The sequence below is a fragment of the Elephantulus edwardii genome, unplaced genomic scaffold (assembly GCF_000299155.1).
Source record: "Elephantulus edwardii isolate Elephantulus edwardi_28Jun2011 unplaced genomic scaffold, EleEdw1.0 scaffold00051, whole genome shotgun sequence".
Classification (NCBI taxonomy): Eukaryota; Metazoa; Chordata; class Mammalia; order Macroscelidea; family Macroscelididae; genus Elephantulus; species Elephantulus edwardii.
In genome coordinates, this window is record NW_006399801.1 from 8,224,776 (window position 1) to 8,296,864 (window position 72,089).

At 40.8% G+C, this 72,089-nt stretch overlaps 2 protein-coding genes and 1 pseudogene across 2 annotated transcripts in view; all 3 read right to left on the bottom strand.

Moving 5' to 3' along the window:
• Positions 1-22,451: 22,451 nt before the first annotated feature.
• Positions 22,452-47,100, bottom strand: CHAF1B (chromatin assembly factor 1, subunit B (p60)). Its single transcript, XM_006886784.1, has 13 exons — positions 46,897-47,100; positions 46,148-46,280; positions 44,429-44,546; positions 44,021-44,124; positions 39,400-39,496; positions 37,750-37,834; positions 37,030-37,123; positions 34,033-34,102; positions 33,852-33,948; positions 31,499-31,635; positions 30,129-30,563; positions 23,031-23,134; positions 22,452-22,543 (listed from the first exon to the last, which is right to left on the bottom strand). The coding sequence occupies exons 1-13, from the start codon at positions 47,020-47,022 to the stop codon at positions 22,452-22,454; spliced, it is 1,692 nt and encodes a 563-aa protein (XP_006886846.1). The 5' UTR covers positions 47,023-47,100.
• Positions 47,101-55,618: 8,518 nt separating this feature from the next.
• On the bottom strand, positions 55,619-56,903 carry LOC102843240 (annotated as a pseudogene).
• Positions 56,904-60,495: 3,592 nt separating this feature from the next.
• Positions 60,496-72,089, bottom strand: part of MORC3 (MORC family CW-type zinc finger 3) — a 63,652-nt gene continuing 52,058 nt past the window's right edge. Inside the window, exons 13-17 of the mRNA XM_006886726.1 lie at positions 71,621-71,666; positions 70,635-70,804; positions 64,345-65,236; positions 63,006-63,160; positions 60,496-60,649 (exon numbers count right to left, since the gene is read on the bottom strand). Coding sequence (XP_006886788.1) covers positions 60,496-60,649; positions 63,006-63,160; positions 64,345-65,236; positions 70,635-70,804; positions 71,621-71,666 — 1,417 coding nt within the window. The remainder of the gene's footprint in view (positions 60,650-63,005; positions 63,161-64,344; positions 65,237-70,634; positions 70,805-71,620; positions 71,667-72,089) is intronic.

The following is a 72,089-nucleotide window of genomic DNA, read 5'->3' on the forward strand; positions in this document are numbered from 1 at the left end:
GGATAAATGTTTTCTGGTTTAAAGTAGGGGAGACTCACTTTGCCCAAATTTTCTCACTTTCCAGCTGTCATTTGTATAGTCTCACAAGAATGGAATCCTTTCTTACCTTGATAAACAGCGCATTCATTCAATAGCTTTTTGTTCATCATCTAGCCTTTGTCAAGCACTATGCAAAAAGCATATTGGGCTTTGTTTTCCAAATAAAAGAAAAATCTTTTCAGTCCAGAGTCTGCAGTCATTAGTAAGCATATAAGGAAATGAATGTATAACTCTTAATAACCATCAATGCAAGGATGTGAACTCTGACATGGTATAGGGAGAGATGGTTGAGGTAGAATAGTCAGCAAGGTCAAGAGTCCTGCAGAAACCTTTTAGTGGAAGATATTAAAAGCATGTACTGAAGGCCAGGGAGAGCAACATGAAAGATATCCATGTACAGAAACAGCTTGCTTAAAGGCCCCAAGTAAATAAAGAGCTGGGGGTTCTGAGCACAAAGGAGACCAGTGTCCTGAAGTATAGGGACCAGGTTGACCAGCATCCATATGACAGCTCAAGTTCACACCTGTTATCACAATGTCTCAGGTTAGACAAGTCATTGCGTGGTCATCATGGTCATAAGAAAGAGGGAAATGGTAAGATGTTGTTGTTGTTCACTGCTGTCGAGTCAAGTATGACCCACAGCCACCCTATGAACAAAAAGTCTGAACCCTGTTGTATCCTGTGCCATCCTTACACTTCCTGACACGCTACAACCCATGCAGTCACCACATCAATCCACCTGGTTGAGGGTCTTCATCTCCTTCACTGACCCTCCACCCTTCATGTCCCTCTCCAAGAAATAGCCCCTCCTCACAACATGCCCAAAGTATGTGAAACGAAGCCTCGTCACTCTTGCCTCCAAAGCTGCACCGTCTCTAAGATCATATTTATTCTTTTGTCAGTCCATGGGATATTCAGTGCTCTTTTCTAACATCACAGCTCAAAGGCATCAATTCTTCTTCTGTTATCCTTACTCATTGTCCAGCTCTCAAATGATCAGAAAGATCATGGCATGAATCAGATGCACCTTAGTCCTCAAAGTGACATCATACCCTTCAATAATTTTTTGAGGTCCCAAACTACAGATTTTCCCAGTGCAATGCATTTCTTTATTTCCTGACTACTACTACTAGTAGGGGCATTGATTGAGGACCTAAGTAGGAAGCAGTTGTTAAAACCATTTCAGTCTCTTCTCCATCCATCACGATGTTGCTTATCGGCCCACTGGGAAGAATCTTTGTTTCCTTGACATGGATATGAAGTTCATACCAACAGCCACACTCTTTGATTTTCTGCAGCAAGTACTTCAAGCCCTCCTCACTTTCAGCCAGCAAGGTTGTGTCATCTGCATAACGCAGGTTATTGATGAGTCTCTCTTCAGTCCTGATGCCACACTCCTCTTCATAGAGTCCAGCTTCTCGGATAATTTACTTAGCATACAGATTGAAAAGGTATGGAGAGAGAATAGATCCCTGACACACTCCCTTTTCAATTTTAAACCATGTGGTGTTCCCCTGCTCCAGTCCCACAATGGTCTCCTGGTCTGAAATGGTAAGAAACAAGTTCAAATGGTAAGGAATTGTGTAGCTTATTAGATGTGCCAGGAGCTCTCATGGCCAAGTCACATATTTGCATGTTGCACTGCAAAGGAAAAGATTGTGCTTTTCCAGCTTCAAATCCATCAATAGCTCTTGAGGAGAAAGATATTTTGCATAAGTACGGTCATACAATATTTTATTCCATTAAGACTGATCCCAGCCTCCTCTTATTAAGACTCACAGCCCCAGAAACCTAGTGGAGGAGGCTTGCTGTGAATTGGAATTGAATTGAGAAGATTGCATGATGAGGTGTGAGCAGAGAAGCAGCTGACCCGGCTTTCTGTAATGTCCCTGAGGTTCCATGTGCTCATAGTGCAGGCTAAGAAGTGCCACAGCAGACACCCCATGTGGTCATGAGTCAAAACATTGCACATCCCAGCCATTGTGCTTGGCGCTGGGTCTCTTGGAGTCCCTGGGTGGGACAGTGACTAATGAAATGATGGCCATTCAGATTCACCTGAAGGTGCCTTGGAAGGAAGGCTTGGTGATTCACTTGTGAAAATTGAAAACTGAAAAGCTTACAAAAACAGATCTACTCTTGCACACCCATTGTTATCGCAACTTTGTTCACAATAGCAAAGAGATGGAAACAACTCAAGTGCCCATCAACAAACGAATGGATAGAGAAGCTCTGGTATATTCACAATGGAATACTATGCAGCATTGAAAAATAAGGAACTCATGAAATATTATACAAAAAGGGTGAACCTTGAGGACATTATGCTGAGTGAAATATCTCAGTCACAAAAGGACAAATATTACATAGGGCCACTGTTGCAAAACGGGACTGACATTGAGGTTGAGGGAAGACAGAAGGAGGAGATGAATGATGTATACTGCATTGAAACAGATGAGGGAGAGAACTGTTTAAAAGGGATATATGATTGGGTATTATTGTCATGACAGAAGCCCAGAATGAAGGCTGCACAGTGGAGTGGACTTGAGGGGATGGACTGCATAGCAATGAAAGAGTTTTTCTTTTACTTTTCAAGGAGAAGAGTGAATTGGGGGGAGGGGGTGGACAGGGAGAAAAGTGCAACAAGGAATGAATGGAAACCCTAAGTCTTTGTAAACTTTTATTAAAATTAATTTTTAAAAATCAGATCTCCTCTCACACAAATGTGAGGTTATCATAAGTCAGTGTCAGTTTGATGGCTTCTCTTTTGTTGTTTTATTCTCAAGTGATGTGGGGGCTTTCAAAATTAAAGAGACCAAGTATTTACTTTCTCAGGGTTCATAGGTTAGGGGAGCTGAGAGTGAGAGAGTCAGAGCTGGAAAGGGGAAGCTTCTTCCCCTCAGAAAATGTCACAAAGCAAACCAGACAAGGGTGGGATTCAGACCACAGTCTTCTCATCATTTGCTATGCATCTGACAGCTGGACTGTGAATAAAGATGACAGAAGACGAATGAATACCTTTGCGTGAACTGTGGTATTGGAGAAAAGTGCTGAACATCCCATGGACAGCTAAGAAAACAAACAGATACATCTTGAAGGAAATGCAGCCAGGATGCTCCTTAGAGGTAAGGATGGTGAAGCCTCATACCACATACTTGGGCATGTTGTTCAGGGGACCATTCCTTGGAGAGGGACATGAATCATGCTTAGAAAGGTGGAGGGTTGGTGCAACCACTGTGGAAGGCGGTATGGCGCTTTCTCAAAAAGTTGCAAATTGAGATACTATTTGACCCAGCAATTCCACTACTGGGAACATATCCCAAAGAGACCATAACTGACATCCAAGCAGATATATGCACACCCATGTTTATCGTGGCCTTGTTCACAATAGCAAGGAACTGGAAACAACCTATGTGCCCATCAACAAACGAATGGATAGAGAAGCTGTGGTATATTCACACAATGGAATACTACGCTCTATTGAAAAACAAGGAACTCATGCAATATTATTCAAAATGGGTGACCCTGGAAGACATTATGCTGAGTGAAGTATCTCAGTCACAAAAGGACAAATACTGCATGGTACCACTGTTGTAAAGCAGGACTGTCCTCGGGGTTGGGGGGAGACTGAGAAATATGGGTTCAATAATGTATATTGCATTGAAATAAATGAGGGAGAAAACTGTTTAAAAGGGATATGTGACTAGGTATTATTGTCATGACAGGAGTCCAGAGCGAAGGCTGCATAGTGGAGTGGACCTGGGGGGAGGGACTGTAAAACAATGAAAGAATTTTACTTTTACTTTTACTTTTCAAAGAGAAGAGTGTACTGGGGGGAGGGTTGGGAGGGGAGAAAAGAGCAACAATGAATGAATGGAAATCCAAAGTCTCTGTAAATTTTCATTGAAATTAATAAATTTTAAAAAGAAAAACTTGGGGGGAAAAACGTTTTAAAAACAAACAAGAAGACTGCACAGTGACTGGACTGTGACTGGAGCAGTGGACTCAAGTATGATAGAGATGATGAGGATGGCACAGGGTAGGACAGGAGTCAGTCACATCATTGTTCACAGGGTCACTGTGAGTCATGCTCAACTCGACGGCACCTAACAATAACATGTACACAAAATGTCTGGAATAGGCCAGTGGAAAGACAGCATTTACTAGAGGCTAGGACTACAAGTTATCAGTGAAGGGCACAGAGTTTCTAGGAATTCCAGAGTGGTGTTCACTGTTAAATCCGGGGATGCCACCCAAAAAGTTGGTGATCTGAATCCATCCAGAGACCTCACAGAAGAAAGGCCTGGCAATCTACTGCCGCCAAAACCACAACGAATACGTTCTACACATTCACAGTCTCCACAAGTTGGAAGGAACTTGAGGACAGCTTTTCTTTTTCTTTTTGTGACTTCTTGTTTGGGGTAATACACACTTTTTAGAAATGGAAGGTGGTGATGTTTGCACAACATAGTGAATGTAATTTATGCAGCTAAGCTGTACACTTAGTATAGCTAAGTGTGGGCAGCCTTGTGAGCAGATTTTTGCAGTCAGTCCAAAGGCAGGGTGTTTGAATAGCTGTTCCTTGGGACAAAGATAAGCAATCTTCTCCCACATGAGTTATAGCCTCCAAAAACCCAATGGAAGGTCAGCAAGGAGTCAGTTCCTACACAATGGCAATGAGACGAAGGAACTGTATGCTTGACATGATTCATGTTTTATTGTTCTGTATATTTTACCATGGTTCTGGAGGGGGGGTTTTAGTGTGGAATATTGGGGGGGTGGTTAGTGTTTCATTTTCTTCATTCACATTGTGTCTCATACAATCATTCTTATGTATTATGTTTTATAAAATTAATCACCATTGGACTTTGTCCATCATTAGCTAGTTTTTTCAGGTCTCCACTGAATCCTTCTCAATTTCTTCAACCCCTCCCTCCCACCCCCAAATGGTGTAACCCTGTGATTTTGCCACTAACCATCCTCACTCTTCTGCACCACCCTTCCCTCCTTGGGTCCCTATACATGTTTTACTGGTTATCCTTCTGTTTTTACAATAATGGTATTGTGCAATATTTGTCCTTATGAGACTGAGTTAGTTCATTCAGCATAATGCTGTACAGTCTATCCCAAGTTACGTATTTTTCTAAATCATTCCTGAGTGTTGTATAGTATTTCATTGTGTGAATGTATCACAGTTTCCCAATCCACTCGATTGTGGTGGGATATCTGGGCTGTTTTCATGTTCTTGCAATGGTGAATAATGCTCCTGTGAACATTGGTGTACAAGTTTCCATTTGAGCCTCAGTTCTCATTTTCTCGGGGTATATTCCTAGCAGTGGAATAGCTGGGTCATATGGAATTTCTATGTTCAGCTTTTTGAGGAAGCACCAAATTGCCTTCCAGAGTGATTGTACCATTTTACTATTCCACCAACAGTGTATAAGAGAGCCTATTTTTCCACATCTTCAACATTTATTGCTTGTCTTCCTGCTAAACTTTACTTATACTGGGGTTGAGATGGTATTTCATTGAACCACAGTTTTTAAAAAAAAAACAAACAGGCTGCTCATCGCACAATTCCCTCATCTGAGATGATAACCAGAACCTGAAGAGCTGAGGAATGCTGTGTGGTACCTGTGACTCCTTGTCACAGAGCATTGTCACCATCGGGTGATAGTGGCCCTACTTTCCCTTCAACTCAAGTGAGCTCTGCCTTGAGAAAGAGCTCATGTTTACACAGCCTCCGCAATGGACTAATTTTATTTCTTCCATCGGTTCATCAGCCAGGAAACAGGAGCCCTAATTGGTCTGAGACTCGGGCCTAAGAAGCAAAAAATAACAGAGGACTCATGGACACCTCATGTTGCTGAGGGAGACAGGCCCTTTTGTCACTGGGCCCAAGCTGATCTCTGAAACTTTCTTCCCACTGCGGGCAACAACAACAGAAGCGAGGTATTTGCAGATGTAAAGAAGTTAAGATGAGGCCATTAGGATGGGCCGAACACTTATTTCAGGGAGCTCTGGTGGCCTAGTAGGTAAGGAGCTGTGCTGCTAACACAAAGACTTGCATCCACCAGCTGCTCCAAGGGAGAAAGCTTAGCGAGCTTCTGTGTGATTTACAGCCTCCGAAAAACCAATGGAGAGTCAACCGTGAGTCAGTTCTGGCTAGACAGCAGTGAGAGAGAATTGGCATAATGACTTAAATGCTGATAAAACGAGAAAAAGAGACACAAGACAGAGGGAAAAATGCTATGTAATTACAAAGGCAAAAACGAGAGAGGGACAAGCCAAAGAACACCAAGAATTTCCAGGAAGCGCCCGAAGCTGAAGGAGCCGAGGGAAGCTCCTCCCCGGGGGCCTGCAGAGAACATAGCTCTGCTGACTGCAAGATCTGGAGCTTCTGGTCCCTGAACTGTGTGTGGATACCTCTTCATTGCTGCCAACCTCCCAGCTTGCTATGCTTCATCCCAGCAGCCCCAGGAGAGAACACGTCTCTCCCCAGCACCTCCTGACGGGGCCTTGCTTTCCTGCATGTTACCCCCACACTCCGTCCTAGAACACAGAGGAGAGTCGTTTCCTCCAGAGGAGCCCCCTGGGTGCATTGAACACAGTCACCCTCCTTTCCATGGCCTCTGACCTCATCACAAAGTAACTGATGACTTCAAGGTCATTATAGAAAGCAACCAATTCCCATCAGGGATATTTATTAGGGAGATGGGAACTGGCCTTTTTCAAAAGGAGAGAAGTCTGACTGCCTAGTGGAGTGGAGTCATTAACAGAAAAGCATTAACAGTTGGTGCTCATCAGTGGGTCTGAGGGGAAAAGATGGGCACCCTCCCTTGTGTTCATGTCCTCCAGCCACACAAGCCAGGAATTCCTGCCTCAGGCCTTCCTGAGCTGTTTTCTACCTCAACGTCTTCTTGTATTTCAAGTCTCAGCTTAGATGTCACCCCTCAAGTCAGCCTAAAAACACACTTTTAGAAACAGACCTGAGCTGAATATGTTTTCACCAAAAAATAAAAAAAGTATAAATAAATAAAGGAGACCCTGCCCTCCCCCTCACCCCGAGTTCTGCATTGCTCCCTGCTGCTTCCTTGAGACAGGGCTCCACAGGCTTCTCCTCTGCCTGAATCTAAGTGGCGTGCACTTAATTAAGTAATTTTGTGAGAAGATCCATTAAGATGATCTATGTGAGAGCTGCAACTCACATCCCTGTTTACTGTAGTGCCGCTTACAATAGCAAAGAGCTAGAAACAACTCAAACGTCCATTAATGAACAAATGACTAAAGAACTTATGGTATGTTCACACAGTGGAGAATTATGCATCACTGAAAAAAGATGAAGAATTTGTGAAACACTGCACAACATAGATGAATCTAGAACAAAGTATGCTGTGTGACATAAGTCAGTTACAAAAGGACAAATGTTGTATAAGATCAGATAAAACACAAAAACCTAATGCAAGATTTAAATTGATCTTAGAGGATTAATAGGATTGGGAAGAGAAGGTTGTTAAGTTGTTGTTAGATGCCATCAAGTCGAGTATGACTCTTACCAACCTGATGAACAACCTATCTGAACGATGGCCTATCCTGTGCCTTCTTTGTAATTTAAGCTAATTGTCACAGTCACCATGTCAACCTATTTGGTAGAAGGTCTTCTTCTCTTCTACTGCCCCTCCACCTTCCCAAGCATCATATCCCTCTTCAAGGATATGAACATACCTAGCAGCATGCCTATATGAGATGAAGCCTCATCATCTTTGCCTCCAAGGAGAACTCTGGCTGCACCTTCTCCAAGATATGTCTGTTTATTCTTTTGGGAGGCCATGGGATATTCAACATTCTTCTCCAGCACCACAGGTCAAAGGCTTTAATTCTTCTTTGGTCATCCTTAGTCATTGTCCACCTCTCAGATGCATACCATCTGAAAGTCCATGGCATTAATCAGGTGCACCTCAGTCCTCAAATTGACATTGCTATTTATCATTTGGAGTTGTCCCTGTCTAAAGATTTTCCCAGCGCAATACTCCTGATCATCTGACTGTTGCCACCAAGTGTACTGATTCAGGATCCAAGTAAGATAAAGTCACTGACAATTTCAATCTTTTCTCCATCGATCCTGTGTTGTATTACAAGCAAGCAAAATCTTGCTAAAGAGTGTACAAAACTAGAACATGTCAGACGGCTCTTGGCTTTTGAAAGCAGTGTACCAGAAGAATGTCTATTTGTTTTACCGATTATGCAAAGGCATTTGACCATGTGGATTACAACAAATTGCTGCTAACATTGAGAAGAACGGGAATCTCAGAACACTTGATTGTGCTCATGTAACTAAAGTGCTCCCTAGAGGTTAGGACGGTAAAACTTCATCTTACACCCTTTGGGTACGTTGTCAGGAGAGGCTGGTGTTTGGAGACTAGCTGGGAAAGGTGAAGCATCAATGAAAAAGAGGAAGACCCCAACAAGATGGAGCAACAGCAACAATGGTCCTGAGCATGATGGAGAAAAAGGAATGGCTCCAATACAGCAAGGTTCAGAGCTGTTGTTCATAGGTTCATGAGTCATATTCAAGTTAAAGGTATATAACAACAGCAACAAAGATTTCTCCTCAGGCAGACAAGCACAGTGTAGAGAGATCCAGAGTTAGTCCAAAGAATTGTTAACAGCTCAAATCCACAGGACAAAAGTAGCCATCGAGTAGTTCTGGGCAGTAAGAAAAGCCAGTTCATCAACTAGTCAATCACTGGTGACTTAGTACATAAAGTATCGGGCTACCAACTTAAAAGTCTATAGTTCATTCATTCATAGATACCCAGGAACAGAATAGGACTCTTCCCCACAGAGTTAACATTCTGGCTGAGGGAGACCAACAAGGAACGAATAAACCCAGTAAATGATGTCATAGTGCACAGTATCCTCCACTGCTAATAGAAGGCTAGTTCTCCTCCCATGATGATTCAAAGCCTTAGGAACCTGGTGAAGGGGCTTGAGTCAGAATCTGCCTAACAGTGGCGGTTTATGACGGGAAAAGAGAACAGCAAAGGAGTGAGGCTGCAATGGACAATAGGCCAGGGACCTCCTAAGAAGATTGAAACAAAGCATAGGGGGGGCAGAAAAAGGAGACGGGGCTCCAGTTCAGGGATCTGGTGCATGCTACATGCAGGGTGCCATGTTCAGCTCCCTGGATTCCTCCTGAGGTCCGTGACTGGGGAAAGCTCTTTTTATACTGCTAGCCCAAAGATTAACCAGGACCACAAATGAAAGGTTTGACAGTATTGTTTCATAAAGATTATATTCAGGAAAAAGCTCTGCATCCTCATTCTACTCTGACACACATCAGGTTGCCTTAAGTAGGATCAATGTTTGTTTGAGGTGGTGGTGGTGGTGGTGTGGCATCCCTTACCTTAGTCATCAATTAGGTCTCCGTGGAGAGAAAAACACATCCACTGACCTAGATCCCCTACAGACAAACTATTTTTCAATTTTGGCTCAGAGGATGGTGTGAAGCAACAAGCAGTAGCCTTTTAAAGGTGTCAAGACTGGTAGACTCAAAAAAATAAACAAAAAAGACACCTCAAGCTGGCTGCCACTGAGCTGGTTCTGACTCACAGCAAGCCTCGGGCGGGTTCCCAAGGCTGTAAATCTGTACAGGAGGCGATCTTTCCGTCAGCAGCCTGGCTCATTTCACACATGGCGTCACTTGCTGTGTTGTTTCTTGCTTGTCTCCCACAGCCAGAACAGGAGAGTCTTACTCTGTTTCTGACTGTGTATTACTGTCATAGTCTTCCCCCTGCTGCTTTCAACCCTAAACTATTAATAAATGCTTCACTCTGGTGGTCTAGTGGATAAGGAGGTGTGCTGTCATCTTAAAGGCACTCAGTTCTAATCCAACAGCCGCTCAGTGGAGAAATATGGTCAATGTCCTCTCATGGGATTTACAGCCTTTGAACACCTGCTGGAGGGTCAGCTATGAATCATTTCTGACTCAATGGCACACAACAACAACAACAACAACAACAACAAAAGGGCTGGTCAGTGTCAAAGGCCAGTCTGGTCAAGCTGCTCCCTAAACCTGGGAGGGATTTGCCAGATGGGAACAATCACTCCTCTGGCTCCACTTTGGTTTTCTTTTTTCTTTTTTAACTGTACAAGAATTATTTATTTTTCCTTAATATCAAAGCTATTTTTAGTAATACAAAAAAGCCATTATTAACATTTTTTTCATTAGAAAACAATGTGATGTACAAAACTTTGGATGAACCACTTTGGTTTTCAAGTCCAGGAACTACCGTGGGGACAGTGCCCTCTGGTGGCCATGGAAGCTCATGCATGAACACAGTGGTCCCTTAGCTAGCGTGCAAAGAAAAGGACCATCTGGTTCATCTCTCCAGTTTCCAGTGAGTTCTCATCCCTGTGCTCTCATCCTTCCTCCTGTGAGAGCAGGCAAAGCTAATAGTTTTAGAGCCAAAAAGGGACAGTTGTCAACATCCTAATTTTAACCAACACGCTGAGTTTACAGATGAATAATCTGTCCAAGATTTGTTTGCATTGAGCAGTACTGGTAGACTTCAGGCTGCAAAAGAGAGGTGTACAAGGGAGGATGGGTCAGTTTACCCCCAACTCCCTCACTTTCCTCACAGAAGTTCAGAGGAAGCTCTGGAGGGTTAGTCACTGCTGACCCAAAGTTCACTCCTTTCCGCAGTTAGTCTTCCTCGGGAGGGCAGGGGGAGTCTTCTGTGTGATTTACAGCCTAGGAAAGTGCTGGGGGGTCGGCTACAAGTTAGTTTCAGCTCAGTGACAAAGATTTCCCTTCTGTTTCAAAAGCCCTCACTCTCTTCTCAGAAGTTCAGAGAGTCAAGGGCTTCAGACCTATGTTATTCAAATCAACACTAATGACTTTTTAAGAAGGCTCAGGGCATCATTTAAAGATCAGACATAGGGGCTTTCAACAAACAGTTTTCGTGGGAGGACTGAAGGGGACCGTCCTAACTCCTGGACTGGAGGCACTGTCCAGCCAGCACTTGTCTGCTGAGGGGGTGCACACCCCTTGCATGGAATGGGGGATCCCCCATGGCTCCCCCTTCAGAAGTTTCCAGGCAAGGGGAAGATACTTATCCCAGTCATCACATCGCCTGATTCCAGGGATCACATGTCAAATTCTCCCTCCACAAGCGCTTTATTCCACTTGTACTTGGGTTTTGAGTCATCATTAGGTGCTATCAAGTCAAGTACAACTCAGAACGACCCTATGAACAATAGAGCAGAACTGGCCATCTACTTCTGAAAGAGCAAGCCTTGGAATACCCTGTGAACAACAGAGGAACTTAACTAAAAGCAGAGATTAATGTGACAGCAGAGGTTATGTGAGACAGCATGTCTGGAAATGCTGGCCAAAATACACACACTTCTCCCAGCCACAGATCCAAGGTGGCAAAGACGTGTTTCCACACAGCCACCAGGTGTAAGGGTGGAATGCTGCCCACCTTCCTCCTAGGCATCTTTTGAAAACCCTTTCCCATTGCCACTCGGTCAGTTTCCACTTAAGGCAACCTCCTCCAACTGACAAAGTAGCTGACAAAACTAATTCTTTAAGCACTCTGTAAAAGGTGGAAGTCAGGGGGACCTCTGGTGGCCTAGTGGAAAGGAGCTGCAACTACAATCCCAGAGGTGCACGGTTCGAATCCACCAGATGCTCTGCTGGGGGAAGGAGGAACAATCTCCTCCTGTACCAGTCAGATCTGATTTGACGGTACACTCACACAAAAATAATAAAATAAAATTAAAAAAAAAAGGCAGATTATTCACCTTAAAAAAAAAAAGGTGGAAGTCAACAGACACATCTTAGAGAAAGTACAGGCAGAGTGTTTGTTGAGGCAAGAATGATGACGCTCCATCTCACATACTTTGGGCATGTTGTTAAGATGGGCTGCAGAGGGACATCATGCTTGGGAAAGTGGAGGGCCGACAAAAGAGATCCTCAACCAGATGGAGTGGCATTAATGAGCTCAAGTATATCAGAGACGACGAGGATGGCACAGGATAGGGACAATTCAGATCTATTGCTCATAGGCTTGTGGAGTCAGCTCCACAGCACTTAACAACAACCAAAGGTTCAAAGTAACATTTTAAAAATAATGTGATAAAAGGGAGAAGTGTCCCCTTAAGACAATTGAAAGATACCTCCTTATAAGGCTAAAACCCTTAGTCCTTTTAGTCTAGAAAGACTATTGAGGGAGACTTACTTGTCAAGCTGAACCCTTTTTGTTGATGTTTGCCTCCACATCTTGCAATCTCTACCTGAGATTTATTCCCTTTTGGTCATGGCATCTGGATAGCACCAAGCTATCTCTGAAACATTGATAAGACCATCTATCAAAGATGACCTTTTCAATGGATCGTTTTTACAACTATCCATGAGTGGACTCATGGGTAAGGAGTTAACACTGCCAATCCAAAGGTGGTGGTGTTATGTGCCGTGAGTCACTTGTGACTCATAGTGACCCTGTATAAAAGAGCCCTAAACCCCACTCTATGCTGTGTCAACCTTACTGTCCCTAACACAACCTACCCCCATTGCCCCAGTGGTTGAATCAATCCAACACATCAAGGGTCTTCCTCTACTGCACCACCCCTCCACCCTCCCAAACATGATGTCCTTCTCCAAGGACCAGGCCCTCCTTGCAACATGCCCAAAGTATGTCAGACGAAGCTTCAGAGTCCTTGCCTCCAAGGAGCAGCCTGGTTTCACCTTCTCCAAAATGAACTTGTTTGTTCTCCTAGCAGTCCAGCACTCTTCTCCAGCGCCACAGCTCAATGGCATCAATTCTCTGTCATCCCTAGCCATTCATTGCCCAGCTCTCTGAGGCATAGCAAGCAATTTCGAAGACTATAGCCTGTATAGATTCACCTGAGTCTCCAGATTGACGTTGTTGCTCTTCAGTACTCTGGAGAGGTCCCTGACAGTGGACTTTCCCAATGTAATGTGTCCCTTGATTTCCTGGCTGCTGGTACCAAAAGCACTGCTTATGGAGCCAATCAAACTAAAACTGTTAACAATCTCAATCTCTTCACCATCCATAATGATGCTGCCAATTGGCCCAGTGGTGAGAATCTTTGTTTTTTGGTTGTTGAGCTTGCAGTTCAAATCCACTAGTTGTTCCACAGGAGAAAGATGGGCAACCTCCTCCCAAGCAATTTACACCTTCTGAAAACCTACTGGAGAGTCAGCAATGAGTTGGTTCTGACTCAAAAGTAATGAGTCAGTCAGGGCCATGGCTGGATACTGAAGAGTTTTCACTGCTCACAAACTTTCTTGTTTCCCCGTTTTCTTTTCCTCTTTATATGACATATCAAATTAAACTGTATTGCTTTTCTGACAATGTATTCCCCACCCCCACCCCCATGACAGTTTTGGTTGTGGGTTTGTTTTTGGTGTGGTTTCTTTTTTTAATTTTTATTTAATATTGCTTACAAATTTTGTATACATTTTGTTTCACTCTATCCTTCATTCACATTGCTTTTCATACAATCATTACCACTCAATGTTTATAAAATTAATCATGCAACAATGAATGAATGAAAATCTAACTTCTCTGTAATTTTTCCTTAAAGTAACAATAAACATTAAAAAATTTCTTTAAAAAAACCAAAAAATTAATCATCATGGAAATATGCCACCATTACCCTGTCTTTCCAGGCCCCCACCAGATCTTTTCCATTTCATTTACCATGCCCACACCCTCAAAATTGTGCAACACTGACCATCCTTATCCCTCTGTTCTCACCCTCCTCCCTTGGATCCTCATACACCTTTTACTAGTTATCTATTTCTCCAATAATGATCTTATGTAATATTTGTCCTTATGAGACTGAGTTAGTTCACTCAGCATAATGCTCTCCAGTCCCTCCCAAGTTAAGTAGTAATTTTAGAAATCATTGCTCCTGAGGGCTGTGTAGTATTCCATTGTGTAAATGTACCATAATTTCTCATTCCATCTGATTGTGGTTGGACATTTTTATGCTGTTTCCATGTTCTTGCGATGGTGAACACTGCTATGAGAACTGATGTTCAAATCTCCATTTGTTAAAAAAAAAAAAAAAATCTCCATTTGTGTCCCAGTTCTAATTTTCTTGGGCTATATTCCTAGCAGTGGAATAGCTGGGTCATAGGGAATTTCTATGTTCAGCATTTTGAGGAAATGTCAAACTGCCTTCCACAGTGGTTGTACCATGTTACAACCCCACAAACAGTGTATGAGAATTCCTACCTTGTCACATCCTCCCCAATATGTATTGCTCGCTGCACATGACAGTTTCGATCAAGAAGTCCAGCAAGTCTTCCTGTACCAGTCAGATCTGATTTGACGGTACACGTAAAAATAATACAACAAAAAAAAAAAAGAACTCCAGCAAGAAACAAATATTACATAATGCCAGTGTTATAAAACAAGACTGACATGGGGGTTGGGGGAAAACTAAGAAAATTAAAGAGGAGCTAAATAATGTATAATAGATGAGAGAAAGGACTGATTAAAAGGAATATATGATTAGGTATTATTTACATCAATGGTAAAGTGGATGGGGCAGTGGAAGGAATTGTACAACAATGAAAGGATTTTTTTTCAAAGAGAAAAGTGTACTGGGTGGCAGTGGGCTGGGAGGAAAATGTGCAACAATGAATGAATGAAAACTTTAAAAAAAATATTTAAAAAAAAATTTCAAAAAAAGAAGTACAGCAACAAGTTATAACAAGGCCCAGGAACACACCCTACATATGTTATGTGCCCTCAAATCAGAACAAACTCATAGCTGACATTTTAGCAAGTTTTCAGAGCCAGAATAAAGCAAGGAAGGAGACTGTCCATCTTTGTCCTGTCAAGCAACAGGTGCATTCAAAACATGTGCCTTTGAGTTGACAACACAACTCCTTACTGGATGGTGGTAGCTCCAGGTGTCCCTTCTAATGACCTTTAACACTTCCTGTTTTGAGTTGTCTGAAAGTGAAAAAGACTTGAAGCTCTTACTGAAGATCTAAGACTGCAGCCTTCAATATGGATTGCATTTCAATATCAAGAAAACAAAAATCCTCACCACTGCCCCAAATAGGCAACATCATCATAGACAGAAAAGACTGATGTCTCATTTTACTTGCATCCACAATCAATACCCGTGGTAGCAGCAGGCAAGGAAGAAAGATGTGTTGAATAGGGAAAATCTGTTGTCAAGGATCTCTCCAAAGTGCTAAAGATCAACAACAGCTGTTTAAAAACTGGTAGTGTTGATGGTGGTGGTGTCAGGTGCCATCAAGTCGAGTATGATCCATAGCGACCTTATGAACAACAGGTCTGAACCCTGTTCTATCCTGTGCCATACTCACAGAAGAACCCATTGCACCAGCCACCGTGTCAATCTACCTGGTTAAGGATCTTTCTCTCTTTTGCCATCCCTCCACCTTTCCAAGCATCAGGTCCCTCTCCCAGGAATAGCCTCTCCTAGCAACATGTTCAAAGTCTTATCATCTTCGCCTCCAAGAAGCATTCTGGCTGCACATTCTCCAAGACTTATCTGTTCTTTTGGTAGTCCCTGGGATATCCAATATCTTCCCTGACACCACAGTTTAAAGAATTGTAGAAGAATGGTGTTGTATTCATAAAAGAAAAAAAAAAGACGATTTCAAATTCTATCCTAAAGTGAAATGTTGTGAAAGGATAGTATCCATTCGCATATAAGGAAGACCTGTTAATATGACTATTATTTAAATAGATGGACCAACAGCTAAAGCCAAATAGGAAGAAATTGAAGATTTTTAACAAATTCTGCATTCTGAAATTGATCAAATATGCAATCAAGATGTATTAATAATATTTGGTGACTATAATGGAAAAGTTGAAAACAGTGGGGAAAAAAAGGTAGATGAAAAATATGGTCTTGGTGATGGAAATGAGGCCAGAAACAGAGTGACTGAATTTTGTACATTCAATGACTTATTCAGTGCAAATAATTTTTTTTTTGCAAATAAATAAAAAAAAAAACAACACAGACTGTGACTTTATACATGGATCTCACCAGATGGATGGCACAGGAATCAGAATGACTACAACTGTGTAAGCACAGTTGAAGAAGTTCAATATCAGTAATCAAAAGGCCAAGTGCTGACTATGGATCAGACCATCAATTACTCACATGCAAGCTTAACTGGAAGCTGAAGAAAAGGAAAACAAGTCCTCAAGAACCAAAATATGATCTTGAATCTATCCCACTTGAAGTTAAAAATCATTTTAAGAACTGGTTTGAAGCAATGAATACCGATGATCAAAGACCAGATGAGTTGTGGTATGACATCAAGGACATCATCCATGGAGAGAGTAAAAGGTCAGTCCAAAGACTAAGGTGCACCTAATCAGTTGCTTCCAATGCATTTAAAAGTTTGACCTTGAATAAAGATAACAGAAGAAGAATTGATGCTTTTGAACTGTAGTACTGGAGTCTTGTATGGGCTGCCAAAAGAACCAACAATTTCTTGGAGGAAGTGCACAGTGCTCCTTAGAGGTGAGGATCGTGAAACTTCATCCCACATCCTTTGGAAGGTTCTCAAGAAGGATCAGTCCTCACAAAAAGACTGGGAAAAGTGGATGGTCAGAGAAAAAGAGGAAAACGCTCAATAAGATGTATTGACATAGTCATCGTCATAATGGTGTAAAAAAGAGCAAGGACCACGTGGGGAGTGCCATATCTGCCATTTAGCAACTTCATAGTGGGAACTGTCCCTGTCGACAGTACACAAAACCAAGTACCACAAGGTCAGACATGTCCCCTACACTCCCATGCCTCTGGCTCCTCATCTCAACACCAATCCCACTGCTTTGCTGGATTCCAAATCCAATGTGACAGCTCACAGACCACACAGAACAATATTGGGTGAGTCAAAAGGTTATAATCCATATTAATAACAGAATACAGTCCAGACAGCTACAGAAATGTGCATGCAGGCACCTCAGCCTCGAACCTCATGGCTCTAAGTGTTACCAAATTCTCAGTCCTGCCAATATTAGCTCTCCACCCAATTGTCCAACAAAGTTCTTAGTCCTGACAATATTGGCTTCCCCCTCCCCTGAAGTCCCATCTCACCTCAGTTCTCCAGTTCAGCCATGTATGCTGCCATCCCAAAGTGTGCCCTACATTTTTCCTGCCTCCTCTTCACTGGGGTGGGGAAAGTCTCTTTGCTTTTCTCTGGCTGGGGAGGATTTTATCTCTGCAGCTAGAGCTATTCAATTCATTGGTAAGACTAGCCAATCCTCTGGTATATTGTTGAGACTGGCCAATTCCCCTTGTGAAATGGTAGATGGCCAATCCTTTTGTGGATAAGCCAGCATGCCCCATTTGCACAGTCCTGTCATCTATGCTAGAAAAGCCATATTGAAAGACAAATTCCATAAATGGGCTGGAGTACATCTGTGATTCTGAGGGTGCTGTAGGATAGGACAAGGTTCAGATCATTTCACAAGATTGTTAGGAGTTGTAATCAACTTGATGTCATATAACAACACAATGCAATTCCTGTTTTGAATTGTCTGAACAGGCTTTCAGGTATCATGTGTACGCAGAGATAAACATGACTGCTTTTAAACCTTTCGAAGAGCAGTTTTTAGATCTTCTTGAGAGGTGATGACACAGCTTGTTGTAGCATTTACAGTAGAAAAGAAAAGACTACAGCCTTCAATATGGACTGAATCACAACATCAGAAAAACAAAAGTTCACACCACTGGACCAATAGACATCATGATAAATGGAGAAAATATTGAAATTGTCAACAACTTTATCTCATTTGGATCTACAATCAGTACACTTGGTACCAGCAGTCAGGAGATTTGGAGACATATTGCACTGGGAGAGTTTTCAGTCAGGACCTCTCCAAATTATTGAGGAAAAATTATGTCATTTTGAGGACTGAGGCACACCTGATTCAGGCCATGTTGTTTCTCTTACTTGCTATGCTGCTGGGAGATGGACCACAAATAAGCATGAAAGCAGTATTGATGTCTCTGAGTTGTGGTGTTGGAGAAGAGTACTGAATATCCCATGGAATGCCAAAGAACAAACAGATTATGTCTTGCAGAAAGTGCAGCTTCCTCCTTAGAGGTTCAGATGATAAAGCTTCATCTTGCATACTCTAGGCATGTTACTAGAAAAAGCTATTCTTTGGAGAGTGACATCATGATTAGAAAGATGGAGGGATGGCAAAAGTGAAGATAACCCTCAACCAGATGGATTGACAGTGACTGCAGCAATGAGCCTGAATGTATCCGGGATTGTGAGGATGGCACAGAACAGGAGAGGGTTCAGATCTGTTGTTCACGGAGTTGCTGTGAGTTGTACTCCACAACACCACACGACAGAAAGCAGTCATGAGGAGGAAGGCTATAAGGTATATCTGCAATGACTAATCACCCAACCAGATAAGACTTCATCTTAAGGTCAAGTGCAAGGACCTCCTGATTTGCATAATCTCTCCTTTTCTATGGTTGCTGTTGTGTGCCCAAGGAGTTAACTGAGACTCATAGCTACCCAAAGAACAACGGAGCTCTGGTGGCTTAGTGGTAAGGGGTTGCATGGCCAACTCAAAAGCATACAGTTACAATCTACAGTTGACCCAAGACAGAAAGATGGGCAATCTTTTCACTACAATTTACAACCTCTGAAAAACCCACTGGAGGATCAGCTATGAGTTGGTTCTGACACTATGGTACATAACAATTTCTAAGCTAATCCTTCGAAAAGTGATAAATTTGAGCCCTGTCCTACATCCCTAACCTAACCTACTATTACCTACCTAATTACAAATCTATCACTTCCTAAATCTCACTTCCTTGAGAGACAGATATGGGAAGTCCATACCAGTTTCTGTGTTTGTTCTTGTGTTTCACCAAGTTGTCTACAACTCATAGCAACCCTTTGTACAACTGCTCTGAAGCCTGCCCTGTCCTGAGCCAGTCTGACCCTGACATCCTTAACCCCATTACCCCAGTTACTGTTTCAATCCATCTCATCCAGGGTCTTCCTCTCCTGCACTGTCCCTCCACCCTCCGAGCATGATGTCCTTACCCAAGGACTGGTCCCTCCTGGCCACATGTCCGAAGTGTATGAGATGGAGCTTCAAAACCTTTTCCTCCAAGAAGAAACTTGGTCTCACCCTCTCCAAGACAGACAGACCTGTTTGTTCTCTTGGAGGTTCAAGACTCTTCTTCAGCACAACTCAAAGGCATTGATTCTTCCTTTGTCATCTTTAGTCACTGTCCAGCTCTCTGATGCATAGCAAGTAATTGCAAAGACCATGACCTGCATCTGGTATTTTAAAAACCCTCGCTTTTCCTGCTGCAATCCTGACCCCAAGGTTGGTTTTCCCCGGGAGTAGGCAGCACTGCAGCTTTGTAGTGACACCTCCACAGGTGTTCTAAGGCTGTAAATCTTTATGAGTTGAGGTTGTCCATCTTTCTCTCTCAGAGGCACTGGTGGATTGAAACCTTCAACCTTTCAGTTTACAGCTGCAAACCACTACATCACCAGGCCTTCTTTCCTTATGAAGACTTTCTCCATAACCATACCCTATATAAAGAGGTGGCTTGTGATAATTACCCTGAAGTAACATTGTTTCAAAAATGTCATTGATAATTCTGTTGCAAAGTGACAACTAACTGTCAGGGAGCAGTGGTGGCCTAGCCTGTAAGGAATTGTGCTGCTAACACAAAGGTTGTGGCTCTCTGGTGGTTCAAATCCTCTGGTCACTCCAAGGAAGAGGGCAATCTCCTCTTGTGCGATATACAGCCTCCAAAAAACTGCTGGAGAGTCAGCTGTGAGTTGGTTCTGACTGGATGTGAGTCAGACATTCCACATGTGCACATTTTAGGCTGAAGTACACCCTACATCACTGTGTCTGAGGCAGCTTTGTGAGACCAAACATTGTTCCTTCACCGGGGTTTTTAGAGGCACCTGATTTTAGAGTTCTTGACAAGTTTAATCAAGAATGACACAAGGCACTGTCTTTTAGTCGACAGTTTATTACAGAAAGGAAGGCTTCAAAAGGGAGAATCAGTGGGTGGCAGCAAATGCTTTGGCTACACAAATCCCAGTTTAGGCAGAGCTCTGATAATGGGGTTGGATTTCATCAAAAAGGCTTCTGGACCAGTGGACATCATTGATTATGGAAGGCGCACATGTGTAACCTCTGTGGGTACAAGTTTGAGTCCTGTCCTGGCAGGAGGTTCTTTTGGGGGCTCTAGAGAAAACTCCTAAGTGAGAACTACTGCTTCTTTCAAATGGCATTCCCTGTTGCCACTGACCTGAGTTCAACAGAGCCTCCTTCCACTCCTCACCTCTATCAGGTCAGGGACGTAACTGGGAGAGCTGGAGTTAACCTCCACCCTTTTGCTTCAAATCTGCAGGTGGTAGAGACTCAGGAGAGAGCCCTGGGGGTAGGTCTCACTGCAGGACACAGGATGCTCACTGCATCAGTGACTCACCATGTGCTGAGATCTAGAGGAAGTGGCCCTTCCAAGAGGTGGGAAGCTAATGCAAAGCGAATGCTTAAGAAATCCGTTTAAGCAAGTTCTGCCTGGAAAGCAACTTGACAGAAACCAAGTGTTCACTGCAACAGTGTGCGATATGTATTAGGGGAAATGTCTGCCTTGTGGATTTCTACACTTGATCTTAGCCAAAAGGCCGAGAAGCGATTGCCTTGTGGATTTCTGACCTGACACCACACACCCTCCTTGATGTCTGGCTCTGGGTGAGGGCAGGATGCTGGCCCAGACTCGGCCACTGTCTGTTTGCACAGGGTCCTGGCTGCCAAGACATCAGCTCTGACTCCGAAACCCTACACCATTACAGCAGACCTGTGCTTCAGACCTAATGTCTTCAGCAGCTGGTTTTCCTGAAACACACCGCTAGGTTCCTTCCTAACCACCTCTAGGTGAACTTGAACCTCCAACCTACTGGTAAACAGCCATGCTTGTTAACCAATGTTCAAAACAGATACTGACTGGTATTTATTATTCTTTTCCTTGTGACTGTGACCAGCACCTACTTGTAGGTCAAATCCAGCTTCAACAAAGCACAGCGTTTCACCAGAGATACCTGATCAGGCTCAGAGAAACTCCCACGTGGGTTTGGCTGCCTCACTGGGCCATCGACAACACTGTGTGCTCCTTACTCAACTCCTCTTCTCACTCTTAACAGAAAAGGGGAACATAATACATCCCAGCATTCTGAGAAAGTAAAGGCAGCAGTACACTGCTGTGTAAAGTTACTTTTTTTTCTGCTTTGAAAAACCAAAAAAGTTAACCTCTGGAATACCAAATTCTATCTCAAGTAAAATCCCAATTTTCTCTCAGAAATGAAAGATGGTAAGAAGGAAAGGATTAACCAGGGTTAGTGTTGAGTGATTTTTTTCATCTTCCAGCTCATTTTTAAATTCATTATAGTTCACTGATTTTCTAGAATGAGATTCAGAAAATAAACATAACTTCCAAAAATGAATCAACTAGTTAAAAGCTAGATCTGATAATCACTTCTAACATTCTAGACTTCAACAGAATATACCTTAGTTTCTCCTCTTTCTGATTCCACCCCTAGAAGGAATTCACTCATCAAGTGTCCACAGAAGCACCTCAGTAGAGAACTCGCTGGTGTCACACCAGATAACAGGGAGACGCTGGCTTAAGAAGTTCATTGAAAAGGCAGCTTAAACTATTAACATGATCACATCTCCTGGTTAAACATGTATAGCACCAATGTTCACTGCTACATTATTAGCCATAGCAAGAAAATAATCTCAACATCCATTAACAGGTCAATTGATAAAACAAGACACATAGAGGCCATAGAGTGGCATTCTCAGCCAGAAAAAGACCTAAGTCCCGGCAAAGGCTACAGCACGAATGGGCCTGGAAAACATGATGCCAAACGAAGCAAGCTAATCATAAAAAGGTAAGTGCATGATCTCCCTTACACGACACAGACACATGTACAGAGACCGAAGCTCATTGGTGGCCTCCTGGGTGACAAGGAAAAGGAGACTCCCTGCTTAGGGGCAATGGCATCTTCTGAAGTGATGGAAAAGCTGAAAACAGATAGTGGGGTGGCTGCATGACATAATGAACATTTTCAGTGTCACCAAACTGTATGTGTAAAGATTACTGAATTGATACATTCCGTTATATATCTTTTTACCACACTATAAAAATATATACTGAATACAACAGCAAACATCTTTCTGGATGGAAAAAATGAGCACATGTGTATTTCCTGTGACAGAAATTACTGACAAGTGTTCACCATGTGTGCTTCTGTGCCAGGTCTGCAGCCCAGCCCTTCTGTGTGCAGGGAGGGAGGGGTTCCCGACGGGGCAGCAGAAGCCTCCTCATGGGTCCACACTCTGGGTGCTCGTGCAGCTGTCACCAAGTCTGAGATGTTTCGGTGCTGGCTGACAGCATTGAGGGTCCCCAGGAACCTCTGAAACATGCAGAAGCAGAAAGTTTACTAGTAAAAAAAGGCTTCCTTAAATTAGAAACAGAAATTTACCAAACAAATTTAGTGGAAAGCTAAGGAACCAAACTGCGTGGCAAGGACCTATGCTGACTCAAGGGGAACGTATGGAGACATTTTTGCTGTTAAGACTTGGAAAGGGTGGTACTGGCACTTAGCAGGAAGAGACCAGGGATGCTGCTAAACATCTATAATGCACAGGGCAGCCACCACAACCAAGTATAAACATTACCACTGAAAAGGCTGAAAAACTCTGATCTTACATCTCTGGTACCTACTATCAGACAGATTAGTTTGCTGATAGGAGAACCTCTCTGCTGAGATATAAATAAACAGCAGCTGAATCGTAATCATGGTCCTTACAGGATGCATCAGGACACACTTGAAATCAAGGGATATCAATTTCCAAAAGAATAAAAGTGAAGATACTCTAACAAGTAAAGTTATCACTTACCTGACTGGATTTCTTCCGTGGAAGGGGTGTTAATTGTACTGGTAGTTTCCAGTGGTACAGAATTTGGTGGTGTATCTGTCTTTAAGGGCGTTAGGTTTATTCTCCTTGATTAAAAAGAAAAAGTGGTATACTATTTGTTAGTATCACAATTGTTTAAGAGACCAAATTTCAAAATTAGCAAAGAAAGTACTTCAAAAGTTCAAATGATCATCATGTAAGGCAATAAATATAATGCTGATGTGCCTACTTAGTAACTAAGAATTATGTTTATACATGGAGTTATCATGGTCAAGTTAAACCTTACCTAGCCAACTGAAGGTTTCAAAACCTGGTTTTTATTACCAGCAATGTGCTAAGGCACCTGCTAGGTGATACATATATAATGAGTAGATATGGTTTCTACATTTGTAAAACTCCAAAACAGTGACAATTCTTTTATGAAATCCAGACTTCTTGGTGTAACCACTATGGAAGGTAGTCTGGTGCTTCCTGAAAAAATTGGAAATTGGCATAGCGAAGTGGACTGGGGTGGGGGAAGAGGGAAATTGTGCAACAATGAAACAATATTTTTTTTTAAAGTGAACCGGGGGAGGGTAAGGAGGAAAATATGCAACAATGAATGAATGGAATTCCAAATTCTCTATAAACTTTTACTAAAATCTCAATAAAAAATTAAAAAAAAAAAAAGGTTGGAAATAGAAATACCATTTGACCCAGCAATTCCACTACTGGGAAAATACCCTAAACAAATCAGAACTGCCACCCAAATAGATGTATGCCTATCCACGTCTATTGCTGTGCTATTCACAATAGCAAAGAGATGGAAGCAACCCACGTGCCCATCAACACATGAGTGGATAGAGGAGATGTGATATATTGACACAATGGAATACTACACAGCACTGAAAAACAATGAACTTGTAAAACATTACACACATGGATGATCCTGGAGGACATTAGGCTGAATTAAATATCTCAGTCACAAAAGGATAATACTGCACAACACCACTATTATAAAGCAGGACTGACATGAAGGGCTGGGAGAACAGGAAACAAGTGGATAAATAATGAACACTGCAGTGCACCAGATGGAGAAAAGAACTCTTTAAAAGGAATATATTATTAGGCATTATATGTATATTTCAACAAACAGATGTGGTTATGGACATGCTTATTAGTCTGTGCTAAGAAATTTGGAAGATAGCCTATCTGGCCAAGTGACTGGAGGAATCACTTAAGCACTTTAAGATACTATTTGCGCTCATTTCAAAGGTGATCCACTGGAATGTGAAAATTAATGGAACAAAGCAAACACACCCATCTTAGAGCATTTAGCTGCTTCCTTAATCTCCAATAGAATTTAAAAAGCAAGGCACTCCATAAGGACCTTCATTCCACAGTCTTTCATAATCAAACATTCCCACTGGCCCTCACCAAAGCATAAGCGTTATAGTGTAATATTTTGGAAGAACACTACTCTTTTTTTTTCTTTCTCATTAAACTTGTTTTAATGGGTCTCAAAATTCTGTGACAAATTTTTGGTCAAGTTGTTTCCATTTAAAAAGTACTGATTTTAAAAACTAATAACTTAAAACTGCCACACGAAAAAGAAAACAAATGGTCCACAAAACATTCCTTTCCTTCTGAAGGTTTTACGATGCACTGTTATCATTAACCAGTCTTTTACTATTAAACTTAAATGGCCAATTAAGACAAACAGTTCTGAGACCGAAGAACACTACTCTTATGTCAATTTGCTGTGCTGAGGTAACCCAGGTTTGCTGTGATGCTGAGCCTTGTGTCATTTGGGTGTCAAATGCCGTAACGGTTGCCCATGGTAGACAGTGTTTGGCAGAGCTCCCAGTTTAAGACAGATTTGGAAGAAGGAGTGGCATCCACTTCCTAAACCACACACCTATGGAAACTCTATGCATCTGGAGAAACAACGATAGTTTTTATAGAAAGACTTCAGGTCTTTTCTTCATAGGGTCACTAACAGTTGTCATTGACTTGCCGGCAATCAACAACAACATACAAGGAAGACCAGTTAATACCACTATCATTCAAATTTATGCACCAACAACCGGAGCCAAAGAGAAGGAAAGAAATTCTTTCTATCAACTGTTGCAGTCAGAAATCGATTGAACATGTAACCAAGATGTGTTAATAATAATAGGTAACTGGAATGCAAAGTCTGAGAACCAGGAAGAAGGATCAGTAGTTGGAAAATATGGGCTTGGCGACAGAAATGAGGGTGAGGATAGAATGATAGAATTCTGTACAATCAATAATTTATTCATAGCAAATACCTCTTATAAGAAACATAAGCACAGGCTACACACAAATTTCACCTGGTGCGATGTACAGTAATCAGACAGATTAAATCTATGGAAGGAATCACTGGAGAAGTTCAATATCAGTAGTGAAAACTAGGCCAGGAACTGATTGTGGAACAGACCATCAACTGCTCATATTTAAGTTTCAAATTAAAACTAAAGAAGGTTAAATAATATCCACAGAAATAAAAATTTGATCTTGAGTTTATCCCCCATGAATTTAAAAACTACCTCAGGAATAGGTTTGAGGCTTTGAACACTAATTAACGAAGACAGATGAGTGGTGGGAAGATATCAAGAATATCATTCATGAAGAATGCAAAAAAATCATTAAGAAGAAGGAAAAAGAAAAAAAAGACCAAAATGGATGTCAGGAGAGAATCTGAATACTGCACTAGAGTGCTGAAAAGCCAAAGCAAAGGGAAGAAATCAAGTAGTTAAGAAGCTGAATGGAAGAGTTCAAAGGGCAGTTCGGGAAAATAAGACAAAATATTATAATGAAATGTGCAAGGAGCTGGAGTCAGAAAATCAAAAGGGCTGAACTTGTTCAGCATTTCTTAAGCTGAAGGAACTAAAGAACAAATTCAAGTCACAAGGTGCAATGCTTAAGGATGCTATGGGCAGACAACTAAGTTATTCAGGAAGCATTAAAAGTTGATGGAAGGAGGGAGCTCTGGTGGCCTAGTGGCAAGAAGCTACACTGCAATCCAAGAGGTATGCAGTTCAAATCCACCAGATGCTCTGCTAGAGAAGGCGGGACAATCCCCTCCTGTACCAGTCAGATTAGATTTGATGGTACACACACAAAAAATAATAAAATAAAATCTAAAAAAAAATGTTGATGGAAGGAAGGTAGCTCTGGTGACCTAGTGGCAAGAAGCTGCACTGCAATCCCAGAGGCATACAGTTAGAATCCACCAGATGCTCTGCTGGAGAAGGCAGGGCAATGTCCTCCTGTACCAGTCGGATCTGATTTGACAATACACACACACACACACACACAAATAAAATAAAAGTTGATGGGAGGAGTATACAGAGTCTCGTACCAAAAAGAACTGCTGACACATAGGAATTGAAAAAAAAAAACACATATGATCAAGAGGCAGTAGTGATACAGGAAAAAGTTCAAGCTGCTCTGAAGGACTTGGCAAAAAATAAAGCCCCAGGAATTGATGATATACCAATTGATGTATTTCAACAAACAGATGCTGGCCTGGGTAGGCTCACCAAGTTGTGCCAAGAAACCTGGAGGGCAACTACCTGGCCAATTGACTGGAAGAGATCCATATTTATTCCCATTCCAAAAAAAGGTGACCCAACAGAGTGTAGAAATTATCGAACAACGACTCGACGGCACATCACTAGATTCAAAGAGTAGCAAAATCCTTCTGAAGATTATCCAGAAATGACTGGAACAGTACATTGACTGAGAACTATCAGAAATATAAGCTGGGTTTAGAAGAGGCCGTGGAACTAAAGAGAGATATTATTGCCAATGTCAGATAGATCTTGGCAGAAAGCAAAGAATACCAGAATGTCCATATGTGTTTCACTGACTATGCAAATGCATAGTGTGGATCACAACAAATTGTGGCTAACCTTGAGGAAAATGGGAATCCCAGAACACTTGATTGTGCTTATGTAAAACCTATACTTGGACCAGGAAGCAGTTCACTAAACAGAGCTAGAAAACACAGCATGGTTCAAAGATAGGAAAGGAGTGCGTGAGGAATGCATCCTGTCCCCATACCTTTTCAATCTGTATGCAGAACAGATCATTTAGGAAGCAGGACTTTATGAGGAGGAATGTGGCATCGAGATTGGAGGAAGGCTCATCAACTACCTACAATATGCAGATGACACAACCTTGTTTGCTGAAACTGAGGAAGATTTAAAGTGCTTGCTGCAGAAGGTCAAAGACTATAGTATTCAATATAGATTGAAGCTCAACATCAAGAAGACAAAGATTCTCACTACTGGGCTGACTGGCAACACCATGAGAGATGGAAGATGAGACTGATGAAGGGAGGTTGTTAGCAGTTACAGTTTACTCGGCTCCACAATCAACACTCTTTAACTCCAGCAGTCAAGAAATCAAAAGATGAACTGCATTGGGAAAATCTCCTGTCCAGAGTGCTGAAAAGCAACGATGTCAGTCTAGATACTAAGGTGCGTCTAACATAGGGCATGGTCTTTGCAATTACTTGTTATGCTTCAGAGAGCTGGACAATGACTAAGGATGACAGAAGAATCATCGATGTCTTCAAGTTGTGGTGCTGGAGAAGAGTCCTGAACATACCATGGACTGCCAAGAAAACAAATAGGTCTGTCTTGGAGAGAGTGAAACCAAGGGTCTCCTTGGAGGCTAGGATTTTGAAGCTCCATTTCACATACTTTGGGCACATGGCCAGGAGAGAGCAGTCCTTGGAGGACATCATGCTCGGAAGGGTGGACAGACAATGCACGAGAGGAAGACCCCAGACAAGATGGCTTGCCACCATAACTGGGGCAGTGGGGATTGGTGTGTCAGAATTAGTGAGACTGGCTCAGGCCTGGGAAGGGTTCAGAACTGCTGTACATAGGGTTGCTATGGGACACAGGTGACTCGATGGCACATAACAACAACATATTATATTGGTTGTTTTTTATTTAAGCCTCTTGTTTAGACAACAAGACCTCAAGAAGGACCTTTGTAGGGAGCTCTGGTGGCCTAGTGGCAAGACACTGCACTGCAATCCCAGAAGTACGCGGTTCAATTCCACCAGATCCTCTGCTGGAGAAGGAGGGGGCAATCTCCTCCTGTACCAGTCAGATCTGATTTGACAGTACACATAAAAATAATACAATAAAAATTAAAAAAAAAAGAAGGACCTTTGTATTTAAAAGTCGGTTGTTATTATATTTTGGAGGAACATTCTTCTAAGTGGTACAGCACTCTTCTGCCAATTTGCTGTACTGAGGTAACCTGGGGTTGCTTTGATGCTGAACTTTGTGCCACTGGTGTGTCAAATGCCATAACAGTTACCCATGGTGAACAGTGGTTAGTGGAGGTCCCAGTTTAAGACAGGTTTGGGAGCAAGAGCGGCATCCACCTCCTAAACAATATACCTCTGGAACTTGATGAACTTGGAAAAACGACAATAGTTACAGAAAATCTTCAGGTTCTTTGTTCACAGGGCCGCTATGAGTCGTGGCCGACTTGATGGCCATCAACAACAATAACAACGTGCCTGGTGTTGGTAAAGACTTTCCCAGTGAAATGATGTGAACACAGTTGAGAACTGGAGAGATGCAGCATGTTTTCTCACCACCCTCACTCCTGCTTTCTTCCCTCATCAAGGTTGCTATCCGCATCTACTTTGTCAAGTACTGAACTGTGTACGCCCTAAAATATATATGCAATATGGTTGTTATAATAAAATGACAAACTCCCAGGATCTGATAAACCAAACAGTTGCAAAGGATTACAAGAAGGTGGATGACAACACCTTCCCATTACAGTTCTGATGTGACCCAAGGGGAACTTCCCTTAGGTGTGGCCTGTAATACCACTGACCTCATGAGAGATAAAGGGGAGAGACACACGCAGAGAAGGGGAACCTCAGTAGCCCCAAGAAAGAACTGGAGTTGAATATGAATTCTGGATCTAGGTGTCTACACTGGGAAACTCACAGAACAAGAAGAGAGAGAGAGAGCCTTCTCCCAGAGCCAGCAACAGAATCAAGCCTCCGAGAGAGAAAGAGAGAGACAGCGAGCCTTCTCCCAGAGCCAGCAACAGAATCCAGCCTCCCAAACTCTAAGAATAAACTGTTAACGCTATCCCCTGTGGTATCTCTATCAGAGCAGCACGAGGTAACTAGGTCCTCACAAAGCTCCCAAATCGGTACATTTACAAGGTTAGGAAGTACAGGGATCACTGGAGAAGGAGGTAGAGTCAGGGAGACAACTGGACAGACATCGGAGAGGCTGCAAGGAAAAGGAAGTCTCAGGGCTATGAGATGGGGCAGCAGCACTGCGTTCCTGGTTCCCCTGGTGCAGCGAACAACAAACTCAGGCACCAGCATCAGCCAGACTGACAACAGCAGGGAAAGAACCAACTACAGCATCAATAGGGAGACAAAGCTATAAGCAAACCATAAAGGACCATCTACTATGAACTGGTCTGGTAGAAATGGTAACTACAATCTTACGAAATGTAATTCCCTACATGTGGTAAAGTGTCTGCTATTGTCCTGGGGAAGAGAGCAGAGACTGGAGGACACACTTCCTGTCCTTGAGGGGCTGGCTATCTTCTAGTAGGGAAGCACTTGCAAAGGAAGACAGTGTGCTATGGCAGAGACACAGGCCGGAAGTAGAAGCGGGGACCACCTAAAGGAGGATGCTGGTGTCCCTGAGGAGAGAAGTACACAGTGTGCTCCAGAGGAGGGGAAAGGCACAGAGGCTCAAAGGGCAGGGTGTGCTCTGGGCTGGAAACAGGCTCATGGGAGCAGGCGGATGAGAGGCAACAGTCTAGCCACAAGCTGCAACCACTCAGTCTCTGTGGCACCATGTACAGGTGTCTGCACATTACCCTAGATGTAGGAAGCAGCCAGTAGAGGTCTCTAAGCTAGAAAGGTACATGCAGATGCAATGACAAAGACTGCTGAGCAGCAGTGTGAAGGACAAGCTGCATGGACTCTCACCTATACAGGCTGGGATTTTCAGTTTCTACTTAGTGTCTTACAATACAATAACAATTTCTTGTTGTGTCAACAGCTCTTACCGGGGTGTTGTCTTGCTCCAGGCCTGCAGCGTGTTCAGGGTGACCCTGCGGGGTGGGTGGGCTTTTGTGCCAGGACCGCTGGGCTGTGGGGTCTTCTTCTCCTCTGAAGAGCCCGGCAGGGTGCCCTTGAGGCCAGGAGTTATAGAGGGTGTGTCCTTGAGCACTGGCAGGGCTGGGGAAGGCTTGGCCTGAGGAGGGGTGGTGCTGGGACTGCTGGAGTCCTGGGTCCTGCTGGTGGGGGTTCCCTCCACCGATCTGGACCCTGGTGAAGATCCTTGGTGTGTATGACTCTTTGTTTTCTTTGCTGTATCAAGAGTTCTCAAGCTCAGAACTGGCTTTTCTTTCAAAGGTATTCCAAGTTCATCCTTCTCAAACGTCACAAATGAACAATAACCGTCTGTGGAAGAGATGGCCAGGAAAGCCCCATCGCTGGACCTTGTTCCCCAAATGAGGAGAGAAGAGTTAGAAACAAGGTGTGACAACACACCAGAGCTCACACAAAATCACAAACCCTGTGTGAAATTAAAGATCAGTGGAGGGGGGTGGACTAACTAAAAAGTGAGTCCTAACTCTTTAGCCATGCCTATTCCTTTGCTAACTCCAACTGGATTTTTTAAGTCAGCAAAGCATACCTTCAAGGCTATCAGATTTCACCTTCTCAATAAGGTGAGATGACATTCTTCAAAGCCAGAAAACAATTAAGTTAAAAGAGACTTAAGATGAGCAAAGCACAGACTGTGAGGGGCAGACCTTGGCTAGAGCTCACACTGGACACACGTGGAACAAAGGAACGACTCAGGGAACTGGCAAACGCAGAAAGGTGGTGTGGCCTGAGGCCACTCGGCGCTCCATCACCCCTCCTGCCCGAGCAGCAGCCCCAGGTAGGCTTTCTCCCATAGGCAGCTGCGCAGGGCCTGCCAAGTCCCCAGACAGCCAAGGTGCCATTGGACTGTCCTCTGGTTACTGGAATTAGATGTCATTCATGGAGGAATGTGAATAATAACAAACCCCACTTCTACTGAAACAGGAAACAAATATTCTGGCAAGTTACAGTTTTTCTTTCGATGCTGATACCCCGGGGAAAAAAACCTGGTAACTAAGGGCCAGAAAAAGACCAATTTTAATGCTGAAACCCAAGGGTTTATTCCATGGCAACCTACAGCCCAGCTCCCTCACTCACCTTTCCTCGTCACAACTTGTTACCCCGTATGTGGTGAGAATGGACAGAAGTAGCTCACCAGGCCTTTCTTCCTAACCTTAATCTGGACACTTTGCTGAAATCTTCAAGCATCACAGCATCACACAAACCCCTCCACTGATGGAATGGCAACACCAGCATGAAATGCTAAGCATCATGAAATGCTGCTCACCATGAAATGTCACTCAGGGTGTGATAATGTATGTTAGACACGTAGCCAAAAGGGAAAGACTGCTGGGTGTCGTAGAAAAGCACAGAGTCCTCCGACGCCACAGCGAACACCAAGCGGTAGGGCAGTGGCATCAGCTCCTGGCTTGGCGCTTGTGATGAACTGTCTGCAAGAGAAGAAACATAGAACAAAGGAAGGCAAATAAATAATAAGGGAATTATTTTTTTCAATTATTGCTGTATTATATGTCTCCAAGAAACAAGAGGAAAGAGTTAGGATGTCAGGTAGACATATAACATGTAACATATAACACAGGTAGAATAAATATAACATAACTTAAATCAAACTCCCATATGAAAACTTCAACGCTGAGATAAAAAATACCCTAGAAGAAACTAAGAGCAGTGTAAATAGAAGTGAAGATTATTAAACTCAGAGCATAGCTATAGAAGTATTCAAAAAGGTATAGAAAGAAAACAATGACAGAAAAGAAGACTTAAAAACACAGAAAATCAGTGTGCTAGAATAATTCAACCAGTTTAATACTTGTGAATTATCCTACAGCTCACTGCAGCAAGGATTTGGGTTACTACCTCACAGGTATATATACATGTTTGACTCTACCATACATCTATATACGTTTGAGTTGGCAGCCCTACTCCTTGCTACAATGGACAGTCTCCTCCCCTGCAAATTATTGTCTCTGAAAATCTGCAGCAGGGACAGCTATGGGTCGGTTCTGACTCTACAATACTCAACAACAATGCAGGACTCGCTGAAGAAGAGAGTGTTGCTATTTCCAGGTTCCGCTGAGTGGACTATGACTCATAGTAACCCTCTAAAAAGCAAATATGAACTCTGTCCTGTTCTGCATCACCCTCACGATCTTAGTTATGCTCCAGTCCACCGTGCCGTAACCATGGCAATACAGCTCAGTGAGCATCTTCCTCTCTTTTGCTGACCCTACCTTTTCCGGCATGATATTTCTAAGAACTGATTCCTCCTGAAAACGTGCCCAAATTAAGTGAGACAAAGTTTCACCATCCTTGCCTGTCAGGAGCATTCCAGTTGCACTTCATTTAAGACAGATTTTTTTGTCCTTGTGGCAGTCCACAGGATATTCAATACACCAACAGCATCACAATTCAAAGGCATATATTCTTCTTTGATTTTCTTTATTTGTTGTCCCACTTTCAGATATGCAGGAAGCAGCTGTAAAGCTATGGCTTGGATGAAGCACACCTTAGTCTTTAAACTGACATCCTTGCTCTTTAGCACTTTGGAGAGGTTCTCAACAACAGGTTTTCCCAATGCAACATGCCTTTTGATTTCATTCGTGACTGCTACTACCATGGGTGCTGATAGTGCATCCAAGTAAAATAAAATCATCGACAACCTCAATCTATTCTACATCATGACTGGTCCAGGGGGAAGGATTTTTATTTAATGTTGAGATATAATCCATATTGAAGACTTTAGCCTAATCTTCTGCAGTAAGTGCTTACGGATAAAGTACAGTGGTAGAATACAGAGTAGAGTGGCAAAATAGGACAATTTCCAAATATAGGAGAAGCTAGAAACCTACAGATCTAAGATGCTCAACAAACTCCAAGCACATTAACGATGAAGAAACTCACACCAAGGAACATCATAATCACTGCTTTCGTCATTGATAAAGAGAAAATCTTCAAAGCAGAGGAACAGCAAATTTAAAAACGAACAAAAATCCAATTTATACATAATTTTATTACACAGGAATATCAATATTAATGATAGTCCACATTAGAGCAAAAATAATACTAGCATTTAAATTCCCTTTAAGTTGCTTTAAATAAGGAAAATGCTGAACTTCAGAAAATACTAATACATATGTTTATGTCATCATTCTTATCCCAGCATTTGAGAATGACTAAACGAAATCAATGGGAGCTCTGAAAGTCTAGTGATAAGTAGCTCCAATCTTAAAGGCAAGCAGTTCGAATCCACCAGATGCTACTCGAGTGATGGATGGGCAATCTCCTCCCATGTGATTTATTGCCTCTGAAAACCTGCTGGAGGGTCAACTATGAGTTGGTTCCAACTTGGCAGCACATAGTAACAACAACAAATGGAATCAAAGATAGAAAATCACCTTTCACCAGATGCTCTGCTGGAGAAGGAGGGCCCATCTCCTCTGTACCAGTCATATCCAATTTGACGGTACACACACAAAAAAATAATAAAATTAAATTTAAAAAAATTTAATAAAAAATAAAGAGAAATCCACCTTTCCCCATGATACAGAATCCAAATCCCCTACTCCCTCCTCTGTTGACCTAACTCAGAAAGAAAAATTTACCAACACACTTGTTCTAACTGTACCTGTTTCCACAAGTGGCCTCAATTCAAAGTAGACAGGACAGCACCGAACAGCAAGAGTTGCTTTTCCAGGACACGGAAGGTGAGCAATTGGCCTAAGAGAAAAACCAGCTTACAAAGTCACTGTTGGCAGAAACAAAAGTGGGTAAACATCTCAAAACGTTAGCTCAGTTGCATACCTTTTAAGATTTCTCCTGGAGAAAACATAAGTTGTATTTGTTACATTTTCTCCAGATTCTACACACCCAGCTGAGAAAACAAGAAAAGGGAGAGGGGAAAAAAGAAAGTCAATGCATTATTAACTGTTAATCAACAAAAACACAGGAGCATTCAGTTTTTGTTTGTAAAATATTTTTGTCCTAGAGATATATTCCTTGGACAATGCTTCCGTGACTGGGAACAAAGAGAAAACCTGTCAGTCTGGTCTCACTGCTGTTCTACCTGTGGTCTCCATCTTAACACAGCAAGAGCTCTCCCTCCCTGCAGTTCCAGTTCCAGCCCTGAGCAGGGAGCCCCTTAACACACAAGACCTTATAGTCTTTAGGACACAGCCAATTCCCTGTGTCCAGTACACAATCAACACTTTTCCAAGATCCAGCTACCTAGAGTCCACCTGGCCATCTGGTTCTCTAATCCCTACATTCCAAACTTAGCTGTTATCAAAATCAGAGCCAAAGTCTTTTGCAATCTGCCTGGAGGAGCCAGGAGTCCAGAAGACTTAACCTTCAGCTAAAATCTCCAGCCCTTGGAGAACTTGACCTCTCTCCAGGAACAGCCTACTTGTTGCTGTTGTTGGATCCTCGAGTCAGAATCAACTCATTGCTGACCCTCCGGCAAGTTTTCAGAGGCAGCCCATCTTTCTCGTGTGGTGTAACTGGTGGATCTGAACTATGTACCTTTGGGTTGGCAGAGCAACTCATTAAAACTAAGCCATCAGAGCTCTTCTTTCCCATTCATTCTAAGTTGTACCTAAAGCCAAGACAGACCTTGTGGCTCTAAGAAACACATTCCTGTTTTATGTTAATACTTCTTTACACATATACACATATATATAATTTTACATGTGACCATTTCTTATTTGTATCAAGATAGTATCTTTTTCTTCAACTATTACCTTTTCTGCATAGCTAGCTAAGAGCTGGCACACAAACACACAACAGGGGGCTTTTTGTTTCTCAACCTAGCTTCCTTTCAAAATGAATTATTATTTATACTTTATATTATTTTGTTTCTCCCCAAGTACTCTTCATGAATGTCAGCTTGTGTTAACACTATTTCAGTAGCTGTGGAATATTCATTGGTATAAAAATATCCTAATTTGTTTACTCAACCTCTTTGATGATTTACAGTTGTTTTTTCAATGGCTCTATGAGGAGAATTGTGGCATCAGGATTGGTGGAAGATCTATTAACAATCTGCGTTATGCAGATGACACAACCCTGCTTGCTGAAACTGAGGAGGACCTCATGCACTTGCTGCGAAGGGTCAAGGACTGCAGCCTTCAGTATGGACTGAGGCTCAATGTCAAGAAGACAAAGATTCTCCCCACTGGACCAATTGGCAGCGTCAGGATGGATGACGAAGAGATTGAGAGTGTTCACAGCTTCAGTTTGCTCGGCTCCACAGCCAACACTCTTGGCACCAGCAGTCAGGAAATCAAAAAGCGTATCGCGATGGGAAAGTCTGCTGTTAGGGACCTCTCAAAGGTACTCAGGAGCAACAGTGTCTCTCTGGAGACTAAGGTGTGCCTGATACAGGCCATGGTCTTTGCAATCGCTTGTTATGCATCAGAGAGTTGGACAATGACTAGGGAGGACAGAAGGAGAGTGGATGCTTTTGAGCTGTGGTGCTGGAGAAGAGTACTGAATGTACTATGGACTGCCAGAAAAACAAACAGATTCATCTTGGAGAGGATTAAACCAAGCTACTCCTTGGAGGCAAGGATTCTGGGGCTTCGTCTGACATACTTTGGACATGTTGCCAGGAGGGACGGGTCCTTGGAGAGGGACATCATGCTTGGGAGGGTGGAGGGACGGTGCAGGAGGGGAAGACCCTCTATGAGATGGATCGATTCAGTGACTGGGGTAATCAGGATGGGTGTGTCAGAGGCAGTGCGGTTGGCGCAGGATAGAGCAGGGTTTAGGGCTGTTGTGCATAGGGTCGCTATGAGTCGGAAACGACTCGACGGCACATAACAACAACAACAACAGAAACAATGTTGACGATAATAATTTTTAACATTTCTTCTTATGACCAGTAAGGCAGGCGGTTCAAATCCACCACCGGCTGGCTCTGCAGGAGAAGGATGGATAATCTTTTATGCAACTTACTGCCTCTGAAAACTTGGGTCGGTTCAGATTTGACAGCACAGAACTTAAAAACTATGCTTTCACTTCTTAAGGAAGTCTCAGACGTAAGGCAAATGAATTTAAGGATACTTGAATTTCACCTTATTAAACTTTTTCCAAAGGTAGTTAACAATTCACATTTCCATGGTCATTACCTTTATATTCATCATCAACAGACCCTCCCCACCACACCCTGCAATATGAAAAGAGATCTAGTTGTTGCATAACCTTAATTTTTATCTTCCTGATGATTAGTAAGTTTCAGAAACGTTTCCTATGTATGGTGCTGACCATAAATATACATTTGCTAAACAAAAATATATTTGCTCTTCTTTGAATTTCTTTCTTATACACATTTTTTTTTCGAATTCTTCATTTTTCTTTTAAAAATCTCATTGTGTGTGTACATATATGTGTATAACCACACATACATAATTAGATCTGTTTCTTACACCACAAATATTACTTTGCAGTTCTATGAGCCATTAACTGAGTTGGCTTACTTCATCTTCTGTCATCTAGATATTTTTATGAATGCAGTTCTATTATAGGCAGAAAGCTTTATCTTTTTTAACCTTTGTAATTTTATTTTCTCATTTTCCTAGATTTATGAACATCCCAAAGATCATGCTGGACAAGAACGGTGATAGACATCCATGTGGTGCCTGATTTTAAGTGAAACTAGATAGTTGGCCAGACGGTGAACATATGAAATGCAATTGAATTGTACACTTTCATATGGTTAACATATGCTATACAAACTTCATTTCAGTAAAACAAACAAACAAACAAACAAAAAAAACAAACCCAAAACTTTATAAAAGATACCTGGTGTGAGGAGCAAAGATCCATCAGGTGTAAAACTAAGTCTACGGAAAAAGGACTTCATGCTGTCGTCATGAAACATCCGGTAACTTCTCACCTGGGGCACACAAAATTTCAAAACTGCCCAAATCTTTGCACTCACAAGAAAGGTTTACCAATTCCTACATATATTCCTTTACATATTTTCATTTATTATCTAAAAACTAAAACCCATTATAAATTAAATACTCATATAAGACTGCAATAGTAATCATTAAAGCTGATCATCCATTTTGGTAAATGTGCATGTATGTCTATATCGATGTGTATGTGTCTGTGCGCTTCTACTCATCTGCTTTTCTGTTGCCTAATACTGGATCTTCCTAGACCAGAAGTTCTCAAACCTCACTCTACATTAGTGTCACGTGATGATCTAAAAGACCCATGGCCTTAGTGACCACATGCCAATCAACTCAAGTCCATATTTGTTTAATGCATCCCAGGTAATCCACAGGGGAGTTAAAAGTAGAAAACAGTTCTATATCATTAGTTCAACTCTGCCCCCCCAGACTTCCCCATTTGCTATGGACCAGCCCACAGCCCAGCTGGGCCTTCACTGTCTGAGATGAACCCTCAGGAGTCCTGTGCTTGAGGCTAGTTGTCTAACTAGAAAAATGAAGGAGGAGCTCCTCGTTAAGTCCCAATTAAAGTACAGCTGAAATGCAAAGCTAAAGCATTTTATACCTCTCCTTCAGGCCCTATTCCAGAGAGCATCTTTGAAACATTAAAGGCCACACGTTTCTTCTGTGTGCTGTACACCCGCAATACCCTAAATAAAGAACAAAATCCGATTTACCACTTTGGCGAAATGAATTATGTTTCACATCACTCACTTGCTGCCATCAAGTCAGTTCCAACTCACAGGGACCCTAAAATGGATTTCTTAGGCTGAAAACTTAACAAGAGGAGACTGCCCATCTTTTCAGAGCTCTGGTGGTGAAGGTCATAACATGCTACAGTGCTAACCAAAAGGCCGTATGTCTCTGACAGAATCCACCAAGGGAGCAAGATGGGCGGGAGGTCCTCAAACCCGATGGAGGGTCATTATTAATTGGAATCAACTCCATGGCAGGCAGTTTTGATGGTTCACATGGAAATCATCTACTACCCAAACTAAAGACATAGAAAGCAAAACTGAAGACCACATAAACGATCTTCAGCCTATAAATAATTTACCAATGGTTTTCACATTTCACTAATTATGAAAAAACAAATTTAACAACCTTAAAGAAAAAGATCAAAATTTTATTTTTCTTTAAAGCAAATGTTTCAACTTCTCAAGTGTTCTTATTTTTAAGAACATTAGGCCTAGTTTTATTTTTAAGATCCTGATATCCAGCCTAGTGATCACCTGTATGACTGCAGAGCTTTCTTTTCAACCATCTCATTTGCAGGGATTTGCAAGAATAAAGAAAATATCAAGAAGAAAATCTGCTTGTTGATAATCTATATTATTCAAATAAGGCAATCAGATTATATTACTCCTGACTGAAGAGAACATATATATCAAAAAAACAAATAGCATCTGGAATACATAATAGGAATTTCTACAAAAAATAAACAATGACTCTTATATTGACATCTTAAGGTCAACCTATTAATAAAAATAATATGATAAACGTTAAAAAATCATTTTATTAAGGAGCATTTCAACTGTTAAGTAATACACCTGTGACTCTTGAGTTTTTTAACTCTTTGCCACAGGCACATAATTAAATGTAATTATACCAGTAAACACACAACAAAAGCTTCTTTTGAAATAACATAAATTCTTTATGGTTTTATATTTACTTAATGTTGTTATCGTTGTTTTGTGCCATCAAGTAAGAACTGTCTTTTTTTTTTTTAGGCACCCAAACAGGGACTAAGAACTGACTCTTAACTAACGCTCTAGCAGGCTTTCAGAGGCAGTAAATCACACAGGAGACTGTCCATCTTTCTTTCAGACTGCATGCCTTGGGGTTGTCAGCATAGCTCCTGCCAGTAGACTACTTTTTTGTCCACACTTAAAAAGACATTTGTTTAAAAGTCTCTCATGAATTTCGAATGTAATTGACGTTTATTTAGAGGTTATAAAGTTCTTTCTACATTCATGCATTCACTCTATAAAAACTTAGTAAAACACTAACTTGGCTGTCAAGGCATTTTTTTCCTAATTCATTTCTAATTTCTTGTTTTGTTCTAAGACCAACAGTGAAACAAAATGCTTTATATCAAAACAAGAACGAAAGAACCACAGACCAGGATTTAGATTGGTTTAATTGAAATGGAAACTCTTCTCCAGACAATTTCAAGTAAAAAGCATTTGTATTATTACAAGTGAAGATGACTTGCCTGTCACAGCTAAGGGTGGCAATATACTGGCCAAGCGGATCCCACGTTACACCTTGGACATAACTTTTATGTTCATTAAATATTGACATTTTTTGTCCTATAATAAAAACACACAAGAGCATTATCAAAACCAACTCAAGTATAAATGGTATGAGCTATAATTTAAATAGTATTACCTTTTTTTAAAATATCTAAACAACAGTGCTTTATTGATAAAAGGTTAGGATGGGGTTTTTTTCCTAGTTGGTTTTTTTATTTATTATCTTTGTGTGTGTGTGTGTTTGTGTGTGTGTGTGTGTGTACCGTCAAATCGGTTCTGACTGGTACAGCAGGAGATTGCCCCTCCTTCTCCAGCAGAGCATCTGGTGGATTCAAACCGCATACCACTGGGATTGCAGTGCAGCTTCTTGCCACTAGACCACAAGAGCTCCCTAAAGGGTTAGTTTTAAGGAATACAAAATTGCTGTGTAAAATAAGTATTTTCAAAATAGGTTTCTATAGGTACAGAACCTTTTAGCAATAGTGGTTATGTGCTACTAGAAGTCTACCTTTGGCCAGCCAGGGCAGAAGGCAAAGCAGGCCATCTCAGCCACTTGCCCCATGTATTTTGACCTAAACACACAAGATTTATACTGACCATTTGTAAAAGCTTTTTTCTTCCTCTCACCCTTCTAGTTTTAGTTTCTCTGTTGTTGCTCTTGTTAGGTGCCACTGAATATGACCCATAAACAACCCTATAAACAACAGTTTCTTTAGCATAGCTATTAAATGTCAAAATGGTCCAATTTTCTGGCTTTTTCCCCGTATCATTTTAAAGTAAAGGGGCAGAGTCTCCCAGAAGGAGCCCTGGCAGCAGTTAATTAACGTAGTTAACAGTAGTTACTCGGCTGTTAACTTGAAGGAAGGTCAGTGGCTTGAACCCACCAGCCACTCCACAGGAAGAAGATGCAGCAGTTTGCTTCCGTAAGATTTATAGCTTTGGAAATCTTACAGGCAAATCTATTATTTCTCTCTCTCTCTCTCTCTCTCTGTGTGTGTGTGTGTGTGTGTGTGTGTGTGTGAAGAGAGAGAGAGAGAGAGAGAGTTTGTGTGTACTGTCAAATCGGATCTGATTGGTACAGGGGGAGATTGCCCCTCCGTCTCCAGCAGAGCATCTGGTGGATTTGAACCATGCACCTCTGGGATTGCAGTGCAGCTTCTTGACAGTAGGCCACCAGAGCTCCCTTACTTTTTTATTTCTATAAGAGATGGAAGAATTCAGCAAGTAATAAGTGAGAGATTCTGCACTAAATCCTATGCCAGATTCTGTAGACACAAAGACAACTTCACATAAATCCTGACCCCAAGGAGCTCACAGCTTAATGGGAGAAAACCATAACACAGAAAATACTAGAAGGTCAAAGAGGAGCAAGGGTACTGAAACAAGTAGGGGGTTTGGTTAAAGAGGAATAAGAAGTTAGTTCAGTTCACCAGGTTCGGCAGGATGAAAGAACACATGAAGGGGAAAAAAAGGATATTCTAAGTAAATACATGGGTAAAAGACAACTTCACTGACCCTCTATCTTTCCAAGGATGATATTGCTTTCCAAGGGACAGCCTTGCCTAGCTACAACTCCAAAAGATGAAGCTTCGCCATCCTTGCCTCTAAGAAATACTGTGACCACGCCCTTTCCATAATCTATCTGCTGGGTTTTTGGGGGCTGTCCACCACTTGCTCTCACTAAAACTACTAAACTGTAAAAGAGTCAGTAATCGACTCATTTAAAACCTCAGTCTCACTTCCATGCTTTTTCTGTTCCATTTAATGTCATTACTCGCTCCTTCTTCAAGTTCTTCAGGGAGTCAACCTCAGCTTGATCTCAATTAAGGTGGCTGGGAACACTAACAGGCCTGAGATCTGTAGAGGTTTGAAACAGCTAATGAAAAGAATAGCAAGGGGATCTGAAAAGTGAAAAGGGTGTAGGATACTGAGACTCCTTAAGGATGGTGAGGAAGGTTTATTAACACCAATCAAGGACTGGGGTTTGCCTTGGTGGATATGACAGAAGCAAATGGGACTGCTGTATTGGCTATGCTGGTGTACAGTCAACCTCAATGAGGAAGCTGAATAGGGGTAATGTTGTTAAATGCTCTCAAGTACAATCTATAATGACCCTATGAATAGAACTGATCCCTGTCGTATCCTGTGCCATTGTCATCGTCTCTCACACCTGAGCCCACTGCTGTAGTCACTGTGTCAATCTTTCTCACTGAGGGTCTTCCTCCCCTTCCTGACCCTCCACCTTTCCAAATGTGAAGCCCCTTTCCAATGAATAGCCCCTCTTCGCTACATGCCCAAAGAATGTGAGACGAAGCTTTGTCATCTTTGCTTCCAAGGAACACTCGGCTGTACTTTCTCCAAGACATCTGTTTGTTCTCTTCTCCCACACCACAGTTTAAAGACATCAATTCTTCTGTCATCCTTACTCACTGTCTAGCTCTCAGATGCACAGAAAAAGACCATGGCCTGAATCAGAGCCATCTTGGAATAAGAATAATAAAGAACTTGGGATTCTGAAGGAAGTAGAGTGAGCAAAGGTGCTGAGAGAACCGGAAGAAGAGATCTGGGTGTGGACAGGACAATCACCATGACATCACCACCTGGTGGTTAACATGACAGAGGTGTAGGTTGGGGTCTTGCCCTCCATATGCCCCACCATAACGTCCCCTCTTCCTGGTGTCTCTAATCTCAGAAAACTGTGCCAATATTCACCTGGTTGCTTAGACCCAGAAGCATCAAACTGTGTAACCTCTTTATTCCAATCTATCCCAAACTGAACATCCAAAATGCCATCACTACCATCATAGCCCAAGCCTTTATCACCTGTCCCCCGAGTTACTCTAATAAATTTCATTGTTTTGTCTCATGTCCCCTATGGTCTATTCTCCCCAAAGGACTCAGTGAGATTTTTAAAAAAAAACTTTTTAATTGTGATTTTAGTTTACATAAAGTTTACAGAAAAGAAGGGTTTTCATTCATTCACCGATACACATGATTATTGCCTCCCCAGTTCACTTTGAAATTTATGTCTTGTTCTAGATTGTTAAGTGTCATACATAATTATATGTATCTTACATGATAATCATCCATCCCTTTCAGATAATCCTTCCCTTCAAAGATAAGAGCTGTATTCATTATCAAGCCATTCTGTTCCTCTTTTCCTCTGACCTCCCCTGTCCATTCAATTTTTTAATGGTGGTCAGTGAGATATTTTTAAAACGTAAACAAGTTCAATCTCCTGTTCAGAACAATTCAGTGACATCTTATTACACCTGGAATAACATCTATGCCTTCCCATGGTTTATTAGACCTTCTGTGCTCTGGCCTCTCACAACCTCTGTGACAGTATTGGTCCCTAAATTATTCACTTAAGGAAGCTCTGGTGGCCTAATGGGTAAAGAGTTTATGCTGCCAACCCAAAGGTAGTACCGTGGGAGCAAGACAGGCCATTTCCTGGATGCATTGTCCACATGGACTCTGAAATTATTCAAGATGACAGCCCAATTTGGGGTCAAGGGTAGCAGTGGTACTGGATTTCTTCTACCTTGCAGAATGTTGAAAACTGATGACAGAGAAGCAGAACAGAGGATGGCCTAGTTAGATGACATAGAACTAAAAAAAACAGAGATATTAGAAGAAAAAATGCAAGATGGACAGATGCAGTGCAGAGGCAGAGGAGACCTTCAACTCTGCTTCCTGATTCCTTGCAGGGCGCGCGGGGTGTGGGAAAATCACGAGTGGGCACATTAAGAAGGCAGTGGAGGAAAGAGTTTGGGTAAAGGGGGGGAAACAAGTTTTAATAAAAGTTGCAAGGGGGGAAAAAGATAGTCACCACACACTAACTTTAAACATTTCACTCCTATTTCTTCCAGTATTGTGTTACTTCTCATACATCCCTCTCTCTCCAGTAGGAGAATGTTGTTAAGATACTGTCAAGTCAGCACTCTACTCAGGCACAAGGGAAGGAAAAAGGGTCCTGAGCCTACCCTAGATCAGCTGGTGAACACATCACTGGCTGATTTTCATGAGTGTATTGTCAGGCCCTTCGTCCTAGTCCATCTTAGTCTGGATGTTCTGCTGAAACCTGCTCAGCATCATTGCAACAGGAAAGCCTCTACTGATGGACAGGTGACGGCTGTACAAGATGCACAATGGCTACAAAAAGGGAACAGGTTCTCTACAAACAGAACATCCTTTCCTCTGAGAGGCTGTCCCTTCATCTCTTAAAACAGAAGCCTAATCTGACCTGTCTCGTCAACTATCACTCAATGCTCATTAATTACAATGACTTGTTAATCCTCCTGAGATAATAAGCTCGTGAAGGCAGGAACCACATCTGTCCTTATTGTGCGGCTGGCCTTGCTTCAGCACCAGCAGCTCACAACACAACATTCTGATTTACGATCTGAGAGATGAGCTGGAACCATGGCAGGTGGAATTTCCCCCTTGAACCTAAAGCATTTATTTTATATTTTAGTTCAAGAAGTGTTTCTTCTTGTCTTCATAGTTAAAGCAGGTTAACATTTTTAGATGTTTAGACTATTCCTTCTCCCAGCAGTAAATTTTTAAAAAAATCATTACCTTTACTGACATCCCAGATGATAGCTGTGTTATCCACAGAGGCAGAAGCCATTAAGTTCCCATCAGTCGCCCAGCAAATATCATATACATCTTCCAAATGACCCCTAAAATCCAAATTAAAGGGGAGAAAAAGCTCTCAAAAACTGTAAAGGCAAATTTTGGAAATTTCTACTAGAAATCACTTTCAAGGATATGCCTATCTTTAAAACCTTACCAGTTTTACTAAGAAAAATCTTATACCAGAAACTAAGAAAATCCATTTTAATCATGTTTTTATTCTTTGAAGGTATTTGCTAGTGACTGTTCTGATTAAGTTCTCAATGAGATATAAACATCAAGATGCATATTCCTGTCAATGTATCCAGATCTTAGCATCAAATCACAAAGTCTCACGGCCAAGCACATCACCTCAGAGTTTTCACAACAGTCCAATTCTCTTTATTCAGTTGAGCCTCATCCTCATCCTGAAAAGCAATCTGTTCCGGCTCCTTGTTATCATTCACCTTCCACAGCAGAATGACAGCATCTGGAGAATGGTTCATTAGAGATAAGTCACACTTTAGAGAAATGCTTCCATTCCTGTACATTATTTATGCTGTTCAAGAGACACAACGGCTATCAAGATTTACTTCAAAGAGTTTGGGCCAGGAATATCGAATTCTTGTTGCACTCATGGCAATCTCATGCATGGATAGTAGGACTGTTCCAATGGGGTTTCTAGGCTGTGACCTTTTAGAAAGAAGTCTCCAAACCTGACTTCCAAAGTCTCTGGGAAGGTTCAAGCTGCCAGTCTTTCAGTAGTCAAGTGCTTAACCATTTGTACAAACCAGGGACTCTCCTTTTCAAAAATAAAATAAAATTTACACCAGATCAGAGTTACACAAAGTCACTTTAAACTGAAGATCTCCTGACTAATAAAAGATCACTGCAAGATACCCAACTATATTACAGAATGTAAAGATACAACATATACATATAAATGGCTAAAAAGAAGGGAGGAAACCAAAGAATCACTGATGCAACTACTGACAAATCAATCCTATGGAATATTAAGTAAGTCATTTAAGGTCCTAATGCCTCAGTTTCCTCACCTATAAAACAGAGATGATAATAATATACATGCCTCAGAGGACTGCTGAGAGGGCTAAATAAGTTAACAGGCATAGAGAACTTACAGCATGATTCCTGGTACATGGTATGTGTTACCTCTTAATTATGGATGCACCGAATAGCTTAGCCTACTGCCCTCAACTGTCTAGACCTCTAGACCCCCTAACATCCTCCATTCTGATTCCACACTCACTATATAATCTTATTATCATTTGGCTTCCCATTTAGGAATACCCACAGGACAAAAGTGATACAGCAAGTTAAATATATAAATACAAGCTTAAATTGGAATTGTGGTTGCATTGGTTAGTCTTGAGCTTGGTTTAAAGACTGGCTCTCATAGGTAGAAAGGTTCTGCATGTGTTGACTAAAAGTAGGGGACTTTGCAAACAAGTGGAGTCCTGAGTAACTTCCCAGGAGAAAACCTGCTGGCCTTGCCCAGGGGATGTTCCCCATTCCCCACCTTTTCTTTATACATACAACGTGGACATGCTAGTACTAAACTCAACCAGGTCTCTTTTTCTCCTAACAAAAAATAAGATTTGTTTTCTTTTGTTTTCATATTGTTGTTGTGTACCATCGAGTCAGAATTGAACCATAGCTGGACCCTCCAGTTGGTTTACATCGACAGTAAAACAAACATACACACTAACACAGAGCATTTAGAAGATAGTTCCCAGGCCAGCTAATTAATTAGTCAATCACATGGGGACAAAGCTCTGATCACCACAAATACTAAATTAACCATTAAACAAGGTCAGAATGGTTGCCTTTGGACAGCAAGTACCTCTCCTTTCTGTTTCCAAACCATCTCAGTGGGAGCAAGAAGAAGGAGTCAACCTTGTAACAGGTGTTCTCTGCTTATGCTGCTGTCCTTCACCCCCCACTCTGACACACGCCCCAGAACTTGAGTCTACTCAATTATCTAAATGAAAAATAATAAGTTCAAATCTCCCTATTTCACAGGAAGAATGAAAGAGAAAAATTTCCAGAGAAACTTTGAAGATCAACACTCACCATCTCCTCCTGATGCTAAGATCTCACCATTTGGAGAAAAACGCACAACGTTGACAGCTTTGGTATGACGTGCAAGATTGGACAAAAATTCCACAATGGCTTTTCCATCTGGTCCTTTTTCGACTTTCCAGATCTGTTCATACCAAAGCATCCATTAGAAGAGAAACACATACTGAGCAGCTATTGTACTGAGCAAGCTATCAACACTATTGCTCAATGAGCCTATTTCAAAAAGAAAATTCTAGTATTACCCATATATATATAAATGAAGGTGCCTCTTTATTAGAAATAAACCAATAGTCCCTCTAGCCTACTCTTTCTAAAACAAATAGTTCAGGAATTGGCACCTGGTCTAGGACTCTAAAATAGGAAGCATCCTACTTCATCAGTTTACCACCAGTTACAAACATCAGTAGACTCTGACTCATGGTGATCACATGCCTATCAGAGTAAAACTGTGCTCCCCAGTTTCCAATAGCTGATTTTTCAGAAGTAGCTATCCAGGCCTTTCTTCCAAGGCATCTGTATGTGTGAACTGAACTTCCAACCTTTCATTTAGCAGCTAGCTGAGTGTGGTAACTGGGATGAACCATTCAGGGACTCTTACATCAAACTGGGGAAATTGTATTCTAATCATCTTAAGGACTAGATAATCATAACAGTTTGTAAACATTAGTTTTAAATAAAGGACTGAAGCAGGCTGCATCAAGTGGGGCTTTCTGGGGGTCTTCTGTGTCTGCCCCATTTACCCTCACAGTGGTGTCCACCCCTGCGGAGGCGAGTCTATGGATCTGCCCAGCTGTCGCATGCTGGAAGTCCAGGCTGTATACAGGCTCCTTGTTGTGCCAAGCTATTTCACAAGTGATGACTTTCATCCTCCAGAATCGCAAAAGGGTAAAAAATTCCGCGAGTAAGCACAGTTCTTTGTCCAACGACAGGAGAAATCTGGAAAAGGTGGGCGATGAACTGAATCACCACATTACAGCAAGCAAACATCTGAAAACTTATAATGAGTCAAGAACTGGGCTAATCATTTAAAATGTATCTTATTTAGAGCAAAGATGTTAACGTTGGCATCTTATGGAACATTTCCCAGGTCCCACATGCAAAGAGTCACTGAGCCCAGTTTCGAAAAGTTGTTAATTCTGCTTCAGCCGGAAAAGCACAATGAAACCCCCGGGTAGAGGCAGTCGTGACCTTTTATGGGAGTTGGAGGGCGCGCCCCGAAAATCAAAGGCAAGGTCTAAGGATGAAGGTGGCAAGATCGCGGGGAGGGAGAGACCCCATTCCCCAAAACAAGGCTCTCGGCCCTGAAGACCAAAATAGGCTGTGGCTGAAGAGGCTGCGCAGGTCAGGGCCGGGTGCCCAAACGCTCGCTACCTAGCTCCACCCCCGGGTCCCACACCCCATAGCGAGGGCCCCTCACCCTCGCTCGAGCCCTCTCCAGCCGGGAGCACCGCGGGGAAGCCGGGGTAGGCACCCTGGAAGCGCACCTAAGAAGCCCGATCAATCAGTCAGAGGGGCCGCCACCTCGCGCTGCCGCGCGCGCAGATTCCCGCGCGGCGCAGACCCCGCCCCCCGACGGGCGTGCCCCCCTTCTCCCCGCCCACACCGTGCCCTACGTGAGACCACGCCTCGTCTACGTAAGTCCCCTTCGCCTCTCCGGGTCATTGATTGGCCGCCAAGCCTATGCATTCGGTCATCCACCAATGGCTGAGTTCAAGGATTTTTTCTTTCGCGAACTTTTCCCTGTTTATACTTCCAGCTAAACTCCAGCTCCTTACTCTGGAAAAGCGGAGGTAAGCAGAGGCGCCCTCAGGAATTTAATCTCATAAAAGAGTCCACTTTCAGGATCTAGATACAACTGACATTCTAACCAGTATATCTAGGAATTGCTGTTGTGTGCCAACTCATGGCTTATTTTCCAGCGGGTTTACAGAGGCAGTAAACGGCCTAATAGATTGCATATCTTTATCTCACAGAGCAGCTGACGGATTTGAACCACCGTGCCTTTCGGTTGGCAGCGTAACTTCTTTACCACTAGGCCATGGTCTTCACAATTACTTGCAATGAATGCATCTGAGAGGTGGTGCCGGATAAGTCTTGAATATACCATGGACCTCCAAAAAAGCAAGTTAAGTCTGTCTTGGAGAGAGTGAAACCAAGTTTCTCCTTGGAGGCTAGGATTTTGAAGCTCCAGCTCACATACTCTATTAGGCACGTGGACAGGAGGGACCGGTCCTTGGAGGAGAACAAGCTTGGAAGGGTGGAGGGACAGTGCAGGAGAGGAAGACCCCGGATGAGATGGATGGATGGATACAGAAAATGGGGAACAGGGTGGGTGTGTCAGAGTCTGTGAAACTGGCTCAGGACAAGGCAGGCTTTGGAGCTATGAGTTGCAAGCGACTCAGGGGCACATATCAATAACAGGGAGCCACAGCTTCCTTGTGGTTGTAGTTAGGTGCCCTCGAGTAGCATAAGACTCCTAACGACCTTATGAACAGCTCATCTGAACCCTGCCCTATCCTAAACCATCCAGTTGCACTGTCAACCCAAAGAAACACAGCTTGAATCCACCTACTGCTCTGTGGGAGAAAGATCTCCTGCGCGATTAGAGCCTCTGGAAACCCACCTGTCGGGTTAGCTATTAGAGCTCCCTTCTTGTTATGGACCAGAGTTGGAACTAACCCATACCTGACCCTCCAGAAGGTGTGCTGATTACCCTCCAGGTTTTCAAAGGCAGTAATCTTAACAGGAGACTGTCCTTCTCCCACTGAGCAGCTGGCAGATTTGAACTACGTGCCTTCAGGATTGCAGCACATATTCTTATCATTAGGCCACCAAGCTTGTATAGTCTCCGTTTACTGATATTTCAGAGCTTTAGTAGGTCTCTGGTGGCATGGTTTGTGTTCACTACAAATCTAAAGAATGACAGATATTAATGACAGAATTAATGCATGCCTTTGAGCTGTGGTGGTGGTGGAGACTGTCCATCCCATGGACTGCCGAAAGAGGGTTTATCCAGAATCTTCCTTGGAAGCAAGGATGAAAAACTTTGTCTCCCATACTTTGGGTATTGCTAGGAGAAGGTATTCCTTGGACAAGGACATCATGCTTGGAAATATGGATTAGCAGCAAAAATAGGAAAACTTTCAACCAGGCAGACTGACAGTGACTGCAGCAATGGGTCTGAGTGTGTCAGAGATTATGATGATGGCATGTTTCAGATCTGTTCTGCATACAGTAAGTCTACTTGACTTGAGGGCACCTAACAACGTATCAAAAAGATCTCTGGTAGCCTAGACCACTGGGAGTTGCATTGCTAACCTAAAGGTGGTGGCTCTTCTGATTCCATTTCAGAAGAAATGAAGGGTTTGTGGAATCAGAAACCTGCTGGAGGGTTTGGGTCCTACTTGATGATAATGAAAGAAAGGCTAATGTAAAGGTTAGTAGTTCAAACTCAAGAGACAACCACAAAAGAAAGGCACTCTGCTTCAGTAACTAATACAGACAAGAGAAACTATGGAGTCATCCTATGCTGTAGCGTGTGTGTTCCTCCTAACTGGAATAAATTCACTGGCAACTAATGTTATACTACTCTGCATCACCTACCATTCTCAATTCTGGAGTTAAACCATCAATAAAACCCTGATTTCCATCTTTGGCCATCTTGTCATGTACACAAACCATTTTAATAAAAACCTAAGGGCAAAAAGCAATATAAGAGGAACAATGCTTTTGGAGTTCTATGGATCGTTACTTTGGATTCGAAGGCTCAAAGTTTTGTTCTTAGGACTTCTTTTTTTAGTGCTTTGGGTGAGTTTATTAGCAAGCTGATTTCCCACTTGAAAATTTCTTATACCTTGTTGAATGACTAGTTACATTTTTCACAATGTGTCAACATACTTATTACTCTGGTAGTAACTACTTCTGATAGTTGTTTCCTCTCCACCAAGCTTTTACATTCTCATCCTTGCTTCAGGGTAAATGTTGAAAGCTCAGAACTTATGGTTGGTATTTGATGTATCAATCTGTCATTTACTCAAAAGTGATCAACAGTAGTTTCTGTTCAGTTTAAAGTGTGTCTCACAGGATGATGGTCTTGGGGTTTCTCGAGTCGTTAAGAGAAATGAAATGGCTACAAGCATGAGTTGTGAAAACATGCTGAGTGAAAAAGAACAGATAGCAAAGGACAAATATTGTGAAATACCATTTAAAGATAAAAAAAGAAAAATGCATACAGAAAAAAAAATTTACTAGTGAGTACCAAGCTACTTTGAAGGAACTGGCAAAAAACAAGGCCCCAGGAATTAGTGGAATACCAACTGACATATTTCAGAAAACAGATGTTGCCCTGGACACAATCAACAGGTTGTGCCAAGATATCTGGACAACTACTGACTGGAAGAAATCTGTATTTATTCCTATTCTAAAAAAAGGTAACCCAACAGAGTGTAGAAATGATCAAATGATATCACTCATATATACAAGCAAGATCTTGCCACAGAAATTACTGGAACAGTTAAGTACATCAGAAATTATCCAGAAATTACTGGAACAGTTAAGTACATCAGCAGATGTGCAGGCTGGTCTATAGCCCATGTTAGATGGATCTTGGCTGAAAGCAGAGAGTACCACAGGAATGTTTCATTGACTATGCAAAGGCATTTGACTGTGGATCACAAATTATGGCTAACCTTGAGAAAAACAGGCATCCCAGAACACTTGATTGTGCTCATTTGAAACATACACTTCAACCAGGCAGAGCATCAACATCAGAACAGAGAAGGGAAACACAAAAAGGTGCGTGTCAAGACGCATCCCATCTTCATGCTATTTCAATCTAAATGCAGAATAGATCATTTGGGAGAATGGGCTTTATGAGAAGTGTGGTATTAGAAATGAAGGAAGACTCATCAACAACCTGTGTTATGCAGATGACACAACCTTGCTTGCTGAAAGTGGAGAGGACAAGAAGTTTGCATAGGTCAAGGACTGTAGTCTTCAATATGGATTTTAAGTTTACCATTAAGAAAACAAAGATTCTCACGAATGGGCCGGTTGGCAGCTTCATGATGGACAGAGATTGAAATTGTTGGTAACTTCAGCTTGTTTGAGTCTACAATCAACACTTGGCACCAGCAGTCAGGAAATCAAAAGATGAAGTGCACTGGGGAAAGTTGGCTGTCAGGGACCTCTCTAGAGTACTGAAGAGAAATTTTATCAGTCTGGAGATTAAGGTGTGCCTGATCCAGGCCATGGTCTTTGCAATTACTTCCTATGTATGCATCAGAGAGATGGAAATTAACTAAGAATGATAGAAGGATTGATGCCTTTGAGTTGTGGTGCTGGAAAAGTGTTGAACTGTGGACTACCAGGAGAAAAAAAAAGAGGTCCATCCTAGAGAGGCTGAAACCAGGCTGCTCCCTGGAGGCAAGGATTTTAAAGCTCCATCTCATGTACTTTGGGCATGTGGCCATAAGGGACCAGTCTTTAGAGAAGACATCATGCTTGGAAGGGTGGAGGGACAGCACAGGAGAGGAAGACCCAAGATAATATGGATTAACTCAGTGACTGGAGAAAGGGGATTATAGGTGTTGGAGATGATGAGATTGGCTCAGGACAGGGTAGGGTTGCTATGAATTGTAGGCAACTCAATGGAACGTAAGAACAACAACCAGGTACTAGAAAGAGCTCTTGTGGCCTACTAATAAGAAGCTGCACTGAAATACCAAAGGCACGCAGTTCAAGGACACCAGATGCTCTGCGAGAGGATGGGCAATCTCTTCCCATACATTTAACAGCCTCTATGGGTCAGTTCCAAAAGGCACACATACCACCACCAAGGACTGGAAGGAGGAGGAAATGGAAAGTCAAGCTTAAGGGGTGCCAAGTTTCTCTTTGCTAGTGTTGTTAGGTACCACAGAATCAGTTCCAGCTTGTATAAAGTCAGTGTACAACAGAACAAAATATTGCCCAGTCCTGTGCTACCCTCAAAATCACTGCTACTATGTCAGTTCATCTTGATGAGGGTCTTCCTTCTACTCACTGATCCATCATAGTCTCCTCTAAGGATTGGTCGTTCTTGATAACATGTCCAAAGAACTTGAGACAAAGTGCCATCCTCACTTGTTAGGTGCAATGATGCTATATTTCCATCATTTTCCTTTCAAGGTATCAAACACTTTAGACATGTATAGACAGAGAGGTATGAATAAAGATTAGTCACTGGATGGTATACTTTAAAATTATTAAAATGGCAAATATTATTTTATGTACCTGAACAAAGTAAGCAGTTTTATAAGGTTAAAATTTCAAATATGTTGCTAAGTATTTTTTTTTTAGCAAGTTCCAGGAGTTTTTATTGTTTGAGTAACAGAACACATAAACCCAGGCTGAGAAGTCCCAAAGGAAACAGTGGTCGTGTTTCATTGCTAGTTGTCCTTTGGTCCTTCATCTACTAAGCACTTGTCGTATTTTTAAGATATTAGACATTGTTGCTATGTATTTTTACCACAATATTTTTATTAGAGTAATGAAATGTGCAAGGAGCTAGAGTTGGAAAATCAAAAGGGCCGAACTCATTCAGCATTTCTTAAGCTCAAGGAACTGAAGAACAAATTCAAACCTCGAGTTGCTACAATCAAGGATGCTTTAGGCAGAATATTAAATGATCCAGGAAGTATCAAAAGAAGATGGAAAGAATATACTGAGTCACTGTATCAAAAGGAATTGGCAGATACAGAAGAATTTAATGAAATAACATTTGAGCAAGAGCCTATGGTGATGAAGGAAGAAGTTCAAGCTGCTTTGAATAGCAAAAAAATAAGGCCTTAGGAATAGATGGGATACCAATTGATGTATTTCAGCTAACAGATGCTACCCTGGATGTGCTCACCAAGTTGTGCCAAGAAATCTGGAGAACAACCACTTGGCCAACTGACTGGAAGAGATCTCTATTTGTTCCCATTCCAAAGAAAGGTGACCCAACAGTGTGGAAACTACAGAACAGTATCATTGATTTCACATGCAAGAAAGATTCTACTGAAGATTATTCAAGAACGACTGCAACAGCACATCAGCAGAGAACTGCCGGAAGTCCAGGCTGGGTTTAGAAGGGGTCGTGGTACTAGGGATATTGTAGCTAATGTTAGATGGATCTTAGCTGAAAGCAGGGAATACCAGAGGAATGTATATCTGTGTTTCATTGATTATGCAAAGGCGTTTGACTGTATGGATCATAACAAACCGTGGCTGACTCTGAGAAGAATGGGAATCCCAGAACATTTAATCATGCTAATGCGAAACCTATACTTGGACCAAGAGGCAGTCGTCAGAACAGAGCAGGGTAACACAGCATGGTTCAAAATTGGGAAGGGTGTATGCCAGGGATGTATCCTATTCTCCATACCTTTTCAACCTGCATGCAGAGCAGATTATCTGAGAGGCTGGGCTCTATGAGAAGTGTGGCATCAGGATTGGTCACGATCTATTAACAATCTATGTTATGCAGATAGATGACACAACCCTACTTGCTGAAACTGAGGAGGACCTCATGCACTTGCTGCAGAGGGTCAAGGAACTGCAGCCTTCAGTTATGGATTGAGGCTCAATGTCAAGAAGACAAAGATTCTCACCACTGGACCAATCGGTAGCATCAGGATGGATGGCGAAGAGATTGAGATTGTTCACAGCTTCAGTTTGTCAGCTCCACGGTCAACATTCTTGGCACCAGCAGCCAGGAAAGCAAAAAACATATTGCGATGGGAGTCTGCTGTTAGGGACCTCTCTAAAGTACTCAAGAGCAACGGTGTGTCTCTGGAGACTAAGGTGCATCTGATACTGGCCGTGTTCTTTGCAGTCACTTGTTCTGCATCAGAGAATTGGACAGTAACCAGGGAGGATAGAAGAATTGATGCCTTTGAACTGTGGTGATGAAGAAGAGTATTGAATGTACCATGGACTGCCAGGAAAACAGATTCATCCTGGAGAGGGTTAAACCAGGCTACTCCTTGGAGGCAAGGATTCTGGGGCTTCATCTGACATACTCTGGACATGTCATAAGGAGGGACAGGTCCTTGGAGAGGGACATCCTTGCGAGGGACAGCGCAGGAGAGGAAGACCCTGTATGAGGTGGATTGCTTCAGTGACTGGGGTAATCGGGGTGGGTGTGTCAGAGGCAGATTGGCATAGGATAAAGCAGGGTTTAGGGCTGTTGTACATAGGGTCACTATGAATCATAAGCGACTCGATGGCATATAACATCAACAGGAAATAATTAAAATTACTTATTGCATGGCTTCATTTACAGTGCTCAAGGACAGGAAAACTATATGGGGAAAACTTGCAAATCTCACATGGTGCACTTCTTACATTCTAGGAAAGAAAAAAAAAAGGGTAAAAAAAAATTCTTCTCCCCCAAAGTCTAAGCGGTTCCCCTGTGCATCCATGGTTAGCAGTAGACAGGTTTCACCATCCCTTACAACTCCTTCTAAATGACTAGTTGCTCAGCAAACCTAGGATTCTGCTCTTTTACAGAGAATCTAGAAAACTATCATTTTACCTTGCTAGTAATGCATGAGGCAAAAAATTCCTTCAATCAAAAAAGTCAGACTCACAACTCTTGGCATTCCCAGTCAATCTTTCAAAAGCAGTATTTTGCTGTTTGTGCTGATGTCTGGACTCTTGAAGAAATTCAAATGGTTGGAGTTTTCAGATATACACTTTATCCAGGCATGTATTAATGTTATATGTAGGAAGATCTTCTTGAACACTTAATGGTGCTGTCATTAGTGGAATATGTATAGTATACACCTTGCAAAAGCCAGAAGCCATACATGGCAGAAAACTAACATAGAAGGAAAATGAAAAAAACACGCCATAGAAAAATACTAAGACTGAATCCCAGAGAGGTTCAGTCAAACCTTCAATCAAAGGCAGAAAGCTCCTGAGGTCCAGAAAACAAGGCCATTTCCCTGAGTTCTAAGTCTCCAAAGTTTTATTCTATGAAGCATTTGTGTTTCCAAAGTCAGATGTTTAACAAGATCCAAAGATATCAAGCGACTACCTTGCACTCTATTGTCTCGTGAGTTTATTTTCCCTACCACACAAGGGAGCTCAAGTGGCTAAGGGGAAAGGAACCGCATTTCCAATGCAAAGCTTTGTGGTTCGGATCTACCAGGTGCTCCATGGGATAAAGATGAGCAGTCTCTCCCTGTGCAACTTACTACCTCTGAAAACCCACTAGAGGGTCAGTTCCAACTGGACGGCACACGACAGCAGAAAAGTATTAAGAAAATATTTATCACTTGTGGTACATGTGTCATATTTTGGTTAAAAAGAGTCAGAGTCAGGGGTCAGCACTGTCGCTATGAGTCATATTTGACTCAAGGGCACTGAACACCACTTCCCCCCCCCCCCAACAGCACTGAAGAGTTCAGGATTTTTTATTGAACATGTTACAAAAGGAGTTTAGTAAAAAAGACCAAATCCCATGTCATCATCAGACTCCAGATTTTTCTTTCTTTGCTTCCACTTTCTTCTCAACTGGAGCAGCAGCAGACAGGAGGGCAGGTCCTCTAGCTGGTACGCCCCCAGCCGCTGGGGCAGGTCCACCAGCACCCACATTGCAGATGAGGCTCCCAATGTTGACATTTGCCAGGGCCTTTGCAAACAGCCCAGGCCAGAAAGGTTCAACGTTGACACTGGCTGTCTTAATGAGGGCATTAATTTTATCCTCCGTGACTGTCACCTCATTGTCGTGCAGGATGAGGGCCGAGTAGATGCAGGCGAGCTCAGAGACGGAGGCGATGGTGCACTGGTACCAGGCTGAAGGCTACCGGATGCGGTGCTAGTCGCCGGATGAAGTGAGGGCCTCACCCCAACGCGGCCTTAGCTTCCTCGAAAGGACCGAGCACCTTAGTGGCAACTGAGGAAAGGGTGAACACCACTTCTTTGCTCAGCATACAAACCTGAGCAGCTATGGAGAAAGGATACAGCCCTGTCCCATACTTTCCTTGATTTTAAACCACAGTGTTCCTTCGCTCTGTTCAGATGGCAGATTCTTGATCTAGGTATAGTTTTCAATAAGTACAACTTTAAGTGTTCTGAGATTCCCATTCTTGTTTCGATCCACAAAGTTAAATGCCTTTGCATAATGAATAAAACACAGACATTTTTCTGGTTTTCTCTGTTTTCAGCCAGGATCCAACAGACATCAGCAATATCATCCCTGGTGCCACAGTCTTTTTTTTTTGTTTGTGTGTGTGTGTGTACCATCAAATTGGATCTGACTGATACAGGAGGAGATTATCCCTCCTCCTCCAGCACAGCATCTGGTGGGTTCAAAACACATACCTCCAGTATTGCAGTGCAGCTTCTTGTCACTAGGCCACCAGAGCTCTCTTGCCACAGTCTCTTGTAAACCCAGACTAAACCTGGGATAGTTCTCTGTCAATGTACTCTTCTAGGCAGTTTTGGATGATCCTCTGAAGTATTTTGCTTGCATATGACAGTAATGATATTGTTAGAAAATTTCCACATTCTATTGGATGTCTTTCTTGGGAATGGGAATAAATAGGGTTCTGTTCCAGGCAGCTGGCCAGGTAGCTGTCTTCCAAATTTCCTGGCATGGACTGGTGAGCCCCAGGCCTATGTCTGTTAGTTGAACAATGTCAGATAGTATTCTATCGATTCCTGGGGCCTTATTTTTTGCCACTGTCTTCAACAAACCTTGAATTCCTTCCTTCATCACCATTAGTTCTTTATCATATGCTACTTCTTGAAATATTTCAGGGACGACCAATTCTTTTTAGTACAGTTACTCTGGTATTCCCTCTATCTTCCTTTTAAGTTTCAACTTAAATCAAGATTTTGGCCATAACTTCTCTCAGTATTGTAACTCAAGGCTTAAATATGCTTTTCAGTTCTTTCAACAGTAGAAATATCAAACGGGCACTTCTTTTTATTTTCTAACTCTAGCTCTTTCCACATTCCATTAAAACATTTTGCTTTGTCTTCTAGAGCTGCCTTTTCCAATTTTCTGCTCATTTCTTTTACTGCACCATCCCTTCCCTTGGTTTTGGCTTCTCAGTACTATAGTGTAATTTTCAGTCTCTTCTGACATTTATTTTGGTCTGTTCTTCCTCCTCTGTCTCTGTACAACCTTTTGCTCTCTTCATGTAATCTCGCAATTCATGTGGTCTTTATCATGGTTCAATGACTCATACCTGTTCTTGGGATTTTTAAATCAAAGTGGGAGAGACTAAAGGTCTGTATTTTGGGTTTTATAAACTTATTTTCGATTGATTCAACTTCAACTTGAATTTGCACATGATTAACTGTTTTAGTCAGCCAGAAGTGGGCAGTCTGTTCCAGTCAAGCCAACAAATCAGCCTGGTTTTGACTAATATTGAGCTGTTCCAATGATTCTCTTCTCAGATGCCCAGGAATAAAGCTCAGAAGGCAAGAGGGGATAGGAAAGGAGCAAAACAGTAAGCACAGGAAGGATAGTGAGAAAAGTGGAGACCAAAAAAACATATATCAATTATTGAATAGAAACCCATATGCTCTGTAAATCCTCAGTTAAATCACAATAAAAAACTAAACAAAATCAAAATTTGAGGCACAGGATGTTTTCAAGAAAGTGAAAAGACAATGTTTGTTTTATTTAGTCACTTGGTTTTCACTAACATTTGCAGTTTTAACTGATTAAATCATACCCTATATGTAGAAATTATTAACTATTTTAGGATACTTTTAATTTTCCCTTTGGTTTCTAAGTAATAAATGTTAGTGTAAACAACATAACTCTCCTCTACTAGCCTTTACAAATTATTATAATAGATAATCTCTAAATATTGTATAAATTGTGAAATTCCAAATTTACTAGTAACATTTTCAAAACCTTGGCAATATTTTAAGAGTTAAAAAATATGTTTGTACTTTCTATTGTTAAGAGCTGTCACTTCAGAACTGACTCATAGCTGACCCTTCAGCACATTTTCAGAGATGAAAATCCTATGAGAAGAATGCTCATCTTTCTTCCAATGTAACTGATGGATTTGAACTGCATGCCTTTGAATAGGGACCACAACTCACTGCCACTAGGCCACCAGAGCTTCTTAACTACTTTCTAGGATAACAAATATTTGGCTGTGGGAACAGGATAGGCAGTCTCCTCCCATGCAATTTACTGCTGCTGAAAACCCGCAGTAGGGTTGTTCAGCTATGGGTCAGTTCTGACTCTACGGTACAGAACAATAAGTTTCTTTTAATAATCTAATGATTATTTTTTTTGTACTAATAGGTATTGTTAGGTGCCACCAAGTCAACTATGATTAATACCAATCCTGTTAATAGATCGAAACTTTGCATTATTCTGAATCATTGTCATAATCTCAGCACACATACTGGAGGAGGTAGGCTTTGGAAAAAGACATCATGCTGAGAAAGACAAAGGGTCAGCAAAACAGAAAACCTTCAATAACATGGACCAAAATGCGCTTAAGCATGATAGAGATCTATTAAGGAAACAGGCAATATTTTTTGCAAAACAGACATACTGAGGAAAATGGAAAAGTGGCAACTTCCAGGAAAAAAATGATCTAAATTTAAAGTCACACATCTAAAATGTATTCTACATACAAAGCTCAAGTTTCGTAAGTGAGAATTAAGCCACACATACTCACTCTGTAAAAAAGATGTACTTAGCCTTACTAGAAATACTTAGTCTTCAAATTAACTCATAAGTAATATACAGAGAAGAGTTCAAATTTAAGGTCTATAGGTTACATTTTCAGTTTTAGAATGTAATTTGGAATATATAGAATCCTTTAAAGTAATATCTGAAAATGTAGGCATCATATATTTTTATTATATTTTAAAATTTGGGCAGATAAAATTATGACAATCAGATCCATACAAAAAAATACACTTCCAAATATTTTATCAAGCAAATAAAAACAATCTCCATTTATTTGCTCTTTCCAGAAGTTAATGTACAGTAAAAATTTTATATTGTGTATCACACATATAATTAAACATACATAGAAAATGAACAAGTATTGAATATCCAGAAACAAAAGTAAAAATAAATAACAATGATAAAACTTTAAAAAATAATGCACATTTTCAAGAGGAAAATATGATTTTAATTATATATACATACTTTTATACTTAATAGAAAGCCATCTCTTTCAAATTGCACATAACATGGAACCAATTAAGCATGATTTTTATGGCATGTAATACTGTAATCTTCTCAACTCACTGCCGCTCATGAAGGCCCCCCTCCCATCTGGTTTCCAAGGCTGTTACTCATAACTAGAAGCCATTTCCAACGAGCCACTGGTCGATTCAAACCATCAGAAACTTGCTGCCTTTGGACTAGCAGTGTCATTCACCACAGACTAAGACCTCAAGCTCCGTACTATAATCCTAGATAAAATACATAGATCTGTCATGTAATAAAAAGGTATGTAGTACTTTTTTGAGAAACACTGTCTTCCTCAACTCACATTAACCTGTAGAAATCCTATAAAAGGCTTTACAGGAAATTTCACAAGAAAAAATATTAAAAAATTATTGTTTTTCCCACTCTGGACTGCTCTTCAGTCAAAAATGGGCTTCAAAGTAAACTTGAGAATACATTTACTATAATTCTGAATACTTTACTTTTATACTAAGACCATTTCTTTGTTCTATAAAATACTGTGTAATTAATCATGATTGGCAATCTGAGCAAAAGAAAATCCTGGTAAACTGGAGTCAGTTTATCCTTTATTATTTTCATAAATATTTTAGAACATAAGAATTTGTGGACAAGAAACCTAACCCTCAAATCACTGACACTTACTCTTCTAAGGAGTGCTATTATATTTATTTTTAAAAATCCTGCTTAATTTTTTTCTTAGGAAAATCAAAGGTATCATCTTTGTACTATGGCACAGCCCTCAATTCAGAGAAAAATACACTTTGGGAACCAGAAAAGACTGCACAAAGGTTGCAAGCAACCTGAAAAGCTCGTGGTGAAAAACATTGAAGTCCTGTAGGTAATAAAAAAATATGTGCAGACTTAATTACAAATATTTACATTTCAAAACAGAACTGCGAGTCAAATACTCAGCCAGTCAATATTAATTCAAGTTATTTTAAAATGTATGATAATGTGCCCACAATATTTGTGGCCACACTTGAATGCATAGAATTTAACACACCTTGAATGCATAATGCAAAGATAAGAGTTCTTTTACCTGTTACCTATGCCTATAAAGCAAAACTATATACATTAAAAGCTGTACAATCAATAGTAATTAGCAAATTTTTTATTGTCTTAAAACACACGTACATTAAGTACTACTAATTTCACTCATTTGTTCAACAACCTGTCCTAAAATTTCATCAACTACATCAACATCATAATTTACTTGCTGAAGATCTAGGTCAGGCACAATCATGGCCAGCAGTTGTCCCACATTAACACGAAGTGATCGAAGCTTGAGGCTGCAATATAAACATTAAAGTTTTAGAAGATAAATGTAGCTTAACATTTATATGAAGTAAAAACTAACTATTTGGTTAGCACCAATACATTCCTAATTTGCAGATTTAAAAAATATACCAATTAACTTGTTAAATACATAAACTAGAAGATAATTTGCAATTAGAATTATCATGATCAACTAGAAAGCAATAGTGAGCTACTAGAAAAAACATTAGTTCAAGAATAAGAATGTATCTCTTTGTGTTTCCTTTTTTCCTGAATAAACGGAATTGATCCTTAAAATATGCTCTGTTATGCACATTATAAGCATTAAAGGAGGAAGGAAAATTATATGACCAAATAATTTCACATAACTCAAAGTAAAATTAAAGATGTTTTACATCATAGGACCTTGCTGAAGCTATATGACATCATTCACAGAATAACAATGTTACTATATATATTTTTAGAAAACAAGTGGTTTTACTGAAAACTACGGATTAAATGAACATTATCATTTTTTTCAAAGTATATGTAAATATATCTCATAGTATTCCAGACTTTAAAACCTTCAAAAAAGGATTTAAGCAATTAAATAAAATCTCTACAATTTTAAGGCAATTTCTGCACAAAGATCAGTAGATATATGGATTAAGAATATCACAGTGCCTTCGTTTGGGACCTGGTCTTTCCCACAAATACAATACTTCCTTATTTAGTTTAAAGATCTTTCTAGGAGAGAACTGTGTAAGAATTGAACATCCTTGTGCAGAAAACACACAAAATGCTTTTCAAGCATATTACTTTTTTGACTACAGATGCATACAGAAAACTGCAACGTTTAGATAGGAGGTCTTCCGGCCTAATGGGTAAGAATCTGTGCTGCAATTCAAAATGCACTTGGTTCAAATCTACAAGCTTCTCCACAGGAGAAGAATGGGCAATCACTGTGCCATTTACTACCTTTCAACACCCGCTAGAGGATCAGTTATGAGTTGATTCCAACTCCACGGCAGGCACATATCAATGGCTAACAACTGCCTGCCTTCAGTATAGATTACAATTCAACATAAAATAAAAATGCTCACAAATGGGTCAATAAACTAACAGTATCATGACAAACAGATAAAGGATTTAAATAATCAATTACTTGGATTCACAACATCCATACAAGTGGCAGTCAAGAAATTAAACTATGTATTGCAATTGGCAAATCTCTTGAAAAAGACTTACTCTCTTTAAAGTGCTAAAGAGCAAGGATGTCACTTTAAAGATTAAGGCACACTCTATCTTCTGTGCATGTGAATTCTATGACAATGAATCAAACTCATAGCTAGCCGACTCATAGCTGTTCCTTCAGTGGGTTTATCAGAGGCTATAAATGTGATGGTATGAGACTGTCCATCTTTCTTCCTAGGATTTGCTAGTAGGTTCAAATTATCAGATAGGCTTTGCCTTTGGGTGAGAAGCACAACTCTCTGCAAACTCCATAACCAAGACAAGTTAGTTAATTTATATAAGCCTCAGCTTCATTATCTATACAAAAATAATTGTTCTTTTACATGGTTGTTAAAACAAATGAACTAATAATATAACTTCATGCATATTCTATGTATATTTTGAAATAGTCTTAAAATATTAAATCAATGATAAGTTACTGTACTGCAAGTATGATACTAAGATGATTATTGTCATATGCGTCTCAACCCATGTGACACAACTGCCTAACAGGCTTTTCTAGGTTATAATCTTAATGAGGGCAGAGAGTAAATTCTATCCCACAAAGCTACTGGGTGGTTGGAGCTCCATACAAAGATAATAAAAAAACAAAAACAAAAAAAAAATGGTGCCACATTCAAAAGTAACCGAAAAGCAAATAAACTGAAAATGTTAAGTTTCATATTACACTTACAAATATAGTCTTGACCCACCCAATTTTTAACAATTCTTGAAACAACAGGTTAATTTTCACTTTCCCTCAAAAACTATTCCAAATCACTGTGACCCATTAGATGCATTATTCCTGCTAAATTTCCATTTCAGTTAAATGGAATCTGAACTATCAGCTCATTGAACTATTAGCTCTGATTCCCTAGGGAACAAGAAGTTGTGCTGTGATTCCAAACAAAGACTGATGGTCTGAATCCACCCAATGCTCTGCAAGACAAAGATGGACAATCTCCTCCAGTATAATTTACAGTCTCTGAAAAAATACTGGAGAGTCAGCTATGGGTTCATTCAATAGTAATGAGTGAGTTTTATCTATGATAATAGACCACAGCAGACAATACCTTCCTTTGATAAAACAATTCATACTAGCATAAAGTATGGCAGCCAGAATTGCAAATGAAACAAACAAATCTCACTTAATATTACCTTTCTCCATCAGCATAACTTAGAGATTCTTCAATGTTACTTGAAGTTGAAACGGTTCCTATCTGCTGAGTTGTAGATTTTAATTGTTCAACTTCAGTTTTAAGTTCTTCACATTGTAAACGGATCTGTGATTTTTCCATTTCTAACAATTCAACCTAACAAAAAATAGAAATAATTTTGTAACTGTACAACCTAAAACTCTTAATGCCAGAGTGTAAATTTAAGTTAAGAAATGTCAAAAGAGGGGGGAAAAAATGTCAATAAACAAAGCTCTACTTGGCTTGCAATTTTACCTCTGCAGCTTTTTACACTGGAAGAATGCAATGCTTTCATTAATACTTGACCAAAAAGAAACAATATATAAAAAAATGGAAAAACAAAAATACAAGTTGCTTGCATTATGTTAATGTCACTGGGGTTTTCATTTCTTTACTCACCAGATAAAAAGGGGTTTATTTTGAAATAAAATTGTCAAATTTTATTGTAAATTAACATCTCTGAATTGTTTTATTCAGTTAACTTTTTTCTTAGATTCTATTATTCTCATATTTTGAAAGTTGACAAATTTATTTTCTTTTTTTAATTGAGATTTTACTGAAAGTTTATAGAGAATTTAGATTCCCATGCATTCATTGTTACACAATTTTCCTCCCTGCCCAGTTCCCCCAAGTTCGCTTTTCTCTTTGAAAAACAAAACAAAAACCTTACATTGTTGTACACAGATAAAAGTTATAGTAGTTAGCTTATAATTTTTACATATTTTCTCATTAGTCCATGAATCAACATTTCAAGATGAAGGTTTGAAAGAGCAGTTATGTTTTTACTATTTCCAGAAGGAATAAGTCAACACAGCTCTATACTGTGGATTCCAAACTCTCCCCCACCTACTACTTCTCCCCCACCTTACCTGAAGCAGGCAGAGAATCCTATTTACAAAATCCTCTTACAAGTTTGAACAGAACCACTCCTCATTTATAAATATGAGTAGGGACTAAAGCTAGGTTTTACTATGAAAATCAAAATTATGCAAAAACTGAAGATGTCACATGAGATTACCAAACAGAAGATCACTACAATATTGTCTCAAGTGTTACATCATTACGTATGTGCCAAACCACTGTCCATCAACACATGGAGTTAATAAGCCAGACACAAAGGACAAAGGTTAATGGTTCCACTAATATGAAACATCCAGAACACAAACAACACAAAGAAAAAGTAAACCATGGTATACCACGGTTTTTAGAAAGGGGAAAGGGAGAAATCAGCAGGGAAGCATATTTTTCAAGGTCTGTAATACTCTTGAATATCCATGATTCTATTAAGTGAAACCACTCACCTCATTTTTATACTGGTCCCGCTCAATGCTGCATTTGTCCAGCTGTCTAAATACGTCGTCAAGCTGCACAGCCATGTCATCCATTTCACTTTTGCTCTCACTGCTGGAACACTGACTACATTCAGCCTTCACATGCTGCAAAGCACTACACTGTTTTTTAAGGCTTTCTATTTCTTCTAAAGCTTGTTGATACTGAGATGCTATGTAGTCTGGACTTTCAGATTTGCCATTAATACTTTCAAGTAAAAATAAAGCATCCGTTTCAGTAGATTGATGGCAAGTTTCCTTTTTCACATATTTGTCATTCATTTCTACTATCCTCTGCTGTAATACTTTCATCTGGTCAGTAAGAGTATGGCACTGTCTTTTATAATTTTCTCTTTCTTGGGTAACTAACTTGAGCTCATTTCTCACTTCATTTAACTTACAGTCAACATCACCTGACGATTTAGCAAAGGTTTCCTGGGTTCCATGTATCTTTGCTTCCACTTCTACACAGGATGTCAGTGCAACTGTATCATTCCTTGCATCTATGGCATCTTCCACAGCTTCTTCCTTTTTAACAACCAAATTTGGAATTTCAGTCTGTGTGGCTGCAGTAGTTCCATGGTCACATCTGGATGATGTGCTGTTTGAACTAGTCTGACCATGAGGTTCATTATCACTCACAATCTCAACCTGAACACTACTCTGACACTGTTCTACGTGAATCTGTTCTGATTTCATTGCTACATCATGGTCTGCTGCAGGTTTGGGAGTACTGTTTTCTTCCAAGATGATGACATCTTCATCATCATCATTATTATAAGATGAATTTTCAAACGTCTGACTACTCAATTTCCGATTCTTTGCATTCAGAATTGAAGAACGAAAGGAAAGTCTCCGTTTCATGCTGAAGGGAAAAGAAACCCCAAACACATATAAATTATAAAATATAAAGATGGACAAACCAGATTACTTTGTAGTAATAATCCTAATAAATACATTTTTGCAACATTCTTAAAATGAAACTATTTTGACCTTGTAAGATTTCCCATGCTCTGGAGAAAGATCTTTGTCATCTTTCACCATCTGTGGGCCCAGAGTTCCCTGGAAATTTATATGGGATGAAAATTCCTCTTATCAATCTTCCCAAGGTTCTAGGAGGTTCTTTCTCCTCACAGGGATCCACAGCCCAAAGTGTTTATCTTACATCCACGTATTTCTTGATTGTAGGTGGTCCCTCTGACCTTTTACAGCTTATTTAATCTCTACCTCAAAAGAGACTGATTCAAGCTATAATCGAATCCTATATATTGTATCCTACCATAGTAACCTGTGGTTGTTGAGTACCTTCAATTCAGAACCGACCCACAGCTGACCCTGCAGTGGGTTTTCAGAGGGAATAAATCACACAGGGGGAGACTGCCAATCTTTCACCCATGGAGCAGCTGGTGGATTCGAACCATGTACCTTTGTCATGCCAATGCTACTCCTAATCACCAAAGCACCCTCTTAGCATATATGCTTCTAATTCAGCCACATTAACATAATATCATAATCAAAACCAAACTGATTTCCTAGACTTGACCCTAACTCACAGTTAACCTTCATCACATTTCTAAAGTTTAAAACCTTATAGGAGGAAACTGTGTCATCTTTTTCTCCCTGGTAGATTCAAAATGCCCACCACTGTAAGTAAGCTATCCAACATAGAGTGCGCTGTATTCCATGGCTTCTTTCACTAGCATCATAGACCTCAGGATTTAAAACACAAAAGATAATTACATCAAATAAGAAAATTGAAGGCAATTTACTAAATAATACTAAAAATCACAGCCTAGCAAGCTGATACCTCTTTTATGGTATACAATTCAATCCAAAAGATCCAAAAAAGAACTCTTGTCCTCTAGTGCCACCTATTATCCCAGACCTCTATTCTATATTCTTTAGCTTGGTGAAAAATACTGTAAATCACATCTATAAACCATTCTTATCAGCATTCAGTGACTGAAGGCAAGTCACAAACAGCACTGTCTACCTCTCCAGAATAAAAAAAATTTCCCTTAATTAGAAATTACTTCAATTTGCTTAGTTTTCTATGAATTTATCAGCAATTACTTTCTTTCTTACTTGGAGGAAAACCAAATCTCTTTCCAGATCTCACATCTTCCTCTTTCTTGAGCTTACTTTTCTCAGATTTAAGTGGTACAATTTCTAATACCATCTGCAACAGACACTATCAAACATCAAACTCAGTGTCACGCAGTCAATTCTGATTCAGAGAATTTCCATCAAGTTTCCAAAGCTAGAAACCTTTATGAGTTTGGAAACCATAGTGCAGACTTTGGAAACAACAGCAGTGTAGCATGCTATGGACTGTATCACTAGAAGTTCCACTCATAGTGACCCTATATACAAGAGAATCACCACTGCCCAGTTCTGAGTGACTTTCACAGTCACTACCGTTTTGAGACCACAGTTACAGCCACATGGCAATCAATCTTGTTGAGAATCTTGCCCTGTTTAGACTACTAAGTATGATGTCCTTCTCCAGGGTTTAGATTATTTTATTAACATGTACAAAATATGTGAGATAAAAACTCACAACTTTCACTTCTAAGAAACATTCTCGCTGTAAGCTTTGCAAAGTAGCTGTGTTTGGTTTCTGGTAATCCAAAGACTATTCAAGATTCTTCACCATTATCATAACTTCAACATTCATTATCAGGCTTAGAGAAGGCTAAACAACACAGATGAATAGATATGTATTCTTCAAATAGGTCACCTATACAGAGCTCTGGTTTTATGGCTTCAGGATCTAATCAAAGTATCATCTCATTAAAAAATATTTTCTTATCATTTCAGTCAAGACTTTCAATTCATATATTACTTTTTCCTTCCTCTTTCTTTCTCCCTCTACTCATCTAATTAAGTGCCTGCAATGTACTCATTGAAAATGTGCTCGTCTGAATCATCTAAATTAAATACAGATGGATCTCAGCTAAAAAAAGGCACTATGAGAAGAATGTCTATGTTTATTGACTATACAAAGGCATTTGACTGTGTGGATTATAACAAACAATGGGTAACACTGAAAAGAATGGGAATCCAGAACACATTAATTATTGCTGATATGAAATCTATACCTAGACCGAGGAGCTGTTGTTGTTGGAAGGGAACAAAAACAGGATCTTAACAAACTATGGGTAATATTGAGAAGAAAGGGAATCCCAGAACACTTAATTATGCTGATATGAAATCTATACCTAAAAAAAAAAAAAAGAAATCTATACCTAGACCAAGGAGCTATTGTTGGAGGGGAATAAAAACACTCCATGGTTTAAAATCAGGAAAGGTGTCCATCAAGGCTCTACCCTTTCTTCATACATATTCAATCTGTATACTGAGCAAATCATTAAAGAAGCCGGACTTTATGAAGAAGAATGTGATATCAGGATTGGAGGAAGGCTGATCAACCACCAGCGTTATAGAGATGATACAATCTTACTTGCTAAAAGTGAGTAGGCCATGAACTGCTTCCTCCAGATGATCAAGGACTACAGCCTTCAATATGGATTGCATCTCAACATCAAGAAAATAAAAATTTTCACCACTTGGCCAACAGGCAACATCATGATAGATGGAGAAAAGATTAAAATTGCCAATGATTTCATCTTGTTTGGATCCACAGTCAACATCCTTAGTATCAGCAGTCAGGAGATTGGGAGACATATATATAGCCCTAGGCAAGTCTGCTGCAAGGGACCTCTCCAAAGTCCTAAAGAGCAATGGTATCAGTTTAAGATGCACCTGATTCAAGTCTCAATCTTTTCTGTCACCTGCTATGCATCTGAAAACTGGATAATGAATAAGGGTGTCAGGGAAAGAATCGATGCATTTCACTGTGGTTTTGGGGAAGAGTTTTTAATGTCCTATGGAGTGCCAAAAGAACAAACAGCTAGATACTGGACAAAATACAATCAGAATGTTTCTTGGGAGGCAAAAATGGTGAAAGGGAATTTGTGTTTGGAAGGGTGGAGGGTCAGTGAAAGAGAGGAAGAACGTTAGTTTAGATGAACTGGTACAGGATCTGAGGCAATAGACTCAAAAGTGTCAGGGAGGACAAGGATGATGCAGGACCGGACAGAGTTCAGATCTACACTCAAAGGATTGCTGTTTTACTTGATACAACTGCACTTAACAAGAGTTAAGTAACAAGCTCCTCTCACCTGGGAGTTCATATTCTGTCCCTGTTGGGCTGGGAAGCAGGTGGCATGACCCAGGGCCATGGTCTCAGGCCCCATGCTCTGAGGCTCTGGCCTCAGACTGGCCTCTGTCCCTTCACTGACAGCAGTTGCTCATCTGCATCAAGCTTGTCAGTGACCTAGCTACGTGGTTCACCTGGATGGGCACTGGAACTGAGGGGCTAAGCGGCATTGTGGCTGGCCTGTGTGAACTGAAGAACTGAGAAGCATGGGTGCCTCTCAATTCTAGTGACCCTATACTATTCTACTAACTATATTAAGAACTTTGAGTTCATACTTGATATGTTGTTATGTGCTGTCAAGTCACCTGCGACCCACAGTGACCCAACATATAGCAATACACCCACCCCCATTGGCCCAGTTACTCTATCAATCCATCTTATCCAGGGTCTTTCTCGCCTGCACTGTCCCTCCACCCTTCCACGCAGACTTATCTGTTTTCTTGGCAGTCGATAGTACATTCAAGACTCTTCTCTAGCACTACAACCCAAAGGCATCAATTTTTCTTCTATCATCCTTAGTCACTGTCCAGCTCTCTGATGCATAGCAAGTAACTGTGAAAACCATGGCCTAGATTAAGCATACCTTAAGTCTCTAGAGTGACAGCAATGCTTTTCAGTACTCTGGAGAAGTCCCTGACAACAGACTTTCCCAATGCAATTCATTTTTGTATTTCCTTACTGCTGCTGTCAAAAGTGTTGATTGTGGAGCCAAGCAAGCTATAGGTAAAATGCTTGTCTGTCAGATAGTGTTCTAAAACTAAGCATCCAAATTAACACAGACTAGGAAGGGTTGGTCATCCCTTTCAAAAACCCTATGTACATCGCAGAGCTCACTTAAAGTAGACGAACAGATAAGGCAATACTTGGATGGGAGCAGTCCTCAGAATGGAGCAAGGAAATACTGCATGATTCAAAATCATGAAAGGAGTGTGTCCAGGATTTATCCAGTCTCCATACTTGATAATACAGTGTTTTATTTATCCCTGCTCTAGTCCTTTTCAATCTGTATGCAGAACAGATCATCTGGGAGGCTGGACTGTATAAGGAAGAAGGTGGCATCAGGTTTGGAGGAAGATTCATTAACAACCTGCGTTATGGAGATGACACTACCCTGCTTGCTTAAACTGAGAAGAAACTGAAGCGCTTGCTGCAGAAGATCAAGGACTGACCCTTCAATATGGACTGAAGCTCAACATCAAGAAAACAAAGATTCTCACCATTGGGCCAGTTGGCAGCATCATGATAGATGGTGAAAAGATTGAGATTGTTAACAGTTTTAATTTGCTGGCTCTACAATCAACACTCTTGGTACCAGCAAATCAAGAGACAAATTGCACTGGGAAAGTTGGCTGTCAAGGATCTCTGCAGAGTACTGAAGACCAACACTGTTAGTCTGGAGACTAACATGCATGCACCTGATCCAGGCAATAGTCTTTGCAATTGCTTGCTATACATCAGAGAGCTGGACAATGACTAGAGATGCTAGAATTGATGCCTTTCAATTGTAGTACTTGAGAAGAGTGCGGAATATACCACTGACCGCTAGAAGAACAAACAGGTTCTTGCTAGAGAGCGTGAAACCGGGCTGCTCCTTGGAGAGGGACATGATGTTTGAGAGGGTGGAGGGACAGCACAGGAAAGGAAGACCCTTGAAGAGACTGATTCAGTCACTGGGTTAATGCAATTCAGTGTGTCAGAGAGTGAGGTGGGCGCAGGACAGAGCAGGGTTTAGGGCTGTTGTGCATAGGGTCACTATGAGTCACAAGTGATTCAACAGCACATAGCAACAACAAACAACAGTAATCATCTTAAAAGTAGCACCTTTCATACTGCACACTTTCATCAAATTCCAAAGTGATTCAAGAAAATGGCAGAAGTAGAGCAGGGTTTAAATTCAAACAATAAAGCAAAGTTAACTTATTTTTAATACTTTTTACATTCACATGAATTATAATTTGATAGAGTTGCATCACTGTCTTAGGAGTGTTAAAAGCTCTATTTAATAGTCTCAGAATTAGAAAAGCACATTTTAATTACTGACCTACTGCTCTCAGGTTCAGACTGAGGTGAAACTCGATTATTATTTAGAAGTCTCGTGGTTGTGTATGTATGTGCTGCTTCTGAAAGATGTCCTCTTGGAACAGTTTCCTTCAAAGTAGAAAAGCTTGGACTTGAAGCAGGAGGTGTCCGATACAAAAGCTCAGCATTAATCTGCTAGGGGATGGGGAGAAATGTTGAACAATCCACAGTATAGTCTACCCATGCCTTATTCCAGAGACATTACAAACCATCTTAAACATGTAGCTTAACTGCATAAAGAGTTGTGAAAAAAGTGGGGCAAAAAACCCCAAAAATACCACACAACCAAAAAAGGAAACAAATCATCAAATAGTTATCGTATATGACTCATAAAAACTAAAATATTTACTATCTACCCTTTTCAGAATGGTTTACTAACAGTGTTATCAAAACTTAGTGAGTCTGCCATTTTTAATGGAAAAAAAAACCTTACTGAGATATAAAAGGGATCATTGTTTAAAAAAAAAAAAGAACAAAGGGAGAGAGTGTCTTTTAAAACTAATATATACAAGAAAACTTCTTACATGAGGCTACAACTACCTACTCATATATTTAGCACATGCTCCTTAATACCAGTTAGCATTCAGAGAAATGGAAGGGCCAGTGAAGCAGTAATCTACAAAGGAAAAGTAAAAGAATGTCACTTTTGTCTAGGTGAGGACTGGAGCATTACATCTGGGGTAGTTATGTGAATTTTTCCCTGTTGCTCTCCTAACAGTGTTCTAATAGGGTTTCACTTTCCTCAGAAATATCTAATTTAACAATAACAATGAACAACTGGAATGAAGATGTTGAGTTCAAAGAAGATTAAGGAGGGGTAGAAAGAAATGAAATGAATAATTAAGAACATTTCAATATATATACATCTCAACACTTAAAATTCTGTAATTATTAAAACTATTCACAACTTATTAAAAGGAATAAATATACAATACAAAGTTTAATTACCCGAGGAACTATTTCTGGTTGTCTGATTCGGAGTTTTTCCTTGTCTCTTTAAAGAAAAGATGAAAATAAACATATTTAAATTTACTTCAATTATTACTTTTTAAGCAATACACATGCCTGTTTACTGTGGCATTAGTCAGGTATGTACCCCAAAACTTACTTCAATTTCATTATAATCAATGGCAAGTCCTTAAGTAAAGGAAATATTTGTCTTTCTTTTCAGTAACTCTAATGTTTGCTGCTTAAAGTTTACTCTCCCCACAGGTATTATTCTTAGTTTTCTGAACTGAATAAAACAGTAGGCTTTTAACTGTTTTTTTTTTTACCCTTAATCATGCTCCTGGATTTATCTTTAAGAATTTGTTGATGTTAGCCTTCATAGAGTCAATTTTAACTCTAATATATGGCAATATAAGTGAATTCAACCTTCCATGTTGAATTGGTCTAAAATTCAATAGGGCTATCATTT

Excerpts from the sequence above, each read along its gene's own strand:
- CHAF1B (XM_006886784.1), bottom strand. The coding sequence starts at position 47,022 with ATGAAAGTCATCACTTGTGAAATAGCTTGGCACAACAAGGAGCCTGTA. Across the intron at positions 44,547-46,147 it reads CTTAGCATCAGGAGGAGATG|ATGCTGTCATTCTGCTGTGG; the intron begins GTGAGTGTTGAT and ends ACCATTCTCCAG. Across the intron at positions 34,103-37,029 it reads ATCTTTGCTCCTCACACCAG|CTGGGTGTGTAGAATCTGGA; the intron begins GTATCTTTTATA and ends TTGTTTTCTCAG.